The sequence below is a fragment of the Hippocampus zosterae genome, chromosome 1, assembly GCF_025434085.1.
Source record: "Hippocampus zosterae strain Florida chromosome 1, ASM2543408v3, whole genome shotgun sequence".
Lineage (NCBI taxonomy): Eukaryota > Metazoa > Chordata > Actinopteri > Syngnathiformes > Syngnathidae > Hippocampus > Hippocampus zosterae.
The window spans coordinates 23,013,966-23,086,054 of NC_067451.1; the positions used below are offsets into that span (position 1 = coordinate 23,013,966).

The window sequence follows — 72,089 nt, forward strand, 5'->3', positions numbered from 1 at the left end:
CGGTCGACCACCTTGCTGCCCGCGGCCCGAGTGTACAACATGAAAAGTAAAATCTTCCAGGTGGGGCAGAACTTGACCACAGGGTCAGACTCTAGTGTCATCAGCACAGAGCGTGAAGTCAAGGCTGGATAGAGAAGTAAAGAAAGCACTGTGGTTGTATAACAGAGCTTAGCTGTTTATAGACATTCTTTTTTTACTGTATGCACGGAAATATGTTATTTTGGAAGACTCATGACACCTTTCTTTCCACTGCCCATGTGAATTGGATGGAACATTCACCTGAGAGAAAACTGTATATTTTAGCGGCTAAAATTGAATTCACCAAGAGTACAAGCAGCTAAAACAACAACTGACACAGGGAACAGTTGAGGTCCACTCCAAAATTGCTGTCACTTCCAAAGGAAGCCCATTAAGTGTCCATCTGTGTGTCTGCTGCCTTCGAAGGAGCCCCAAAATGTGCAAACATTTCAACAGCTTCCATGAACACAACTCACACATAAAAGACACAAGCCAAGTTGGAGTTAAGTAAGCATAGCATTGACTGTAAAAGTAGTAGTCATCACCGCCCATAAACATGTCCAAGGCACTGAAACAATTCATATTGCTGTAAACATGGCTCCAATGATTCACCGTCAAAACGGGTCTTAAAAAACATTTCAAAAAATTAATGGAATGAGAAATACAGAGAACCTCTGCAGAGTTGCTATTTGGCACTTTCAAATTTGATTTTCTGCGGAATGTTTTGGCGTAAAATATCATCTGTTAATTGTGGAAAACTTGGCTCCTTTTTTCTTAGTCATTGTTTTTATGCCCAGACTAAAGCCATGTCTAATTAAAGAATGTTGCTTTGGTGCCATCTTGGGCACCTTCGAGACAAGAAAATATGTTGGAATTAGAGGAGTATCTTCATTTAGTCAAGACATATCCTTGTCTAATGCATCATTTTGTGGTCCCATCCATCCATCCATCCATCCATTTTCCGAACCGCTTGATCCTCACAAGGGTCACGGGGGGTGCTGGCGCCTATCCCAGCCGTCTTCGGGCAGTAGGCGGGGGACACCCTGAATCAGTTGCCAGCCAATCACAGGGCACACAGAGACGAACAACCAGCCACGTCCACATTCACACCTAGGGACAATTTAGAACGTCCAAACAGTCTGCCATGCATGTTTTGGGAATGTGGGAGGAAACCGGAGCACCCGGAGAAAACCCACGCAGGCTCGGGGAGAACATGCAAACTCCACACAGGGAGGCCAGAGCTGGAATCGAACGCAGTACCTCTGCACTGTGAAGCCAACGTGCTAACCACTGGACTACCGGGCCGCCCATTTTGTGGTCCCAACTGAGAATTATAAAGCGTTTTAAGAGAATGTCAACTTGAAGAAAATGCAATACTCCCAAGAACTGCCTGGTCAGAACAAAATATCTTTGCAGACAAATAACAAGGATAATTGATCTTAATTAGGAGATATTTCATGTTGGCCCTAGTTTAGTTTTTGCATTGCATTGCATTGTTTGCATTGTTCCTTCACCTTTAAATGAACTGCTGGTTCATTCCTGCCCTCGGGCTCAATTAGAAACACAGTTTCTAAAAAGGAAAAAAAAAAAAGGAAAAGTGGATCAATAAAAAGACTAAATAAATGACTGTCGCAAAGTCCAGTTTTTTTTTTTTCAGAAATCTATTTGGCAAAAAGACATTCTTAGCGAGGCACTCTGGGAGTTTAGAGCGAATGCCAAAATGCATTTCATATTTCTTGGAGAAATGAAGCAACATTTAATAGATTTTTTTGGGGGTGGGGGGGACTAGCTAAAAATGCTTTCAGATTTTAGCATGAAGAGTGCACTTCTGAGGCACTGACCTTATCTAGATAAATCAATAAAATATACATGTACCATATAATTTATGAAACCTACCGACCGACCAACCGAAATGAAGCCGTTCTTTGCATATTTTTGGTTTTTCCAAATTGTTTTCTGCAATACCATATTCCTATCATACTTTCTCTGTGAATGACTCAACTACAAATGAGGAAATTTCAAGAGGTTAGTGCCCACAAATATTCTATAATTAGTCAAGCCAGTATCACCCAACAGTCATTGGATGGACCGAAGCTGCTCTACTGACATATTCAGTGGTTCAACCACAGAACACAACTGTCCGTTTGTTTTTTCTAGGATAATTTACAGTAGATTGTGGCGTCGCAATCTCACCAGTACCGACAGAGCCTCCACGGCACGGTCTCATGACAACAAAAACCGCATGTGATCGGTGCCACACGACGTGGAATGCTTTACCCGAGAATCCTCAAGGGCTCACACGCCAGCTGCATCATTATCTATTCTTACCTCTCAGCTCTTTTCCGCTCTTACACAATAGCTTCCCGTCTCAGCAAATTATTTGTTGATTTACCCCTCGACAAAGTTAGTTTAACATATTGATGCAAAATACACACACAGCACGACAAGATGCAACAAACATAATGTAACTAAGACGCTCTCTTTAAACTCTGCTGGCTGTCGTGCTGGAGTCAAGACCACACAAACTGAGACCAAGTAAAGACCAAGATCAGCTGAAGGCTTGTATGATAGAACTCTATAAACTGCAGGAACAACAGAATAAATCAAATAGAAATGTGCATTACAGTGCAGAAGCATCTGCTCTTCGAAAATCCAAGTTTGACTGGGAAGTTGCCAAACTAATAAATTTGGTCTCGAGAAAAGGGAAACGAGCAAGGAATCTTCACAGATAACTTCACTTTGCCACATCCAATATGGCTGGGTCGTCAACACACTCAAGATGGCATCTATGTTTATGTATTGTAAATGTCCGTGATAATACTTGCCGGTGGTCGTCATAAAGGGCACTACTCAAGACTAATGAGTAGTAACATCAGCAAATAGATGGAGCAAAATGCTGTCTGTAGTGTCTTAATAACAATAATTGTGCCTCTCCTTGCATTTCATGCGCTTCCCTTCAGGCTTAGCTCTGTCGAAGTGTCTGATTTTGCAGTGGTGGCTTCAGTTTAGTGTGACCATGTTTGAAACCCAAATCCCTTGATTCTCGAATCATCTTTCCCCAGTGAAATGACCATCAGCATCTGGGTCAGACAAAACCATACAAACTCAAAGTACCACGTGGACTAAGTTTATTCAGGCCAAACATTGAAGGTGCGGTTTATAATCCGAAGTGCCTGATACCTCCGAAAATACAGTATATACTACTATTACTACTACCACTACCACTACTGCTGCTACTGCTACTCCTAATAATAATAATAAAGATAATAATCCATCCATTTTCCGATCCGCTTTATCCTCTGCTGAAGCCTATCCCAGCCGTCTTTGGGCAGTAGGCGAGGGACACCCTGAGCCAGCCAACCGCAGGGCACACAGAGACAAAGAACCATCTGGGTTCACACTCACACCTAGGGACAATTTAAGTGTCCAATCAACCTGACATGCGTGTTTTTGGAATGCAGGAAGAAACCGGAGAACCCGGAGGAAAAAATTTAAACGATAAAAAAAAAAAAATAATAATAATAATAATAATAATAACAATAATAATAAAATTTTCAATGAACTGTACTGTACTTAGATAACAAATGTCAAAAGTCAATTTAACAGGATTCTTCAGAGTGCCATCTGCTAGAATGTCCCCACTGCACAGAGGTGAGGCAGGTACGCACACATCCGCTTACTGGCCTTGAGGACTGCTGCAGGACATAATGAGCCGAGTGGGATGCGAATAAAGCACTGCAGACTGCATAATGAAATGGAAGGAATGGAAGCAGAGACCAGCAGCTGTCATTTCCGTGGCTGTTCTCAGTTGAGATCGATATTCCGAAACACTTGCTGGGTCTCTGCGGCCCTGTTCGGACCCAGCATTAAAATTCTTCCTGGGTGATGAGGGCTTCACACCTGGCATGAAAATGAATCTCTGCCTGCGTGTCCTCTGACCACCGATCAGCTCTCATTAGACTGCCCTCTATGCAAACATACACTATTTGTGCTTGCAATGTATAAATAAGGGATATTCTTGCAGAAGCAACACTATAAACAAGGCCTTTTTTTGGACTGTTTCTATACCTATGGTCTGTCAAAGAAAGCTGGAGCCGATCCCTGATAACTTCAGGTTAAAGGCAGATGGCACCCTGGCCTGGACTAGTTGCCAATCAACGTCAGAGTACATACAGAGAGAGACAAGCTTTAAGACTCCCATTCACATCACTATTAAGTGGAAATTGAACCCGCGCTGCCCGCACTGCGTTCAAGCTAATGAACCGTAACACGGTAGGCAGGAGGTTCACTTGGGAGAGCGAAGGTCATAATCCTACATGCAAACACACACACACACACACACACACACACACACACACACACACACACACACACGCACACACACACACACACACACACACACACACACACACACACACACACACACACACACCACTCACCCTGGCAAGTTTTATACATGTCACATCAATAAGAATAAGAACTAATTCAGTCTGTGTCAGGCAGGGGTGTCAAACTCCTTTCAGTCGAGGGCCAATTTGGAGTTACATCTTCCCTTGGAGGGCCGTTATGACTGTGAAACCACAAAATTACTACTTGTACACAACAAAATAATAGATTACTAGTTTTGAAATCAGTCAATTATCATAGTTTGTTCAATTATTGTTCAAGTGAGTGTAAGCTGGGTAACAAAATTATTGCAAAATCTCAATGTTATTTATTACACATGACAATTTGTCATTTCGGTACAAATTTAAGCAAGTTGATACACATGATTCGCTTTCGAGGCTCACATAAAATGACATAGCGGGACAGTTCTGGCCCCCGGGCTTTGATTTTGAAACGCGTGGTGTATGTTATGCAATCACAATTTTCAACGAGGCCTGCCACAAACCATTATTTCACTAGTCGTTTAGTCACCAATAACAGTAGCAATTAGCCGACAAATAGCATATCACATGAGCAAGCGGCTACGCTTACATAACCAGCATTATTTCACAGCTGGAATTCTTCAAAGTATATACAAACAAAAAATAGTGACAATTAAGATGATAGTGCACACAACCTTGACTCAACTTTGCAGTTTGTACCAGCATTCCTGGCTTGTTTGTAAACGATGGTGCAAATTTACATTGAAAGCGTTTGTGTGGCCTTAACATTTTTAGCATAAAATATTTTGTGTATTTAAAATGGACTTTACACAATATGTATGTTTGCACTAGTAACACTATAAAACTATCTGTAAATACAAAAATAATTACCTGTACTTGTCATATCTACAAATTTTAACCCATGCACGTACTATAAAATAATTTGCATTCACATAAGCATGCTATTTATCCAATTTGTGTCAGTAAGTCACCGCTTGGGGAGAAAGTGGAAATGAGCTATTACTTGGCTGCCTCGTTCTTGTAAATTTGCCAGATATTCCTCAGCACCTCACTTCAGTTCCCGGTTTTCCACCAAATCCAAAAGTGTATATAAACACGGGGGCCTCTTGAGGTGGGAGTCAAACACGATAAGTTGCGCACAGCTGACAACAGACTGTTTCTCTCCCGTCAAACTCCGATGACCCGTCCAGCACAATTTCAAGCAGTGCACAGTGTTCAGAAAACGTGTCAGCCGCCATTCCAAACTATGCACACAACATCCACCATGTGTCTTGTGTTTATTCTGATGTGGCCTGAATTATTTTCCAGGCTTCACTCAATGCATTCTCCACATTTCTTTGTGTTGGAGCAACACCAGAAATCTTTTGTTGTTGACACGCAAGCGCAGGCCGACACAATAAACACAACAGCCTCCTTCAGTGATGTGTCAGTTCAGCCTACCCACGTGTCACTGTCTTCATTCTCCTCATGCAGCTGCAAGCCCAACACATGAGAACAAACTAGAGGATGGGAAGAATTTGGGGGCAAATTGTGATGGGCGTGCACAACAAGGTCAAGGTTCACAATGCATGAGCCGTGAATCATTATTGAGAGTAGACGAGATCAAACAATTCTCTAAAATAAGGCAGTGGGTTGAGGAATATCTTGGTTCTCATTTCGTGATTGACTACTACAGTGCACTCCGCTTAATAGAACACCATTGGGCCGAAGCGCTTCTGTTCTACTAAGCGGGGTTTCTATTAACCGGAGACACTTTATTAGGTACACCTTCAGACACGTCGACGACCAAGTTATGCACGCAGAAAACCCCCTGCTGACGAGTTAGAAGATATATTTCGACTGTGGACGTCCATATCTTTAATCAAACAACAACTTTAATCAACTTCAGTCAAACATCTCAAATCACGAGAAAAATTTCGTTACTTTTGTCTGGAAACAAGAGTCCGTAATTTTGCGGTTGACTTCCCTCTCAATGCGCTGGATAAGAGGGAAGTCCTGGAAACCGCGGGCGTACCTTCTGAGAATCCGGCAATGCATCGTATCGTCTGAGTATGTCCTTCTTATCCGCAGGTGATAGCCCTCGTCTCTCGAATGAAGTTGAAGCCATTGTGACGTGCGTGTGTCTATGTGTGGAGTGACACGTGCTACCTGTTACTGTATACGGCTAGAACTACCGCGTTTTCTCGCGATAGTGGTACAGTATCGCGATAGCTACACTTCGAAAACCACTAGTTTACAATTTTCATTGCTTACGGCCTGTTCTATTAAGCGGAGATCTGTTCTACTAAGCGGAGTATCTTTATAGGAAATTGCATTAGGCAAATCTGTTCCAGAGCCTTTTGCTCTATTAAGCGGATTACTCTATTAACCGGTGTTCTATTAAGCGGAGTGCACTGTACTCTCAATTTGTGTTTTTACACCGTGTCGCCATCTGCGGAGGTGAAAAAAGTAACAAGCCCATTGTGACATAAAAACTATTTAAGCACAACAACCAAGTATTTGTACTTTGTTACTTCCTCCAATTGTACTGCATTAAAGTCATGCTGCTGCCCAGACATCGAGATGTGGGAGTCCAGACAAGAAGCTCGTAATGAATGTTGCATCACCAACAGTGAGTTAGAACTGTGCAGGGGGTCTGCACCGCCCAGGACCCCCGCATCCCTCACTATCCGAACAAACCTCAGTGAACTTTTGAACCCGAAGCCTGGATTAGTAAGGACCACCGAGCGGCCACGACAGGGAGACTGAAATTAAGTTTGATTAAAGAACATTCCTGGGGTCTGTCTCTGCATGCTAAATAAGGCTATAGAGGAGACCTTGGCCCCCGCCAGAGTGGATGGACCCTTTCATGGCGGAGAATGAAATGTCACCGGGCGACATCTGACAGGGATGACTGCACCGGTACATATTCGCCGCACACATAGAAGACTTGACACTTCCACAGTGAATATGGGAAAGAATGCAGGTCACACTTCTTAGGAAAGCTAGCCAATGATTGCATCACTCATCGTTATGGCGGCCACAAGACGTCTCACTGAGACAGGCAGCGCTCCACCTATAAATACAAGAGACTAAACAAGAGCTAAGGAAGAGACAACCGCAGCCAGCCAGCCGGCCGGCTCGCACATAGTGCCGTTTGCTCCTTCGCACAGGCTGACGGCACAGGCATCAACTCGAAGTGTGACAGCGGCAACAGCGCAAGTCACAATCACAGCTTCTCCAAGTCATCAACCACAACGGTCCGCTTGCTGAGGTCATTTTCCGTTAGCGTAGCCTGCATCAGGGCTCACTAAAAAAGAGCTACCTAATTCTTGAGCACTGATGAATGCAAAGGGCTACCAGTTTGATACAGACTCCATTTGGACATATTTTAAGATAAACAGCTGATGAAGCCCCTGACATGAATTGTGAAAACTAAATTATTCTAATAGCCTGACAAGCCAACCCCACCTACTTTCTGCATGAAAGAAATGGGCCTGGACAGCAGCTCGGCCTTGGTTCAAAACGGACCATGCAATCAAATCAGTTTACCCTATTTTCACGACTATAAGGCGCCATTAAAAGTCTTAAATTTTCTCCAAAATGGACAGGACGCCTTATGGTGCGGAGCGTCTTTTGTATGCGCTGAGTTCCAAAATCTGACTGACAGCCGACACGCTGTTTATATAACAGAAAAGGCGGAAGTGACTGTGGCCAGGCATGCGGGAAAGAAGTCGGACAATCAGGGAAGGGTGGGCGTGTATATATACATATATGGAGAGGGAGAGAGAGAGAGAGGGAGAGAGAGGACAGGCATGTTGGGCAGCAGTCCGCCAATGGTGAAGGGTGGGCGTGTATTGGATGCTAAAGGGACGCTGCAAGCAGGTACACTTGTATTGAGTGTGGCAATGTGCATTGTTGCAAAACAACTCCGGTTTTGGTTTCTAAGAACCCCTGAAAATAAATTCGACAAAGAGACACGCCTACGAAGCTCAGTTCAAACTTAAAGCCACCGGTTATGCTTTTGGCATGCGTGGCCATCTCACAGCAGCGGTGAAAAACCAAGTCAAGCAAATGAACTCTGAGCTTGCCGTTATTCCCGGAGGCTTGACTAAAGAACTCCAACCGCTGGACATCGGCATCAACCGGGCGTTCAAAGTAAAGTTGCGAACGGCATGGGAACAATGGATGGTCGATGGCAAACACAACTTTACAAAGAGTGAGAGGCAGCGCTGGGCGAGTTACGCCACAATACGCAACAACGAGAGGGAACGCGGCGTTTTTGATGGATTACGGTACTTGCACAATTGTTCAATTCTTTCTACACACACACGCGCTGCCACCAAGTTTCGCTCTGTTCTTTACTTTCAAATGTGGGAAAGCTTCACACGAGAGAAATGTTGACTTTGCTGTTGCTACTCCTTCTTTCCGCTCGGCAATGCGTAGCAACTCACACTAGCATGTGATGCATTCAATGACAACTGAGATGTGCAGTCCTCTGCTTCTGATACAGAGGAAGAGGACTTTGATGGATTTCTGGGTGATGATTGATCGAAAAACGTGAGAACATTGTACGATGGCTAAATAAAATACACCCGAACTCAGTTCTGCTTTCGTTGCCTTTTTAAAAATGTGTTTTTATCTTATCTGTATGTCTTGGCATGCTACCGTATGCTTCAAGCTAACGTGTTAGCGTGCGCGCTTGCATGTCGTATGTTTAAGCTGGCGTATGTTTTACCACTGTAAAACTGCGGCCATTAAAACAGTGGGGTTTGTCTAGGTGTAAAATACAGAAATGTCACCCATTAATGAGACTGCGCCCAACCGTACAGTACGTCAAATAGTCGTGAAAATACGGTATTTGCCGTGACGTATTCTTTGTGAGCAACATCACTTTTCGATGGGGGCAGTCCATCCTCATAATATTATAAATGATGCATAGATTGGATTCTCACGCTTATATTCTACAGCAGGATATGTCCAAAATCTACATTCTTTTCAAATATAAACACAAAGAACGACAAGAAAGACATAAATGTAAGACTGTCCTATTATTTAGGGGTTCACGTTTCGAATGTATAGTCCACAAGTATTGGAACCGTTGTTTTTGTTTGTGTGTTTGTGTCTCAGATCAAGATATATATTTATGTGAAAAAGGTTCAGAGGTCCAGCTTTTATTTCATGGTATTTACAATACAATACATGCTCATTTATTTATATCTATCTACATGTGTTAAACTCAGGACAGAGCACATTTTGTTTGAACCCGCCCACTTTTTAAGTGAGCAAAAGATTTGGAAAATGTGACCAATGGGTGTATCTCGTTGCTCAGGTGTTGCCTTTGCGATTGGTTACATAAACATGAGATAGTGCTTGTTTTTTACTTTGGATTACACATGTGTTAATTGCATTAGCTGTTCTACAAACATGAAGACCAGAGAGCTGTCCATGGGAGAAGATGAAAACCGTTTTGAAGCTGAAAGAGGAGAGCAAATCAGTCAGTGCTATTGCGCAAACATTGGACGCAGCCAATACAACAATTTGGAATGTTCTGAAAAGGACAGAATCTACAAGAACAGGTCGTCCGAGGGTATCAACAGAGTGGATGAAGGTATGACAATCCACTGACCAAAGAAGACTTGGAGAATAGAAGTATACAGCCCAAACCACTAGATGCTAACCACTCATCAGCAAAAAGAATACGAAGGTCAAATTCGATTTTGCAACAATAGCCTGAGTGTTTATCTCCATCATCTACCGGTACTTATCCGGGGCTGGGTCGCGGGGGCAACAGATTTAGCAGGGAAGCCCAGACTTTCCTCTCCCTACTTCTTCCAGCTCTCCCTGGGGGATCCCGAGACGTTCCCAGGCCAGCTGGGTGACATAGTCTCTCCAGCATGTCCTGGGTCTTCCTCGGGGTCTCCTCCCGGTGGGACATGCCCGGAACACCTCACCAGGGAGGAGCTCAGGAGGCATCCGAATCAGATGCTCAAGCCACCTCATCTGGCTCCTCTCGATGTGGAGGAGAAGCGGCTCGACTCTGAGCCCCTCCCGGATGACCGAGCTTCTCACCTTATCTCTAAGGGAAAGCCCGGACACCCTGCGGAGAAAACTCATTTCGGCCGCTTGTAACCCTTGTAATCTCGTTCTTTCGGTCACGTCCCATAGCTCGTGACCATAGGTTGGAACGTAGATCGACCGGTAAATTAAGAGCTTCGCCCTTTGGCTCAGCTTCTTCTTCACCACGACAGACCGATACAATGTCCGCATCACAGCAGACGCTGCACCGATCTGCCTGTCGATCTCCCGCTCCCTCATGCCCCCACTCGTGAACAAGACCCCAAGATACTTGAACTCCTCCACTTGGGGCAAGATCTCCTCCCCGACCCGGAGGGGGCACTCCACCCTTTTCCGACTGAGGACCATGGTTTCAGATTTGGAGGTGCTGATCTTCATCCCAACCGCTTCACACTTGGGTGCGAAACGCTCCAATGAGAGTTGGAGAGCCCTGTTTGAAGGAGCCAACAGCACCACATCATCTGCAAAAGCAGGGATGCAATACTGAGGCCACCAAAACGGACCCCCTCAACGCTTCGGCTGCGCCTAGAAATTCTGTCCATAAAGGTTATGAAACAGAATCGGCGACAAAGGGCAGCCTTGGAGGAGTCCTACCCCCACTGGAAACGATTCCGACTTACTGCCGGCAATGCGAACCAAACTCTGACATCGGTGGTATAGTGACCGAACAGCCCGTATCAGGGGGTTCGGTACCCCGTACCCACGAAGCATTCCCCACAGAACTCCCCGAGGGACACGGTCAAACGCCTTCTCCAAGTCCACAAAACACATGTAGACTGTTTGGGCGAATCCCCACATACCCTCGAGGACCCTGCTAAGGATGTAGAGCTGGTCCACTGTTCCACGGCCGGGACGAAAACCACACTGCTCCTCCTCAATCTGAGGCTCGACTTCCTGACGGACCCTCCTCTCCAGCACCCCTGAATAGACCTTACCAGGGGGGCTGAGGAGTGTGATCCCTCTGTAGTTGGAAAACACCTTACGGTCCCCCTTTTTAAAAAAGAGGGACTACCCCGGTCTGCCAATCCAGAGGCACCAGCTTTGATCAAGGTAATTGTTTTCTTTGGTGAGCTGGGATGTGTGCCAGGGTTGATGGATGACGCAAAACCCGCAGCAACTGCCCTCGGTAGCTGGTCATGTCGCCAGCAACAGCAGCTCTCAGCCTGAGCCTTTTAACTGCTGCCGAGGAGATGCTCTAATGAGCCTCTGCCAGAGCAGAGCAGGCAGGAAGGTGTCCCATCCTTTTCCCAGATGTGGAGCTTTACTGGGCTTGGCAAAGCGACTGCATCAGCAAGCGGACATGATGGGACACCAGGTGATTCTGTGCCGTGTGTCCTGTCCCGCCTTGGTTTATGTTTCCTTTTGCCGGGGCCCTACTGGCTTACTCTTTCACCAACCCTCATCATACTTCTGTCTGGAGGGGTGGTGACGCTCCTATCAGCGGTAATGTCGACTGGGGTTATTTGAAAGTAGCAACAACCTGGTCTGTTGGTTGCCATGGTAACCACCTGTGCCTTTTGTCTTGGGCCTGACTCTACCACCTCCGCCGCTCTCCATTTGCTTCCCGTTCTAACCTCAATGCCCTCTGCTGATACTTTGGCGTCCCTGGAGTGTGCAACTCACCGGGTACCCTTTCTTGAGACCACTGAATGGTATATTCAAGGTTTTACTAGTTCCACACATTGCTGTACTACTAAGACTGAGTGGAAAACCCAGCCACAAATAATTGCATATTTTCCTTTCTCTGGATTTGACTGTTGTTATTGACCAGCACAGACCACGAGACCCTGGGCAACTAGGAATGCTGGTAAAACCAGGCTTTATATCTACCAGGTAGCTCTGACCAATGACACTCGGTAGGGCGAGTCCTAAGGAAGTTTTGATTTGGTCAGAAAATAATCAAGACAACAACTAACCTTATTTTATACATATTTGTGTTTCAAATGCCTTTTGTTGTGTGAATGCTTGTTTGTGTCTTTGCAGGACTTTAGGGTCAAACCGCTGAAAGCTCTTCGACTTTTCGAGAGCAATTACCCGAGCTGAAGACGGAGGCAGACAGCAAGAGAGACAAGCTGTCACACAAAGAGATGACAGGTCGTGATCCTGCTCAGGCCACGCTACATGTTTATTGTCCAGGGACGGACACATAGCGATGCATTGCTCAACTGTAATTTAAAAGAGTGGTTCAGCAGCTTTGAGCCTCCAGGAACAACCTGTCATCTTGTTCCACTGAGGCTCAACCAAATCGGTTTGTTTTTATATGCTAACTTTCATCTTTACAATATATGCGTGTGAAACTACTCTCTAAGTAGTGCATGTAACAATATTACAAGACGAAGTGCAGCTTTGGTTTGGTCCAACGCAGCATGCCAAGCCAGCTAGTCTGACTGCTCACACCTCCACTCCAAACAAACGCAGGACACACAGAACATTGCTTTGTTTTGAGAAAAATCAACGAACACATTTTTTTTTTCCATATACATCTCACTTCTTCACGCAAAATACGTGCTGTAAATTCTTGGCTCGGCTTCACAGGCAAGTTGCTTTCTGGCGCTTGGTGCGTAATAAACACTCTCTGGCCACAAAATTAGGTAAACGTGCACAATCTAATAAGATATGGGTTTTGGATGACTTTCAGAGTTCGAATGGAAATTAATGGGAATCAACCCAAAAAGGCCCTGCGATTGGCTGGCAACCGATTCAGGGTGTCCCCCGCCTACTGCCCGGAGACGGCTGGGATGGGCTCCAGCACCCCCCGCGACCCTAGTGAGGATCAAGCGGTACAGAAGATGAATGAATGAATGAATCAACCCAAAAAGGTAACTGAATGAAAATGAATACATTCAATGAAAGAAAGGTTTGTAATTGAGTCCATTCCGCCTGAAGGGCAGCTGGGACAGGTTCCAGTTGGCCCTTGGCCCTGGCCGTGACCCTAATGAGGACACACACTGTATGACTGATGGATGCATAAGCGCAGTTTATTTGTCTTGTGGCATCTTGAAAAAATAGGTCAAATTCGGCATCTTCCAATCCATGTTCCGTAAACCACAATCTGTCCATTTTTCTTGTAGAAAACATCGATACGTTGGAAATCTGTCTTCCATTTGCAGAGCTTTCATTGTTTTTCAAGTTTTTCAGCACGTGGCATCCTAAAATATGTTTGAGGAGGCTCGTCCCAAATCATCACAATAAAAGAGAGTAATGGGAAACAGCCTTTGAATAGCTCAGGATGACGGAACTTTGGAGGGGAAAAAAAACACAGAGGAGATGAATTACAGCCTTGTCATGGCAAGTGGTCCTGTGTCTGACCCCGCTGCACCCTAACCTAACACACATGAAGTGACTCCGGTTATGACTTTTTACATCTGGCCATGATGACAGCTGACCACCCTGCAAAGAAATCTATGTGCACATTCTTGTATCAGACTCTTGCTGGTGTTAATTGCCCTCCTCACCCTCAGCTGTATAGAGAACATCCATTGAGTCAAAACAATTTGAGAAGTGTTCGTGCACAGAACATGGTTCATTTGTTTGTTTTTTTTTTTTCATGAAGCTATGTTAACAATTTCAACTTGGAGATCCATTAAGTTTAAATTTTGAGTGGCCAAATCAACACAGTTTTGATTTGTTTGTAGTTCCAAACAATATTGGGCAAAGTGGGGCACATCTGGCTCTAGTACAGTAGTACCAAAACTGACCAGTGAGAGGCAACATGGTGCCGCAAGTCATGCATACTGCTGGAAAATACAAAGAAGAAACCGTGCTCGGCCAACTAGCAGCTTCCCCGGGAATCACATTGCAGCTGTAAGATTTCTACTCGTCATTTTTTTATTGATGAATGATTTGGGAGAAACATTACACCCGGGGTACTCAAATATAAAAACTAAAGGGCTGCAAAGGATTTTAAAAAATGAGTCAAAGGTCAGGCAGGAGGACAGGGTAGTCAACTGGTTAGCACGTCTGCGCTCACAGTGCAGAGGTGCAGGGTTCGATTCCGGCTCCGTCCTTCCTGTGTGGAGTTTGCATGTTCTCCCCGGACCTGCGTGGGTTTTCTCCGGGTACTCCGGTTTCCTCCCGCATTCCGAAAACACAGATTGAACTCTCTCAATTGTCCCTAGGTGTGAGTGTGAGCGCGGATGGTTGTTCGTCTCTGTGTGCCCGGTTGCCAGCCGATTGGCATTGGATTGGCTGGCAACCGGTTCAGGGTGTACCCCACCTACTGTCTGAAGACAGCTGGGATAGGCTCCACCATGCCCTGCGACCTTTGTGAGGAAATGCGGGTTAGAAAACGGATGGATGAATGAAAGGTCAGGCAGTGCCTGACTTATCAATTGACCGTTCAGTAATTAACACACCATGTACCTGTAAAACACTCAAATAACACATTCTAGTGTAAAAAGCAATTGCTAAAGTCCACAAATGGCTACCTTTGGACCACACTTTTAAGGATTTGCGACTAGAAATGTTAAATGGGTTTGACATTTATGATTTTCAAGGGAAAGACTCACAATATACCCAAAACCACAGGATAAGGTTCAGGACAACTTGACAAACATCTGAGAATCGGGCCTTTGCCTGCTTTGATCGGAATCCTTAGGAAATTTGCTAATACGCCCTGAATGTTGGTACCTGTGGACCCCCTTTTAATTGCAGAGCACTCAGTGTCTCCCAGGTCTCATTTCCATGGCCAAGACCTCCGTATTTTGGTTCTTGTCTGTGAAGGCTCAGTGACACTGACTTGTTGACTACCACTCAACAGGAATAATTTATTGTCGCCTTTTTCTGTTCTGGCTTCATGTCTAGTCTGGTAGCCCCAATGAGAAACACTCAAACAACGAGCTTTATATTTTATATATCTCACTACTTGGATCCTCACAACTTGTATTTGTCAGCAGGAAAGCCAAAGACGCGCGTTAGTGGGAGTTGGCAGAGCATCACTCAGTCAAATAGCCCCATGCATGCACACATAGACACAAGTGGGAATTTCAGAGGGAGGACTTAAAAAAAGTGGTTTAGTGGGGAGTCGAGGAGGATGAAGTGAAGAGAGATTGAAAGTGTACATGTGTGAGAGGACTTCACAGGCTTTCCAATAGCGCTGCCACGTCAACACAACAGCCGTCGTCTGCCAGCCTTGAGGAGACGAGAAAAAAGGAGGAGTGTGTCTTTCAACAAATCCTCTGGAATGGTCACACAAACACTCAGTCTCACACTTTTAAATAAGTCCCTGAAAAACTATGATAACATGACTTTGTGGCATTGTCCATGCTGAAGCTCCCAGCTGCAGGAGGACTTGACAGTTCAGCCAACAGAAAACGAAAGGCGACGGTGAATGCAGGCAACACCGGCTGGCCAAGCAATGAAAAGTGACATCAGCCACAAATGCACCTTTCTTCTTCCAGTCAGATACTTGGATGACTTTTGCTCGGACAAATTATGTAACCCTCATTTTAGATGGTCGAAAGCTAGTTTTTCATATTTGGGATAATACAATTTTAGCATGTTGACAACATAGCGACCAAAAAGATGGAATTTGTTGATTGCTTGGTTCAGGGCTAAAAGCCAGTACAGTGCACTCCGCTTAATAGAACAACATTGGGCCGAAGCGCTTCTGTTCTACTAAGCGGAGTTTCTATTAACCGGAGATGGTCATCAGACACGTCGACGACCAAGTTATGCACGCAGAAAAACCCCTGCTGACGAGTTAGAAGAGATATTTCGACTGTGGGCGTCCATATCTTTAATCAAACAACACTTAATCAAACTCTCTTCTTAAAGCGATCGAACCAACCTTCAGTGGCACTGAATCCCTCCACCTTCATTTTTTATGCCAGCTCCTCAGATTTAGCTTTCACGATCTTCCCAGACAAAGGCGCATTCTTGTCTCTGGCAGCGTGAATCCACTTTACGAGAGCTTTTTCCACATCAGGTGCTTTGCCCTTTCGCTGTCGCTTGCGATCAGAATCCTCAAGTTCCAAAATTTCTTTCCTGTTTTTGAGTATCCGATTAAAGCTACTCCGGGATACGTCTAGATGAGAGGCAGCATCCTCTTGTGATACCTTCTGAGAATCCGGCAATGCATCGTATCGTCTGAGTATGTCCTTCTTATCCGCACGTGATAGCCCTCGTCTCTTGAATGAAGTTGAAGCCATTGTGACGTGCGTGTGTCTATGTGTGGAGTGACGCGTGCTACCTGTTACTGTATACGGCTAGAACTACACATTGCGCAATCGTAGGCGGAACAGCATAGCAGTGGTATCGCGTTTTCTCGCGATAGTGGTACAGTATCGTGATTGTTGCACTTCGAAAACCACTAGTTTACAATTTTCATTGCTTACGGCCTGTTCTATTAAGCGGAGATCTGTTCTACTAAGCGGAGTATCTTTATAGGAAATTGCATTAGGCAAATCCGTTCCAGAGCCTTTTGCTCTATTAAGCGGATTACTCTATTAACCGGTGTTCTATTAAGCGGAGTGCACTGTAGTGGAAAGTGAAGGTGCTCAAGTTCTTCGGGGAGTGGTGACTCCATAGTGCGTCACAGGGGGGCATGTTTAGCCACGCCCCCCAAATGTCAGGAAAACTGAGATGGTGAGAACTGGACACTACTTAACCTTCGGTCTTTGCACACATTTTCAGCAGTTATTTTCAAACATGAAAAATCTCTGAATTCACTTCACAGGGTCTTTAAGTGGATTTTTTTTCCAAAGAAGTCCCGACATTTGAATGATTTATACTTTTATTTTGTACTACCTACTTTATCGAAATAGGCTGTTTACTTTTTTCAACATGCATGGAAGATGACCTGATATGTATATAATATGTAAATGAGAGAGGTAAAGTCAGCCATGGCAGAGAACTTGATTGAGTTCTATTGAAACTTCTACTTAAGTAACGTACTTGGATCAATAGTCTTTTTTTTTTTAATACAAAAAGCATTTGTACCAATACTTAAATACAAAGTCGAAGTACTTTTGCCACCTCTGCAAGAAGTCAACCCTTGTATACTGTGTCAACATTTCCATCTCTTGGCATGGTTGTTAAATTTCAAAATGTGTTTTATCTCTACCCCCTTGTTCCAACTATGTATATATAAGATATGTGACGTCAGTGTAAATAGAGGAGTTCCATCTGCTTCTTTTCCAACACAGTTTATTGCACACAGACTTGACTTGACTCCTCAACATTGGAATCTGAGCCATCCTCATGGATCAAGCTCACATATGAAACTTTGGCATCACCTAGTGTCCACAAGGGAGTCTACATGCTATACACGTACATGGGTGCTTGGTTTACGACGGAGTTCGGTCCGTGACAACGAAACAGCACGTAAATCGAAACGTATAAGGTGCCGGACTCTACATCACTAGCCGTAACCTTCGCTGACGAGGTGTTACAGTTATAATTACAGGAAATATTTGCATGGACATTTTTTTTCTCTAGGTCATAAATTTGAAACCAAATTAGAAAAAAATCATGAAAACGATTATTGAGCGAGCCGCAAGATAACCCATTTTTTTCTTGTCTTTAATTTTCTGTGATATATTGGGATGATGGTCTACGATGTCATAACCCAGTGGTTCTTAAACTGGGTTCGATTGAACCCCAAGGTTTAAGACACACCCGACTCTACATGTCAGTTAGTTATGACACGCTCGCTTGGCCATCAGTGGGTGGTTCATTTTGTGCACAATTAAAAAAAAAATTAAACTTATGTCTTGACATTTTTTCTTATGTATTGATTTTTTAATAAATGCGGTTTTTATGTCTTTAATTTGTTTAAAAAAAATAAAAGATTAAATCTTTTTTTAAAAACTTTTTATTTTTCACTAAAGGGTTCGGTGAAGTTCAGTACGTCTAACAAGGTTAAGAACCACTGTCATAACCTCAAAAAAACGACATGTCCGGACTTGGGATCGCCAAAGAGCGCTGTACACCTTACTACCTGCTGGCGGGAAAAGTGCGCTTATCATTTTCAATAGTGGATATTAACTGATTATTTATGGAGATAAGGGTGGGGCGATGTTGGAGCCCAAATCCCCCCCCCCCCCAAAAAAAACATCGCTTAGTTACTGAACCTGATCAATTACATTTTTGTGTGTGAACATGCCACTGTACTCCAACACTAAATAGTGTCGTTATCATTCTATTTTAAGTGAAACAACTTTAAAGCGAGTCATATAGGGAGGGGGGGATGTATCTGTGAATGAAGTAGAGTTCACACATTACTTGGGGAAAACTGATAAATCTACTGAATAAGATATCCTTTATTCGTCCCACACTGGGGAAATTTACAATGTACACTGGGATAAGTGAGAGAAGCTTATCTGATACAGTGATTTGCATTAAAACATTGATAGTAAGAATATTTGGCAGAGAATGACACCTTATATATATTCTCAGAGAATGAAATTATATATGTATAAATATATATTTATACATATATATAGGAAAATGAGGCCAGATGAGGACATACTTATTTATTTCTAATATTCATTGCAAAGAATAAAAGGTGACACAGCTTGAAACAGATAATATAGAATTTATTCTGAACAAGTAGGAAAATACATAGGTTGGTGAAAAGGAAACAAGCAGAACCTGTAGTCAACGAAAAAAAAAAGTACAAAACTAGTCCAAGAGAATTGAGAGGACGGCTAAGTGTACAACAGAAAACATTGTTTACCATTCAATTCCTTTTTCAAATAATATGTGTTGACTTGAAAAGAGCTGCCTTGATTTCTTGTCTGGGTTAATGGACATTCTACAACATTGTGCAAGTGTTTTATAGTCGGTTATTAATTTTTATTTTATTTTTTTTTTTTGCTGGTATTTCATGAATGGTAAACAATAGTTGGTCCAGTGCATGAACACAGTGACAGATCAATAAAATGTACTCAGCTGACTACAGATAGACAATCCTGATCTTTGAACAACTAGCACGAGGTCAGCAAGGGAAGGAGATGAGCAAATATACAGGTGAAATCAATATATCAGCTAACAACGGTGAGCGCAGTGTTAAAGGATTAAAGAAGCTACATTAGTCTCCACATAAAATGCCTTTAAAAAGTGTTTGAATGTTGAGTATTATTGCCATTTTTCTGAAAGGGATGCAATTAATTATAACAAAGTAATATAGTCAGTTCATTTCACATAACTTGGATTGGTGGGTGGGGGTATGATCTGTTACTACGAGCAGCTTTGGTGTGCACTGCAACAACAACAAAAAGATGCAGCTTGGGGGGAATAGATCAGTCTATGCCCAAAGGAGCACAAAAAAACATCACAAAGCACAACACGATCGTACGGGTTTTGCTCTGCGATTCGGCCCTCGGAGGCGGCAGTCTCCCTTCGCGAGGGTTGCGTGCGAAATCAAGCAATGGGACATTATGAAATGGGGAAGAAAAAAAAAAGAGGGAGAAATGATCACAGGAGCAGTCTGGCGACCAGCGGCACATCATAGACTCGGCAGCTACGAGGTCAGCTCTGCTGCCCTCACCTTCAGGCACTAGCACTCTCCAGCTAGTGCCAGACAAAATATATGCAATAAATCTGAAAGGTAACAAAACCACAAATTAAAAAAAAAAAAAGTCACACTTCCTGATGCCAAAGCGCCTCGTCCTTCATTCCGGAACATTCAACACCTGTGCACATAATCTACAGAGGATTTGGTTTATGGCAGGATCGGCGCGTACGATGGGAAAGTACTAAAAAGTAGCAAACAATACAGTCGTAGAATTCAGTATTTATACATCAACACAATTCAATATTTTAGAAAGGAAACATGAGATACATCTTTTATTCACACTTTACAAAAAAAAGCTAGCCTTTTCATCTACTACAACACTAATGCCATTCAGGAAAAGGAAGTAAAAAAAAAAGTGGACACTGTTGGTTTTCAGTTAAAAACAGGATGCAAAGAAACAGCACAAGAAGGACCTCTGAGGACTAACTTGATACTTCCTATTTCTTTGCTTCCATCGCTTTAAAAGTGGTGAAATGTCAGTGATGGGGAGGGGGGAAGTTGTCTACTAAGTGCTCGTCTTCCCGTGGCATCAAAAGCCTGGCCTCTGCCAATATTTTGGGGCGGGGAGGAACCAAATGAGAAATGTGTGTGTGTCGGGGGGGGGGGGTCCACAGATGGCACAGTAGCTGCAGCAACTGGATGCGTGTGTGTGTGTGACAATGATACAAAGTGGTTGTTCAAGAGGGATTTAAAATGAGAGCTCAACTAAGTAGCAGAGCTGTATAAATGTACAATTGATGACTTAATAAGACACCTAATCCTAAAGAGCAAAGGTGTGTGTTTGGTGGTGGGGGGACACAAATACCTGATTATTGGCGATGGGGGTCAAAAACAAAAAAGGAATATACACAACAGCAAGAACATCGTCAAGGCTCGTAAAAAAGGAGAACCAACTTTAACAAAACACAAACGGACATAAAATCTTCACAAATGTCTCAACAGTATTTAAAAATAAAAGCAGAAAAGGTTGTTCAGGCTTCTGTCGAATGTTTGGTAGTGCAAGACAACAACTGCTACGATGAGGCACATTGTTTGCTCGGACATGGGGGATTCTTACTGGGCGTCACACAGGAGTGTGTGTGTATGTTGATGCGAGGGTGGGCTGGTCTACGTACAAATTGCCACTAACAAACAAACCAAATCAACATCAGTAATGAGGGGGGCTTAAAAACAAGATGCGCTACACAATGGTTCATCTCAAAAGGAGTGCAAAGTTGTGACAAACGCGCCATGAACAACCTCTTCTTCTGCTTATGTTGTTTGTACAAGCTGGTTATCAGTTTCACCGCAACATGAACGTGATAAAAATTTAGTCATAGTTTACATACAATCTCTCAAATGGGATTATAATTTACTCTTGGTACAAAAAACACACCAGAAAACAGGTCTTTTGTGGTTCATATACAATCATGTAAAGACTGAATCTACGCTTTTGATTCTGTACAAACACTCGTTTGGAGGGAAAAAAAAGAACTGAATACACCGATATCATGCGAGGTTGTGTATGTGGGATTTAAGGAGCGGGAATGTGTCACTACTGGCCGTCAAGACAGTGCTACAAGTCTGTGTGTGTGTGTTGAGCTGGACATTGAGAGGAATGCTGGTCGTACCACCCAGGACTCGCTCCCTCGTGACCACAAGCCCCAAATGGCCCTTACCCAAAATTAAGTGCAGGCTGAGAGTGCTTCATAGCAGTAAGACGAGACTAACAACAACACCCAAAACAGTCTGAAATTAGGTTGGTGGCTGTTTCTCAAAGCGTCCCTCCAGGCTGTGTGAAGTGGTGCAGCACCGTTGGGTGGCTCTGTGGGTGTCGGAGCCATTGCACCTGTGGGACCGGAGACTGGGCCGGGCCGGGGTCGGAGGTGTAGCACCACGGGAGGCCGCGGGCACTCAATAGGGCCCCAAGCACCACTGAATGACAGTGGGAAAAGCTTCCGTCTCGACTCCTGACTACCGGCCCTCTTCCGGCCCGATGCATGTGTAAAGAGTGACACGTCTGCCATCTTTGCTGGTTTCAGGTTTATACAGAACAGGCAGACACACGCGCACACGCAGCATCAGCTCGGAAGCTTCTCCGCTAAACGTGGCCCTCCCACTCGCGTCGAAAAACGCGGGATGAGCTAGCATCCTGTGTAGCGTGACAAGACGTCAATGAGTATGGATGGGTGGGAATAGGGAGTCCAAAAGACAAATTACGATACACAAAGTGTACTGAAGTGAGCAGTTAAAAAAAGACAGAGAGAAAAAAAGAAAAATATAGAATATCTATCACATCATAGGAAATCCCTGTTGGCCAGACCTCACTGTACGAATATTTTACAGGTTGTGTTTTTTCCTTTTTTGCCTTCCTCCTCCGGGCGGCAGAGGGAAGAGCTGTCGTGGGAGGGGACGTGGGCAGACAGGTAGAGAGCCCCCACTCTCCCGCCTGGTGGAGTGGCAGGGACTCACTACCTGCGTGCAGGCAGATGGAGGCCATTGACCTGCGGGGGCAAGTTGGGCAGAAGCAACTCCAACTGGGTGAAGAGACTGAAGTGGTCGGAGGGGATGTGAGGGTGCGGGCAGCCGCTGACATTGTTCTCTACCAGCCAGTGAGGATCCAGGGGCCCCAGGATGCCCAGGACGTTCAGGTGAGGCTTGGAGTAGAAAATGTAGTCGATGACACCCTGAAAGGAGACAAACGTTTTTTTCAGTTAATACTCTAATTACATATTGTTGTCCCATCTACGTGCTCAGCACATGTTTGGGTTGACTATAAGTCGAGTCCAAGTCAATTCATCGATAACATCATTGATACGTGTCAGGTTAAATCAGTCTAGTATAGGGCCGTTCACACGGCACACATTTGCTCCGGTGCTGCACCAAGATATTTTGTTGCGGGATATTTTGCACCGCAGCAAATTGTGTGGAGCGTTCACACGTACAAAGCCGCTGAGTGGGGCAGCCCCGACATCGGGGCTGCCCCACTTGCGTTCATACGGCAGTTTCTGAAGCGTAGCAAAACGACAGAAAACAAACGAGCTGTCGTGTTGGTTCTTTTTAAAACATACTCTATATACACAACACAATTGTGCAATGGGCAATGATAATCGAAAACAGAGTGGAACCTTGAATAACATTGTCCCTGAATGTTTCAGATTTGTCAATGTCTGTGCTAAATCCCAATGCCAAGCCGCACGGAGCAAAGTACCCGTAGAAAATGTGTGTGTCTGCGACGCACACAACACCAGCCCTGCCACCGGAGGAGCGGTGCGGGCTCTTGGAAGCTCTGTAAAGGCCCGGACGGGGGGTGTTGAGCTATTCCCGCCTCCCGCGACGGAAACCACAGAACACAAACAGAGAATATCCAATCGTGTGCATGCAGCGTGCATCAACAACATACACATATACAATCATCTGTATTGATGAATTTATAATTGATTGCACTCCATTCATCCTCATTGGATGTTTAAGATTAAGCTGTAATTCATGAATAATGAAATCTCTTTTTTGTTGTTTTATTTGAGTAGGCCCACCCCTAATAATAATGGTAGCTGATAATATTTTTTGGGTGTGTGTGAAAATGACTGCGTTTGGAGGAAGCTTCTTTGGAAAGATTAAAAAGCCAAATGATTAGACAGATTGCGGACGTTGTATCGGTCTGTCGTGATAAAGGAGGAGCTGATCCAAAGGGCGAAGCACTCAATTTACCAGTCGATCTACGGTCCAACCCTCGTCTATGGTCACGAGCTATGAGTCGTGACCGAAAGAACGAGATCACTCATACAAGCGGCCTAAATGAGTTTTCTCCGTAGGGTGTCCGGGCTTTCGCTTAGAGATAAGGTGAAAAGCTCGGTCATCTGGGAGGGGTTCAGAGTGGAGCCGCTTCTCCTCCACATCGAGAGGAGCCAGATGAGGTGGCTTGGGCATCTGATTCGGATGCCTCCTGAACGCCTCCCTGGTGAAACCCCGGGGACGACCCAGGACACGCTGGAGAGACTATGTCACCCAGCTGGCTTGGGAAGCCTCGGGATCCGCCAGGAAGAGCTCGAAGAAGTGGCTGGGGAGAGGGAAGTCTGGGGTTCCCTCCTAAAGCCGCGACCCGGCCCCGGATAAGCGGTAAAAGATGGATGGATGGATGGATGGATAAGACAGAAGAAAAGCCAATAAATTCCAAAAAGTTGCACACACATACCATGTGGTTTAATGAAAGCAATTTAGTAATTTTAAGGAAGACAAAATGAATGCTACTTGGAAATGTTAAATCAATCAAATAAAGATATCAAGAGAGGGTATAGAGCAGTGGTTCCCAAACTTTTTCCTGTGAGGGCCACATAACTTTTCGCTTCTCTGATGGGGGGGGGGGGGGGGGGGGGGGGGGGTCCAGTTTGTAACAGCAAAAGTGTGACTGCAAGAGTACGTAGACGTAAAAATGTATTGTTTCCCAGAAACCCACACAAAATCAAATAACTTTTTTTTGATGCACTCGCGGTATTAAAGACGTCTTTCTTCTCGGGACACACCACCTCCGCGACAGCATTCATGCATTTCTTGACAAACTCTAATAGTCAATCATGAAAATAGTTCATAACTAAGGAATATTTTATTGCACAAGCCAAATTTTATGATAAAATACAAACACATAGAAGAAAAATAAATCAAAAGACTCTGGTATTGTTCAGGGGGGCCGGACCAAATGTGGAGGCGGGCCGGATCCGGTAAATAAAATCTAATTCCTTGGTGTTAAAAACTGATAAGAGACCTCAAACCAATAGGGTCTTTCTGACATATCAAGATGAATGATAGCGGTTAAATCACCGTACCATATTTTACGCACTATAAATGAATGGCTTATTTTAAAAGGCGCATAAAAAAGAGGCTATAATAGTGGCTGTGGTTGCACTATACATCGACCAGATGGAGCTACGCTAAAGGGAATACAATAGATTCACAATCTCATATTCTACTGTACCTTGATTTTAAATATCCAATAAACCGTCTCAGTAAAGCAAGATTTGCATTGGTGACAACCAAAACAAATTTCACAAATAGACTGGACATGAATAATATACATTGGGTGTCGTCATCTCGAAATACCCTAAGACAGGCTCGGCTGATTGAGGACAAGCTTAGGGCTCCCGCTCAATATGACAACTCCATCCAGCGAAATGGAGAGTCACCTTTTTCATGATTTATTTTTATTTATTTCTATGCCGGTCTGTCAAATCATTATTTACCGTATTTTCACGACTATTCGACGCACCGCACGAATGGCCGCAGTTTTACAGTGGTAAAACATACGCCAGCTTAAACATACGGCATGCATGCGCACACTCTAACACGTTAGCTTGAAGCATACGGTAGCATCCCCAAGACATACAGATAAACTAAAAACACGTTTTTAAAAAGGCAACGAAAGCAGAACTGAGTTCGGGTGTATTTTATTTAGCCATCGTACAATGTTCTCACGTTTTTCGATCAATCATCACCCAGAAATCCATCAAAGTCCTCTTCCTCTGTATCAGAAGCAGAGGACTGCACATCTCAGTTGTCACTGAATGCATCACATGCTAGTGTGAGTTGCTACGCATTGCCGAGCGGAAAGAAGGAGTAGCAACAGCAAAGTCAACATTTCTCTCGTGTGAAGCTTTCCCACATTTGAAAGTAAAGAACAGAGCGAAACATGGTGGCAGCGCGTGTGTGTGTAGAAAGAATTGAACAATTGTGCAAGTACCGTAATCCATCAAAAACGCCGCGTTCCCTCTCGTTGTTGCGTATTGTGGCGTAACTCGCCCAGCGCTGCCTCTCACTCTTTGTAAAGTTGTGTTTGCCACCGATCATCCATTGTTCCCATGCCGTTTGCAACTTTACTTTGAACGCCCGGTTGATGCCGATGTCCAGCGGTTGGAGTTCTTTAGTCAAGCCTCTGGGAATTACGGCAAGCGCAGAGTTCATTTGCTTGACTTGGTTTTTCACCGCTGCTGTGAGATGGGCACGCATGCCAAAAGCATAACCGGTGGCTTTAAGTTTGAAATGAGCTTCGTAGGCGTGTCTTTTTGTCGAATTTATTTTCAGGGGTTCTTAGAAACCAAAACCGGAGTTGTTTTGCAACAATGCACATTGCCACACTCTATACAAGTGTTGGTACTGGCTTGAGGTGTCCCTTTAGCGTCCAATACACGCCCACCCTTCACCATTGGCGGACTAGCTTGCCTGTCCTCTCTCTCCCTCTCCATATATGTATATATACACGCCCACCCTTCCCTGATTGGCCGACTTCTTTCCCGCATGCCTGGCCACAGTCACTTCCGCCGTTTCTCTATATAAACAGCGTGTCGGCTGTCAGTCAGATTTTGGAACTCAGCGCATATAAAGGACGCTCCGCACCATAAGGCGTCCTGTCCATTTGAGAAAATTTAAGACTTTTAATGGCGCCTTATAGTCATGAAAATACGGTAACTTGAAACTGGTCCATGGCGCAAAAAACGATGGCTAGCCACTGACCTCGACTTTCTGTAGAAAATCTGCTTACCTTGAAGTCAAACGTGTAGTTGGTGTAAGGCATCAGGCCGTTCTCGTAAGCGCTTTTTAGCTTGAAGCCGTGGGTGATCCTGCCGTTGGACGTGCTGCTCTTGCCATTGCAGTTGAATTTGGTCAGGCTGTCACTGTAGCGAAGCTCCTTGAAGTCCTTGTGGGTGCAGTCCACTCCACCCGTACTTAAGTACTCGACCACACCTGCATTGGGAGGCAGAAACCCTCTTAAGAAATGAGCAAAGTCCAAAGGTCTCAACAACTTTGTGAAGACAGATTTTAAGTTACATCTTACAAGTGAAAGCGTAGCACCATTAGAGTAACTCATACTAGTCGTTTCAAAATTGAGGTGGCAATTTTATTATGGTCAACAGGTATCACCGTGAATATTTATTTTTCTTCTGTTCGGATTAATGTAAAATTTTCCTTGGGGTCCCTCAAATGGTGCATTTGTTTTTGTTTATTGTTATATTGTCTTTGATGGTTTCTCTTTTACTGGTGTAGCTGTGAATATTCTGGCTGTGTTGCCCTCAAGGGATGAATCAAGTATTTGTCTATATATTGCTATCGCTGGCAGAATGCGTGCCCAATTAGTCTTGAAAGTGATCATGATGCACTCTCTTTGTCCTCCATTTAATTTGGATTTGCACAACAAGCCAATCCAACCATTCCAAGCACAAACACGTTACATACCAGAGTCGGGCAAAGAGTTGAGGTCAGCACAGAGCACCAGTGGAATGCCATTGGTTTCACCGGAGACCGAGGACAACTTGAGGCTGCGTGTAGCCTTGTCCACAATGTTCTTTACTTCCGACAGGAACATCATGGTCTGAACCAGCTTGACGTCAGAGTATTCCGGGTCCCAGTGCATGTGGGCGTTGGCTACCAGCAGCAGCTGCTTCTCCATGCCGTGGAGTGACTTTCCAGCTGAATAAATAGTGATCCAGAAGTAAGACAAAATCTCAAATAAGTACACAAGTACTGTATATGGAGGTAGCATCTACGCACAGGACACTTCCATCATCTCTTTGCGGACTTCAAGCAATACAGCAACCCCGATATTGTCCTTCGTCATCACGCGGTTCAACATTGCTTCTGAGCCCTCCGAGTTAGCCATTGCCAGCTGGTTAAACTCCACTGTGTGCTTCTGCACAGCACTGAACCTGGACACGAAGAGATGCAGGGGAACAGGGTGAGGATTAATCAGTAGTGTGTGTCAAGTAGGGCTGCCACAAATGATTTTGCTAGTTTACTAGCCACCTATAGCAGATCCGACAAATCGGATCATATGTAAATCACAGCATATCGTACCATCTAACAACTGTTCCCATTGTATATATCCATCATCAGACAATTAACATGATAGTATATTCAACGTTCAGATTTTACTAGCATTCCTGACATGTCTCTACATAAGAGGCTCTTAACCTGGGTTCGATCGAATTCTAGGGGTTCGACGGCTGCAGATGATTACATTACATTGCTTGTCCAATCAGTGCTGTGGGAAATTTAGTTCGCTCAGTAGTCATGTGTGACTGTCGTGAAAGTACAAACTGGGAGTCGCGGCTTGGAATTGAAGCGGATTTACATGGGACAGGAGAGCCAATCTCTCTTTTTCGTTAATGGAAGCTACAGCTTCTTGTTGCTTCAAGTTTAGCTTGTAGCAGACATGTGCACATTGCAGCATGACGTCTTTGATCCATTTGTGAAAAGGACACTTTGATTCGCTCCTCTTTAATCTGTAACTGCTTCAGACAACAAAGTGTATGCAGGAAAGTGGTTAAGATTGCACGATTGTCTGTGTCTCATGTGATGTTTTGTATTATTTTGTCATTTTTTTAACTTGCTTTTGATGGTGGCGCGGACACCCGCAGCAGCTCCTCTTGTTTTATGAGGGAAGAAATTTCATCTGTGCCGTTTGTTACACATACAGCACATTTGACAAAGTTGTATCCAATCCAATCCATATTTCAAACTTCAATCATCAAGGCTTTTTTAATGTACATAATGTAATGCAGAAGGGAAAACTGTACTTAAAAAATTAAAAACAAATTGTTTTTTTAGCTCTTTACTCTAACCTTTATTCAAAAAATCTTGCTTTGCTGCACTAGTATGGTATAATTTAAAACCACTGAGATTAGAAGGAACGCCTTTTTAGCACTATAACAGCACATTGTAACGAACAGAGTTATGCGTTTATTATGTGCTCCAGTTCAGGTGTTGTGGAAAAAAAAATCAAGTTCTGTTCCTCTTAAGATCTCCCGTTTTCCAGATGCTCAATGCAGCACTCTGTTTGCGAGTTTGGGAACGAGAGTCTACGCGATTTGTTTTGGTTGTTAACAAATGCGAGTTAACTAATGTCACCTAGAACGCGAGACAATCGGTTAACATGAAATCGTGTAACAATGGTGCATCAAACACACACACACAGTCCTTATTTTGGTTTTGTGCCTTTGACTATTACGTTGAACAAGTGACTGAAAACGCATCAGCAGCTCCAGCTCTCCTTTCCCACATGAAGGGGTTTTACAGAACCCAACCAAGTTGCTCCATTTTGTTTTTCACTTCACTCAGGCAGCAACTTCAAATTTTGTCTCGCATCAGAAAACCACAATAATTCCAAAAACTCATGTTTGAGTGAAATGTTTGGAAAAAATAACCACATTAAGGCATTTACAATGCTCAATTCTTTCAAAAATAATAGTTTGAAAACTTAACATACTTTTCTGTTTTGTAGAAAATTGCACATCCATCGACATGTTTGCGGTCCGACTCTGACATGGTCCGAGCTCGCGACTTTGGACTGAAGAACCCGTCATAACCCTGCTCCTTCAGCTCAGGCAAGAAAAAATTGTAGTACTGCTCCGTTTCCACTTCCTATGTTTCACAAGGAGAAACATGAGTCAGAGTGGGCAACATGGTGAACAGGTGATGACAGATACGTTGTTAAACATTTAAATAACAGAGCAAAAGATGCAGTATGACAGAAGGGATGATAATACACATCACCTGCAAACTGATGATGTCCGCACTGCACCCCATAATCTCTTGCATGATGGACTTCTTCCTGTACTCCCAGTTCAGAGCCCAAGAGGGGCAGTAGCCGTACAGCTGCCTTGTGGCGTATTTATCACATAACACGTTGTAGCACATGACAGAAAACAGTGCTGCAAGAGGGGGGAAGCACAGAAAACATCTTAGATCCTCTAATACAGTTTTAAGTAAGTAGGAACCAGGGTTGCTCAAGACATTGACTGATGTTTTGGTTGTCAACAAATACGAGTTTACTAATGCCACCATAGCACGGGTGACAATAGGTTTGTTTTTGGGGATAAAAATTGAAACTACTGGAAAGTATGAGGCAGGACTGCAATTTCATTGAGGAATCCTGTCGTTCAAATGAACGAATAGCCTGTAGAGCAAAATAATTTTTCGGTCCAATAGCAAAAGGGTTGTTCAATTTTCTCCGTCCACTGCGGTTTCTACTGTGTGTGAATCAAAACTTTGCTGACAAATTCAAAGGCTGTAAATGGCAGAGTCAATATCAAAGCCCAAAATGGAAAGCTAAAGGGAAAAACATGCTAACCACTACGGCGCCATGCTGCCTTGATGGAGACCGCGTTGCAAAATGCTCGTTCTCAGGGCATTGAGTCGATCACAATTGGACTGTTCAGGTTGTCTTAGACCTTTTGACTCTCTTTCAATAAGGCTTCTTGCAACAAGACTTGGTTGAGACTGCACCAGTCTGGTCCAAATTAGCCAGGGTTTCTCTGTACTATTCTCTAAGTCATTTTTATTACTAACAATGGTCTGCTTTGCTTCTACCTGAGGGCAAGGGAAGATGTGAATCATAACTTTCATTCAAGGAATCTAGAAAATGTTGGAACACCTCACCACGGTGTAAAATTACAACTAGTATTTCAGTGGGTAGCATGCTTAGTTGATGTTTATGCTGTTCCAAACAAGCCAGCCCTCTGTCGATAAATAAACGTAAATACACACGAGCTGTGTTGGCTGATTTTTAACCACAGAAAATTGGCAAAGCGTACTCGTATTCCTCCTGTTGACTCACCTGATGGCCGGGCTCGGTCTGGTTCCTGGAGAGAGATCCACGACCGAGCCGGGGGCTGCTCTGTTGGTACTGAAAAAGAGTAAAATCATGATTACAGGTACATTTTATGCACAATTTACCCTCACATCATAAATTGGCAATTCAGACAGAAATGTCTCCAATATGGAGAGAAGGGGTATGCAGAAAGACTACTTACTGCGCTTGATAGCCCCTGCCAGATTGTCTAACAAGTAGTTGAGCAGTCTTCGCGTGCCATCAGGTTCCTGATAGAGGCTCATAATTTCTTGTGCTAGTGGGTTTCCTATAGTGGGCAAAGCAAAGTGGAGAATTTATTTTTTTTCCCCAAAGGATCCGTTGACTGCGCCTGATGTTGCGACTGACCTTTTAACCCCAGTGTTTGTAACTGAAACAGTTTTCCCAATTCAAACGGCAGAACCCGCAACTGGTTGTTATTTAAAAGCAGTTCCCTAGGATGGAAGAGTAAAGAAAAGTAGTATTTGATCAACAGGAACATACACTTTTCTCCTTCTCTCTCCAATTTACATGAAAAGTAAAACGAGACTGAATTTTAACAACAATAAAGCCAATTTCCGCAGGGGGATTGTATGAAATCGAACAGAATTTTAAATATATATGTAGCGAATTTAGTGCATTCTGTCTAAATGCAGCGACAATGGAGAAAACCAAAGGCGGCTCACCTGAGAGACACCATGTTGCCGAGCTCTGCTGGCAGGCTCCTGATCTTGTTCGATGAAAGATCCAGGTACACCAAATTGTGAAGTTTGGCAATGTCTGGCGGGATGCGTGACAATGAGTTGTCACTGAGGTGCAGGGCAGTGAGGTGGGTGAGTGACCACAGGGCTGTGCTCAGACTTCTCACTCGACCTTAAAACCATATGGGAAAAAGTCAACCATTTTGACACTGAAGCCAAGTTGCGATTTTGGAGTACAATAGTCGCGACGTCACCATCTCTGTGGAATTTTCTGGATCAACCCCCCCCCAAAAAAAAACCTGGAAAAAACCCATATAATTTGCACTTAAAACTCCTCTAAAATCCCCTATAACAGACACACTCATGAGACAATTGCCTCCTGAACTACATGACCGATGCCTACACTGCTCTTCATGAATAATCTTTAATTTGTAGATTTTTTTTTAAGGGTAAGTGGCGCAGTTTGAAGCACCAAAATAATTTTAAGAAGGCCTCTTGGAGCTCACTTATGAATTTCGACCTATATAAGATTACTTGTCGATGTTTTGGGCTGAAAATTGTCAGCCAATCAAAGAAGATAAGCAGACAAAATTGAACTTTTGATTGTAGCTGTGTACATCGTTACAACAACACTTAAGTTGATTAAAAATTAAGTCTTTCTGAGAGAGCAATTCTGACACTGTTCAGGTTTCAGTCCGTTGAAACCTACATCAAATGTTAATATCCAAGATGTCTTTTCTGAAGGAGTTTTCAGCTCTGGGTTGAACAAAGAAAAAAAGTGCTGTTGCAACCAGACAAAACTGGTCTGCAATTGAACGTGCAGACTTGCACGTTCAATTGCTCTGTCCTGGGGTTTAGTTTAAAAATAATAATAATAATGTGAGTTGCCTCAAGTACCAAAGGGATCCACTCAGTTTCTCCAACTCAGTAATGTATGTTTGTCTCTTCCAAAGCACAAAGCCCCCTTAACGACACAAAATTAGACGTTACATTTACCGTATGCTCACTGTCCCTAATGCTGTGGGTAGCCCAACAGCTCCTACTTATAGAAAGAAAGACAAAAAATATACGACTGATTGTCTTTGCCTTTCTTGTGGCGGTTATAAAAATGCCAATGGTTGCGTGGTCTTACAGTTCTGACCAATGTACAAGCATCAACACATTAGCTTAGTTACCTACGACGATCGGTCGACGCAGAACTCCAGCGTTGGCATGCATGAATTTACTTGGATACTACTCCTCGCGCCGTTCAAGGAAGTCTCAACAATGTCTTCAGTCATTTTGTGAACAATGCCACCATTTTGCATGGAGATGGCTCGATTTCGTTGGATCAGCCTTTCTCCATAAAACAGCATCTCTGTGGCAGCTATCGTGCCTAAATTTGAGTGTACCATATACTCAACATGGCAACGTTATATATTCACCCTTTGCGTTATACTTTCCTTAATGCAAATGAGATTTTTTTTTACCATTTTTGATAATTTCCTAAGATACTGTTCTCACGGTTAAGAAAGATGCGCTTTGAAGGCTACCTTACAATTTAAGGCAAATATTGCGCCAAGTAAAATTAACCGTGACACAGCAAATTGCAGAGTTGCACCTAAAAGCTTTATAAGTCTGTGCATAATGAGTTTCAGCCTGATCCATCCAGAGGTTTTTGAGAAATAAGCTTACGAGACCCAAGTCCCTTGGCGAGTGCCTGTTACCATGGCAACCAAGGCTGACATTGTTTATATTGTTCTCATGATATAATGGTTTATATATATATATATATATATATATATATATATATATATATTCTGACAAAGGTTTAATAGCTTAGTAAGATTAGTTTTTACCTTGGGGAAAAACAGTCCATCCCTTAAAAAAAATGAAAAAATTTCATTCAGTGTATGCTAATTAAGGCCTTGAGCATTTTCTTAAGAAATAATTTAAATTTAAAAAACATTTAATTCAACATGGCCCAATACATTGTGTTTTGTTTAATAGGTTTAGCAGAGATACATTGAGAAATAATGGTGTTATATTGTTTTACTGAATTTGAAGGCGTTTTTGGGAACAAGATTTTCCATAGGCAATAAAACAGGTGTTTCCCCATTCTTTTTTGGGGGGTGTGATGGGGGGACAAAAGTAGTCCCCAAAAAAAGTCCCATCACCCCCACATACAGAAAAATCTCAATTTCTCCAGAATGCTTCATCCAATTTCCAAAATTCTTGCTTTGTTTTACTCAGCTGTCGAAGTGGCCTTTCCAACCATGCATTTGCATTTTGACAGATATTCATTATTTGGTGAAATCCTGTGACATTGCTAATAATTGTGCAGAGCCAATACAGAGCTGCAGTAAGGTAATGTAAGGGTTTGCATGTACTTTGGCTTTCTTGCCGCGTATCCTCAAAAGTTGTCAACCCAATGAGCAACCAACAGTTGTTCATAGATTTAGATATGACATGTTGAGTTACAACTTTGACAACACTGACATGAAGCAAAACAGACCACAAGTCTTTACCTTCCGGTGTTGCTTTTGTAGATGCTGTCAAAACTCTCAACAGCAGGCTGAAGGCCACCCAGGGTGAATAGCAAAACACTATTTTTTTATCAGTCAAATTGCAGCTGCACCACCCACACTGTTGACGAAGGAGTTAAGCACCGCAACATAATAACAGAAGCACATATACAGCTCTGGCCATATATGTATAGTCATTAGTTGAATGCGAATTGGGAGGTTTTTGTTAAATCTGACCGTTTTATATACTCATTCTCATTAAAAAAAGCAAAAGAATGTGTCTAAAGTGACACGGAAATGCACAAAACACAATGTCACATGGTGCAGTGTTTACAGTAGTAAATATGGTGCCACACGCAGGCTCTAATCTTTTTGCTGTATTTGTAACTTCCCAGGTCCTCGTTCCTTCTGCTGACATGTTAACAGCTTCCACCAGAAATCACATCAAGGACACGGGGAGGCGGACAGCGGAGCGAGGCGAGGCGAGAGGAAAAACAAATGTTTGCAGAAAAGAGACAATGGTCTCTCTCATTTATGTCATTTACCTGATGCTTCAAAACTATAGACGTGGCGGCATTGACTCATGTCAGAGATCAACCATCTTCATGGTTCAATCATTAACATCTCAACACATGTTCATTGTGTGCTTTATGTTTCAAGCGGAATTCAATTAAAATCAAATATGAGCAGGACCTGGCAGCACAGTGCTTGACTGGTTAGCCTTTGACCCTCATAGCGCAGACGTGCAGGGTTCGATTCCAGCTCTGGCCTTCTTGTGTTGAGTTTGCATGTTCTTCCCATGCCTGCTTGGGTTTTTTCCGGGTAATCCGGTTTCCTCCCACATTCCAAAACCATGCATGGCAGGTTAACGGAACACTCTAAGCTATCCCTAGGTGTGATTGTGAGCGTGAATGGTTGTTCGTCTCTGTGTGCCCTGCGATTGGCTGGCAACCAGTTCAGGGTGTGCGCCGCCTCCTGCCTGAAGGTAGCTAGGATAGGCTCCAGCATGCCTTGTGAGGATAAACAGAGTAGAAAATTGATCGATGATTAAGAGTTATTCTTCAAAACTTTGCAAATGCAAAGATGACAGTAAGTGGTCCATCCAAAGCACATCTCTACCCACAGACTTTCGGTAACTCGTAAATATTTATTAACTGTCAACATACTGCTTGAGTATTAAGGGGGGAAAAAATGCAGGTGCAGAATCATCAAAAAATATATTTTTTTTTTTAACATGGCCAAATGCATGCAAGAAAATATCAGCGGAATTACTACAAAATTTAAAATTCGCGGTTGGTTCGGTGTAGCAACCATGAACCAGTGAAAGTCATTTTGGTGTCGAATACAGGCCCAGACAGAACAGACACTGAGCTAATTATATTTATTCAAACTACAAGCCGCGAGAGTGGCTGCCTTTCCAGCTACTCCTATTTTTTTGTTGTTCTACTTCTTCCTTTAATAACTTTGCTGCTGTGAATCTGGAATTTCTCCATTGCGAGACTAATAAAGGTTTTCTTAATCTTAATAATCAAGGAATAACAGATAAACAGGGGACCAACTATTCCAGTATTTTTCAACACGTAGGGAGCAGCAGCAGTTAGCGAATCGACATGTGTTTCGAGACAAGCCACGTTTCCGACAGGAGCCAATACGACGAAAGCTCTCTTTCATTTGGATTTACTTTTACTGGAGATGCAACAGCACCGACTACAGTGTGCTTGGTATGTGGTGAAAAGCCCTCCAACAGCGTTACAATGGTCCCAAGTAAGCTTAAACGCCATCTCCAAACAAAACACCCTTCACTTCGAAACAACAATGTGGAGTGTTTTGTTCAGAGGCGTGCACACAGAAAAACAAGCAACGCGCATAAGAAAAACCGCAAAGGTAAACAAGAGAGCCTTAAAAGGAAGTTATGTAAATTTCCCCAGTGTGGGAGTGGCTAAATCAAAAATGTGGCAGAGCAATTAATATTGCCGCCTGCAAAGCCGTTGTAAATGAGATGTTCGGACCCGAAGCCAAAGAAAAGCCAAAGAAATAGCCTGACTGCTGTAAAAACTAAAAACAGAAAGAATGAGAGGTGTGGAAGAAGAGCTTTGTGACTTTCATCGATTTCTCCCAGGGTATCATATCTGTGTTCATCCAAACCATTTATCACACTGAGTGACAATAGATCAACTCAACTCAACTGTATTTATAGAACACTTTGAAACAGCCATTGCTGTATACAAAATGCTGTACATGGAGCAACTAACATACAACAGAGAAACAGAGATACAATTGATATCAGCATGTATTGTAGATATGAAAGATTATAAAATATTGGATTGATGTTGATTTGATTCCTATTCAAGGTGTTATAACATAGCGTTCTTTTTCAATGTAAAAAATGCTTATAGTAACAATACAACACTTAATTGTTAAAATGAGCTTTTTTCACATTTTCAGCAAGTGGTGGGACGCAGGATTTTTTCAATGAAAGAAATGTGCCTTGGCTGGAAAAAGATTGAAAAACACTGAACTATTCAATATAAAGTGCAGAAAAACACCTACGATTTTAACATCCAGTATTATAATTTCATTCATTGTTTCGGCATTGTTTTTCTCAATTCCTGTTTCAGGCAAGCCGTTTCATTTCAATACATGCCTCGTTAATGTATTTAAATAACCCAAAATAATACTGCCTGGTAAATTAAACAAAAACCAACACCCGGTGGGTTGGTCTCCATTGGCCCAATCTTAAAGATTCAAAAAAAGAAAACAGCCAAGGACTCTTGATAAATACGCACCACTTATTTCCAGCTCAGCCCAGTATGACTTCTTCCCATTGGCTGCCTCCTCGCTGGTCATTATCGTGTACATCCGCCTGGGATCCGGCGGGTCATATTTTTCCTTGGGCATTCCTGTAACACTAGAGGGGCAGAGAGCGAGCGAGCGAGAGGAATCAATGCCATTAGGAGAGGCTGGAAAAATGCTAAAGTTGTGTCATAATGACTCACAAACAAAAAGTTATTTACATGGGAAAAAAAGATCAATAAATGACTTTCTGAAATCACACACACCACAACCCATTTGGGATCTAAGATGGGGACACCCTGCTTTTAAGGTTAGCAGAGATGAACACCATTAGAAGACGTGTGCAAGTATCAAATGGAGACTTAACAATAGCATGTGTCTGAAAAATAACGGAGCGTAATGAGAATGTCAACAAGTCTTGATAAACATGAGTATGAGATGAGATTTCGCCAAGCACCAAAGATTACTGTCATACTTACAACAACGCCATAGTCTGGAAATGTAGTGTTTATAGTCGCTATCTTGTTCAAGGCTCTAGTTTGGCGATTTGTCCCCTTCATTGACGATCGCTGATTAGCCTAGCTTAACCTAAATAGGTTTTGTTGGCTACCAAACTGCATAACACACACGCCACACAGCTAACGTTGACGCGGACGCATTTCTTCGCAGACCGAAGGGGAGTCACTAAGTGGGTCAGAACACGCATGTATTGTGCTTGCCATCGTTCCATCAATCTTATCAAAGACGCCGGACGTGAAATTTATGAATATATACATCACATTTATTTACATAACATCCTTGCACTGCTTAGCGATCAACACTAGGCCAAGAAACATCGTAGCAACAAGCTACTGCTAAGTAGCCGATATTACAGAAGGCACCAAAACGTGTGAATTTTACTAAAGTACGCAGGCATACAAAACATCACAATAGTGCGTCTGCGAGTCCTTCCGAGCTATTTTAGCGTCCGGGCTTGTTAGCTGGATAGCTAGCTACAAGCTAACAGATCCAATTATTCGAGGCTGACTTGCCATTCTAATAGGTCTCGCTACGGAAAAGGGGGAAAAAACAACGATACGTTTTGGATATCCAACTCGGTCTAAAAGGGCTACGAGAGGAACCTGGGGTCGGCTGGATGGAAAGAAATGCGTTTTATACCTGCAAGAGCATACCAAATGGCGAGGACGAATGCGTGCTCTCTTTTGTTTTCTAGCCACTTCTCAGTCGTTTCCGCTGCTGCTGTATTATGGCGACGGTGGGGATTTTTTTCCCTCTACTGATAACGGCGAGAGCTACGATTGGTCCGCGTCTAACGGGCTCCAACAGCTGTTGAATCAAAATAAAACCCTCAGCTTAGTGAACATTATAAAGTTGGCGTCTGGTCCTTGTCTTGAGTATTGATTGGTAGCTTTCATACACTGATATGATGCTGCACTCACATATGGTTGCAAGATGAGTCGCTGTAAAGGGAAAATGAAATGTCTGACAAATTTGACACACCACACAGAATAGCGACGTTAACAATCCTGCCAAATGTGAATGAATAACAACGAAAACAAAAATCGTGGGCTATATAAAATAACACTCCAAAAGTGTAAAAAAATAAAATAAAATAGAGCCCTGCTCCCAGCAGTCGGACACTGTGTGCGACATTTTTTTTAAAACGTTCTCTACAAGAGCTCTACTTCATATTTTTGCACCTCCAATAGCAGAGAGACTGGCAGAGTGATTGCTGAGTGCTGTTGTCAAGGTGCAGCATACTTTTCGTCTCAGTGGGAAAGGTCTCCCTGTGACTTGATGGTAGGCTGTTATGTCAGCACTTTCAAATATGGGCACGGTTGCACCAGGGCACCATCAACTTTCACACTGCGCAAGTAGAGTGCGGAAAATCTTTTCCTTGTCACTCAGATACGTTCCTGCACAAACATTTGTACTGTATTGTCTGAAGAGTGATCCACAGCCACTTTGCTCCACACAACAACCCCAAGTAAAAAGCAGTGTTTAGAATTGTGAAGAATGAATAGATACATGACTTGAATTAATGGGCCATCGATCGCACTATGCAAAATGATGTCGGTTGTCTGTATCAACTGCTCACTCCGATAGGCTGTTATTTAGCAAATCAAGATATGTACATGACATGGACATAATCTATGAAATAGTAGACAAAAAGCAAAGCAATGGCAATTAAAATGGCCTTATCTCGTGAATTAAACTCATCAAAACGTTGCTGTTCACTTTGACTTGATCCTGCTCGTATCATGAGTGTGTTGAGCAAGGTTCTGGATATGTGTAAATTAAGGCTGGGTGATAATTCTATATCATTATGTAGAGCAATAGACACATGGACAATATCAAGAGAAAATACATTCGATAAAACATTCGATAGAAAAAAATCAAGAGTACTCTGTGCTCTATGGTTTTGCAGCTAATTATTTTTGATCAGGATCAATCCTTTAGCTCCCACATACATCAACTTCAACAAGTATCAAGGACAGTTTTTTTTTCACTTGAGAAATGTTCTGAAAACTGGTCATTTCCTGCCTCTTGCTGATGTTGTAAAACAAGTTCACGCTTGTGTGACCTCACTTTGGATTATTGCAACTCTTTGCAGACAAGTTGCACAAGCAAGTCTGTAAAGACATAGAGATCATTAAAAACACAGTGGTATAGCTGCTAAACTGAGCCAAGAGGAGAGTTTATATTTGTCCCTTCCTGCACTTGTTTCCCATAGAAATTCTCCCCCTTTCAAACAAAGCAGGACATGACAAGTTAGCACCAAAATCCCTGACCCCCCCCCCCCACTGTTTAATGCATAATATAGATCAAATATAAGACTGACATGGTTCAAGTTTGACAAAAACTGTTGTTATTACTCACTTAAACTCAAATTTGCATGGGAATAAATAAAGATCGTTGCTATCTGTGGCACACAGAACTTTCCAATAACTCCTCGTACCAATATCGACACTGTGCGAAACAAGAGCAGGCCAGGAGAATGGTGACAGTTGCCATATTTCATTAGTATTTGTTACCAACTCTTATTGTATATTATTGTGACCCAAACTAGCAAAAGCATTAGCCACAGATTACACACACACACACACACACACACACACACACACACACACACACACACACACACGCACACACGCACACACACACTCACGCACACACACGTACACACGCATGTACTCCAACTAGATCTCGTTCACACACGCACACACACTTTTAAGATACAGTGTATGTAGTAGATCAGTGGTAGAGACCGACATTAATATACACTTGCATATAGGCATAAGTGTTCACGTACAGTGACTTAAACACTCCTGGATGTGCTCAAATACTGTACTCATTAAACATTTAACAAAATTCTCCTAAATCTACAGAAACACGAAAAAAGTAGGATGAGCGGGGCATCTGGTTAGGATGCCTTGAGGACACATCGTCCATGTACCGGTAGTTTGTTACAATAACCTGTTTTTCGGTCACTATCCCGTTACTGTACAAGAGTCAGACCCATGACCTGCGACTCAGACGAAGCTTTCTGACACCGGGCAGCACATTTCTATAGAATACCTTGAGATTTCATTTTACCCTGCACAGATTCAAGAAACACCGTGCCCGATGTAGCACAGCAGACCCATAACATAAGCGCTTCCTCCATCTGCCACAGTTTAGGACAATGTTTTTTTTTCGGGATGCTTCATTTTCGCTTCTATGAACACAAAAGCTGATGTGCCTTGCTATCAAGTTCCAGTTTTGTCTCGTCTGTCCCAGGACATTTTCACAGATGCTTTGCAGCTTGGCAAATTCCAGTCTCGCTATTTGTCAATTGTCTTCATCAGTGGAGTCCTTCTTGATCATCTCCCATGAAGTCCACTTTGGCTCAAACAAGGATGGATGCTGCGTTCTGTACATTGCCTTAGAGTTTACCCATCATTTATTTGGAGGTTGTTCTGGGTTCTTTTGTTACCATTCATATCATCGGTATATCATTTTACTCGACTAAGCCGGTGTTGGGAGCAACACGATACAAAAGTAACATGTTACTCGGTGACATTTTGTCACGTCCCGTGTTTGCCAGCAGGGGGCAGGCTTTTCCTGCCTACCGCCGACACACCTGTCACCCATTAAGGACTGATTACACAGGCTTTATCTTTGTGCTCGGGCAGTTGACTTACTGCCGGAGCGCCGATTCAACGATCGGGCTCGGTCTGACAGCTGTCAACGAGGACCTCATGCTGCCCCCAGCCGACCGGAACATTCCCCATCCTCGCCCTCCAAAAACTGTGAGTCCCGACCCCGCGCAGAGTCCCCCACGCCTCGGCGAACTGACTCCCGGCCGGGACACACCGGGAGACTGGAACTCGAGGGGGAGATATTTGAGGGGCCCCGGTCGCGGCGGGTTAGGGCTCTGATAGACTCGGGGGCTGATGGTTGTTTTATGGATACCGACTTCGCCGCTGACCTGGGCTGTTATGTCGAGAAGTTGGCCGATAAAAAGCGGGTTTGTGATCTCGATGGACGCCTCCTGGGGGTCGTGACGCAAAGAACAGAACCACTAAAACTAAAATTATCCGGTAACCATGTTGAGCATCTACGGTTCTATTTAATGCAGTGTCGTAACGCTCCGGTTATTCTCGGCTTGCCCTGGCTCAGGACTCACAACCCCGTAATTTCCTGGGAGCGTCCGGCAATAGAGAGTTGGAGCCGGAACTGTTATGAACGTTGTTTGGGATCAGCCGTAGGGCAGCACGAACGTGCCGGTGACGACATCCCCGAAACTATCTGCCTTGACGGAGTGCCAGACTGCTATCATGACTTGCGTCAAGTGTTCAGCAAGGATCGCGCACGCTCTTTGCCCCCGCACCGACCCTACGATTGCGCCATAGACCTGCGGGCGGGCGCTCCGTTGCCAACCTCACGGCTGTATCAGGTGTCTAAACCCGAGCGCGAGGCACTGACGGAATACATCAACAGCTCGCTCGCTGCAGGTCTAATTAGACCATCGCGATCGCCGTTAGGTGCGGGGTTTTTCTTTGTTGGAAAGAAGGACAAATCCCTGCGACCGTGTGTGGATTATCGGGGTCTGAACGACATCACGGTAAAAAATAAGTATCCGCTACCATTGCTAGACTCCGCCTTCGCCCCTTTACAGTCAGCCACAGTCTTTTCAAAATTAGATTTACGCAGTGCCTACCACCTGGTTCGCATCCGGAAAGGTGACGAGTGGAAGACTGCTTTTAAGACCCCGCTCGGCCATTTTGAATATCTGGTTATGCCCTTCGGGCTGACAAATGCCCCCGCCGTTTTTCAGAATCTCATCAACGACGTGTTGAGAGACATGCTGAACATTTTCTGTTTCGTCTATCTTGACGATATTTTAATTTTTTCCCAATCAATTCAAGAACACAAGCGACACGTCAGACTGGTATTGCAGCGTTTATTAGAGAACAGGCTCTTCGTCAAGGCAGAGAAGTGTGAATTCCATGTACCTGTCATCTCCTTTCTGGGGTTTATAATTGAGCAGGGCAAGCTGAGAGCAGACCCCACCAAGACGGAGGCGGTGACGAACTGGCCGACACCGACTAACCGGAAGGAGTTGCAACGCTTCTTGGGGTTCGCTAACTTCTACCGTCGTTTTATTCGCAACTACAGCCAAAAGGTACTCCCGTTGACCCGTCTGACGTCCACAAAAGTCCCATTCAAATGGGATTCGGCTGCGGGGTCGGCATTTTCCAGCCTAAAGGCCGCATTCACAAATCCCCCGGTACTGCAACATCCTAACCCGGACTTCCCGTTCGTCGTAGAGGTGGACGCCTCGGATTCGGGGGTCGGGGCCGTTCTGTCCCAGCGTTCCCCGGTCGACCAGAAATTGCACCCCTGCGCCTTTTTCTCTCGTCGACTCAGTACAGCAGAGTCCAACTACGACGTGGGCAATCGTGAACTGCTAGCTGTAATCGTCGCCCTACAGGAATGGCGCCACTGGCTCGAGGGGGCTAAGGAACCGTTCACGGTCTACACCGACCACAAGAACCTGGAATATCTCCGCTCCGCTAAAAGACTCAACCCCCGTCAGGCCCGGTGGGCACTATTCTTAACCCGTTTTGACTTCATCCTCACATACTCTCCTGGCTCTAAGAACACCAAGCCCGATGCCCTTTCCCGTCTCCACGACCCCGTGGAGAGGGACCGGTCACCAGAGACCATCCTCCCGACCCGGTGCATCGTGGGGGCGTTGAGATGGGAGATCGAACAGAAGGTCCAGGAAGCCCTGGATGGTGTCCAGGTCCCGGCTGGATGCCCCGCAGGGAAGTTGTTTGTACCCCCACCTCTGCGCTCGGAGGTGTTGCAGTGGGGGCACGGGTCCAAGGTGGCCTGCCATCCTGGGGTGAACCGGACTGTGCATCTCGTCACCCAGCGGTTCTGGTGGCCGGAGCTTCGGAGGGATGTGGTGGACTATATCAATGCCTGCTCCGCCTGCGCCTGCGGCAAGGTCTCACATAGGCCTCCGGCAGGACTGCTCCAGCCGTTGCCCATCCCTCCTCGACCTTGGTCACACATCGCCCTGGATTTCGTCACGGGCCTTCCTCCATCCCGTGGGCGGTCGGTCGTCCTCACCATCGTGGACCAGTTCTCTAAGGCGGCTCATTTTGTTCCGCTGTCTAAGTTGCCGTCTGCACTGGAGACCGCCGACCTCCTAGTCCAACACGTCTTCCGTCTCCATGGGATCCCGGTGGACATCGTCTCGGATCGGGGGCCCCAGTTCGTGTCCCGCGTATGGAAGCGGTTCTGCCGATCCCTCGGGGCCACGGTCAGTCTAACCTCGGGATACCACCCCCAGTCCAACGGACAAGCCGAGCGTGCCAACCAGGATCTGGGAGCGGCCCTCCGCTGTGTATGCCTGCGCAGTCCCTCCTCCTGGGTCGACCACCTACCGTGGGTGGAGTACGCACACAACACCCTCGTCTCTTCAGCCACTGGTAGGTCCCCCTTCATGTCGGCCTACAGGTATCAACCGCCGCTGTTCCCGTCCCAGGAAGGGCAGGTGGAGGTCCCGTCTGTGCAGCATCACCTCAAGCGAGCCCACCGCGTATGGAAAGAGGCCCGAGCTGCATTGGCCCGCACGGCGACCCCGAACCAGCAAATCGCGGACCGTCGTCGGCGCCCGGCACCTACTTACGTGGTAGGGCAGGAGGTGTGGTTGGCTACGAGGGATCTCCGCCTGGCCGGCACGTCCGCGAAACTGGGGCCCCGATTCACTGGACCGTTCGTGGTCGAGTCCATCGTCAGCCCCGTCACGGTCAGGCTCCGGCTGCCGCCCGCCATGAAGGTTCACCCCGTGTTCCACGTTTCCCTGCTCAAACCAGTGGTTTCCAGTCCCTTGGCTCCGCCTTCCACTCCGCCCCCCCCTCCGCAGGTCGTCGACGGTGACCCGGTGTACACGGTTCGTGCCATCCTGGACTCTCGGCGCAGGGGTAAGGGGTTCCAGTATCTGGTCGACTGGGAGGGCTACGGGCCTGAGGATCGTCAATGGGTGCCCCGCTCCTGGATCCTTGATCCGTCCCTTCTGCGCGACTTCCACGCAGCTCATCCGACCAAGCCGGGTAGGCCGCCGGGAGGCGTCCGTTGAGGGGGGGGTACTGTCACGTCCCGTGTTTGCCAGCAGGGGGCAGGCTTTTCCTGCCTACCGCCGACACACCTGTCACCCATTAAGGACTGATTACACAGGCTTTATCTTTGTGCTCGGGCAGTTGACTTACTGCCGGAGTATTCAACGCCGTGCCAATTCTCTCGATTACTGCCTTAATCTATTCATTGCTGTGTAGCCTTGTGGCTGTGATTGCGCGTTGTTAAATCTAATCTTATTAATTCCTATTGTAGCCAACTATATTCCTTGCCGTTTTCTCGCAAGCGTTTTCTGTTGCTTCCTTTTATTCCTGGTCCTGATTTTGACCAGCGTTTTCTGTTTGTTGCTCCCGGACGGGTATTTTGTGTTTTGTATTAAAACCCATTTGTTCTCGGACCATCTTTTCTTTGTCTGCTATTTCGGGGATCCACCTCATTATCTTGTTGTGCACGAAGCGATCATTTTATCGCTTCGGGCACAACGTGACACATTTTAAAATATTGGGACGACTAGACATATTCAACAAAATTAAACACTCTCAAAATAAGAGCTCGAAAGAAAAGAAAATACATTTTATTCAATCTCCATAATTACATTTGCGAACTTGTCAAAGGTAATTAAGTTACAAAGTTGAATTTTTTTCTATTAAAATTTCACTTTGAAACAAGTACTATATATTACTTTTACACTAGGTTCAATATTTAACATGGAAGTCATTGTTTATCATACCATTTACAGTCATGATGTCATGAAATGAAAGGCAAAACATTCGAAATACAAGCAGGAACAAACCTAAGTAAAAAACGGTGTTTACAATTGTGAAGAATGAGGAGTAACATGATTTGAATTCAATGGGCCATCAATCACAGTCCGCAAAATAGAGATCACTGATTGGCTTGCCATTCGGGCTTCCTACATTATGTGTAAATTTTCCTGTGCTAAAAATTGTATTTGTGGTGTGCAGTCTGGGTTTATTTATTGAACCAAATATCAGTTCCAATATTTATATTTTTAAAATATACTTCTTGTAAGTTGTTATTGATACAATATTAATCAAAGGTAGTGAACTCACACCATGGGGTTGAAACATTTAACGTTCGACCCCACACTATGTAGTTGAAAATCCTCATTACAAATGGATGGAACCACTGACGGAGTGTTGTGGTTCATCAGAAAAGGCCTGTTGTTCCAACCCTGTTTTTTGTTTGGGATTAAATTAAAAGGTTGAGTACGTGAGTGGGAATTGGCAATGTGACATGCAACTGTCTGGCAGTCCACGGTGGGACCTGCCTCTCGCTCAAAGTCAGCTGGTGGAAGAGATAGGGAACAGCTCTCCCCCAACCTTAAAGCGTGACATAAAATGAATGGCTGGAAGGAGCCTTATGTCGCTCTCATTTATACACTCAATTTAACCAAAACAATGTCACCAGAAACATGAATATAAAATGAATGTTTGAACATTTATACAAACCCATAAAAAAAAGTCATTTGATTGGTCTTTGGCAGCCTGGTGGGCCAGTGGTTAGCGCGTTGACATCACAATCCAGAGGTACTGGGTTCAATTCCAGCTGCGGCCTCCCTGTGTGGGGTTTGTTCTCCCCGGGCCTGTGTGGGTATTCTCCGGGTACTCCGGTTTCCTCTGACATTCCAAAAACATGCATGGCAGGCTGATTGAACTCTCTAAATTGTCCCTAGGTGAGAGTGTGAGTGTGGATAGTTGTTCGTCTCTGTGTGTCCTGTGATTGGCTGGCAAACGGTTTAGGGTGTTCCCCGCCTACTGCCCATAGACTGCTGGGTAGGCTCCAGCACGCCCCACGACTCTTGTAAGGATGAAGCAGTTCAGAAAATGGATGGATGGTTGGTGTTAGAATAGAAAATACAATGTTGTCATGTTATAAAGTTTCATCTTGTTACATGCTTGATTGATGTTGAAATGCTTGTGTTCAGAGCATCTTGCACACAATGGAAGCATAGAGAGATCAAGGGACCCGAGCAGATGGTACCTCACTACATCTCAGAGAGAAAGATTTAACCCTCATTAGTAGACACACTGGTGCCTGTTGTCTGACAACTTGGAAAGGAAGATTTAACCTTGAACGGAAGGGAGTACTCGAACACTCCATCATGAGAAAGGGTCACGAGCCAGATTACAGACATTTCAATTCAAGGAGAAACCACTCATTGAAATGTACACGTCTGTTAGTTTTTGGATGTTGGTGCTGGTACCAAGAAAATGATTTGTCTGAGGGGCGACGCAATGGGGCCGTCCAGAGGTGTGTCATGTTCATGAAGATGGGAGTGTTTTTCTGATATGTTTCTTGTAATTTGCATATACAATCAATAAAAAAGTCCGGCAGTGGCAAGCGCACACTGAGTGGCTTCACGGAGAACTGCACCTCCGGCCGGCAGTGAAAGTGGATCTGTTCCTGTGTTCGGGCCTTTGTCAACTGTCTGAGTTAAAAACTCTGACAGTTGGTCTTCATAATTCATATCCCCGATCTAACAAAACAATGTCAGCCAGAAATGTTCATGAATGGTCACTGCGGCCTAATGACCAAATTTAACATTCACAGACATCGAGCAGAAAGTCCTGTAAATAAGTGAGGGACTCTTCCACGTGAGGCGGCAAGGCATGACCGATGTCTGCCTGGGATCTGGACAGGAAGGCCTCCACAGATTTACAAATGGCCGCCTTTGTTAGCATATCATCGGCCTTGTAGACCCAGGATCCCGGCCGGCTTATTTCCTTGCTGACTGAGCTGTACAGATATCCTAGAGATGAAGTGGACAGTGTGGAGGTCAACAATACATCTTTATTTACCAGGATATTTACTGGTACCCCAACTATCATAACGTTATTTGAACATTCTCTCCCCGGGAGACATAACGCACAGTGGTCAGTCTATGTCAGGACAATGCAAACTTGCAGCAAAAAAAAAAAAGAAAAAAGATTTAAATAGAGAGCAGATATTAAAAATAGTAACATGTTAACTCATGCAAGCGGATAAAAGCATAATCAAGCAACTATTTTTCTATCCCGAGTACATTTTTAATCAATCCTTTGTACAAAAATGCAATGTGTAAAATTACATCCAGATGTATTAAATATGGTAAGATAATATAAAAAAACAGCAAGCGCAAAGGTCCTTTATCGCAGTGATCCCGGTTCTTCCGAAAATCTCACCTTTCATTGTTGTATTGTAGCTGACGAGCAACATCCAGAGGTGTTGAACCAACTCCTCCCATTTCTTCCAACGTTCACCATCATCCTGGGGATTCAAAATGACACATCAGATTGTGGGTTCATCGTTTGCACCCCCAGCATGTCACATACCGGTATTTTTCAGTGGGCGTTTTTCATGGGTTTTGACAATATCCAGGCAAGTCTGAATTCAGAGTTGTGTGACTTCAGTAGTATCACTTTGTGCTGCAACATGCAGAGTAGCGCTGAAGTCGATTGGAAGAGATCCATTCAAATGCAAGACAACACAGCTTCAGTGTAATACCGTATATTTTGCCATTTTATTATCATTGGTGGCCACAGAGCAGAAACCATAGGAATACAGGAACATACAGTAAAGTATGATTTTCAAATAATTTGATCATGACCGGTAAAGACATACTGCTGTGAATTTCATTCATTCATTTTCCGAACCGCTTCATCCTCACGAGGGTCGCGGGGGGTGCTGGAGCCTATTAGGCCAGCCGTCTTCGGGCAGTAGGCGGGGGACAACCTGAACCGGTTGCCTGCCGATCGCAGGGCACACAGAAACGAACAACCATCGGCGCACACACTCACACCTAGGGACAATTTAGAGTGTCCAACCAGCCTGCCATGCATGTTTTTGGAATGTGGGAGGAAACCAAAGGACCCGGAGAAAACCCATGCACGCACGGGGAGAACATGCAAACTCCACACAGGCAGGCCGGAGCTGGAATTGAACCCGGCACCTCTGCACTGTGAAGTCAACGTGCTAACCACTCAACTACTGGGCCGCCTGCCGTGAATTTCATTTTGAAAATCTAATAATTTTACAAAAACATGAGGATTTGAATTGTTGGCAGTTATAATAATCATAATAATTCAAAAGGTACTACTAAAATCTTTGGATATACCTGTACAGGAATTTTCTCACTCATGTTGTCTTTACCTTTAATGTCACCGGTTAAAAAAAAAAAGTAAGAAGAGTATATTGTATGTGGAACTTCAAAATCCAATACAGGATTGCAGTTGTTTTCATTGCAGCACTCAGGTAGATGTGCAGTGCTCAATCGCAAGGTGTGCGGTGAAGAGTCGCTCACAGCAATTTTTAGGTAATGGCCAATGTCAATTGTGTTTGGCTGTGTCAAATACGGTGCGATGGGTCTAAGGTTTAAGGGTGTTTTAATAAGCTTAAATGTGTTTAAAGCGGCAGCGCGATGTTCGACTGGTTAGCACGTCAGCCTCACTGTGCAGAGGTCCAGGGTTCTATTCCAGGCTCTGGACTTCTTGTGTAGAATTTGCATGTTCTCCCGATGCCTGTGTGGGTATTCTCCGGGTACCATTATTCAAATGGCTTATCTTTGGGCAGTAGGCAGGGTAGACCCTGAACTGATTGCCAGCCAATCACAGGGCACACATAGACATACAACGATTCATACTCGCGATCACATCTTGAGACAATATAGAGTATCCAATTAACCTATTGCGTATGTTTTTGGAATGTGTTGAGGAAATCGGAAAAACCCACGCAGGCATGGGAAGAACATGCAAACTCCACACAGGAAGACCAGGACCCGGAATCGAACCCGTGACCTCCGTACTGTGAGGGTGAGGTTCTAACCAGTCGACCACCATGCCGCCTCCATACATAACATTTATTAGTTATCAATTCATGAATTTCGATAATACTTTGTGACATGCGGTAGTCACCGTTGGGTCTGCAGACAGTGTGCAGTTCTCCAAAAAGTGCAACAAGACACTGCGCGACATTGGCACAGTCCTTTTCAGTGGGCACGCTTGGTCCAGTAGATGTTCCAGCAGCTTCCATCTGAGCAGGTGACTCTGCAGGCTGTCCAGCAGCAGGAGCCTGGGAGTCATTTGGGGAGAAAGAGAATCTCAGGAGAAGAGGGCAATTGTGTAGCAGGAAAACAGAAACATTTTCTAGTTCATTACGTTATTTGCTCTTCTCTCGACCTCACCTGTGTGCTCGCAGGGGCTCGATGCTCATGAGTGTAAAAAAGAGCTCCTTGGACAATTTCGGTGCACTGAGTGCAGGAGAACGATCCACCTCTAAAGCCAGACATAGCATCCTCTGGAGAATGGACACGATTCTGCAAGGTTACAAAAGTTAGTCTTCCAAGTGAAGAAGGGAAAAAACAGTATTGAATACTTAATATTTGTTGTTGTTCTTGTTACATCAATGCTCACAAAGTATGCGGGATTTACCTGATATGCTCATCTTTCTCTCTGGCGGTTTCATTACTCTTTTCACTTTCAGTCGATTTCATAATGGCAGAAAACAACCACTTAATGACATCCCTGGAAGAGCAACATAATTGACCAGAGGTTGGTACAGTCGCCAAAAACTAGGCTCAATCAAGAGAATTTGTTCCGTTAGCATCATTTAAATAAAAGTAAAAATTCATCCGCCGAATGACTTGAGTAAGAGTATTCAGTCACTGCTGAGTCCGTTACAAATGAATCGACAACTATTTTGATAATTATCAAAAGAATAATGAATCGTTGAAAGCATTTAATTTTAAATTGTCCAAATATTCAGATTCTGGTCTCTCAACAGTTAGTTGATAGTTGATTGATGGAGTCCTTTATGAAAGCAGACTCATTATCTTTTGAGTTTTTCCAAAATATAGCATTTGAAAACATCTGCTTTGTTTTTTTGTCTTCGTATTGTATTGTATTGTATTGCTAATGCTCTCTTAACAGTTATATTAACATATTACGGAATTTTAATTATTTGCAATGTCTGTATTGTTCTATTGTTAAAAAATAAGTAAATAAATAAAGATTTTACTGGACAAAACCACTGACCTTTTTTGACATCTTTCTGACACAATCATTACCAATTTATTGAAATGAAGTGAGCTTAATGTAGTATGAAAATAACAGTGACCAACTATTTTTAATGGTCAACAATTTCTTTATCAGAAATGCACTTCAACTATTGTATGTTCATTTTTAGGGCTGATTCCGAATTGTCCCTTTTTTTTCTCTAGCACATCAGGTTTTTATAATAATAATACAAAAACAAAAATATACCATGAATATACAGTATGTATTTAGTAACATTTATGAATTAAAGGTTAGGTTCAGCAACAGATGTCTTTTTGTTTTTCTGAAACCTCATTGCTATAATTTACAAGGCATGGTAAAAATCCATATTGCACTCAATTGTTGGTTTATGTCTGCCGTGCATTTGGTTGGCCACCAGACCAGTGTGTATCCCACCTGGGATAAGCTCCAGCTCTATCTGCCACCCAAATCAGGACAAGTGGTACAGAAAATGGATGGAAGGATAACTGATACCTTGGTCTGTGACTTTGGTTTTTCTAGAAGGGCTGGGTCTTTTGCAAATAAAAGTCTTTTCTGACCAAGCACAACCACTGACGGAGCGAATCATGTAATTTTTTCGGTTCATAATAATCACCCATTTTGGGGGTGAGGGGGGGGGTATAAAATGGTGACCCATCGGTTCCTAGATACCAAACTCACTGTACTTGTGGGAAGTGCTGATTGCATGACAATGTAGCTCTTGCGATTGAGTGATGGAGTTCAGACGTGGACTTTTTGTGATAGAAGTCATCCTCCAAAGTCTGCACAACATACTCCAGGAGCATGCGCACTACCACAGGGTGATGCTTCTCTTTCTCATCCTGATGAAAAGGGGCCAGCGTAAGAACATCTGTAAAGTGATAGCTTGTACAATCCTTAAATGTCATCGAGATTTTGGACATCAGACTGTTGAACTTACTTTTTTTCAGACATCATTAATTGATCAACTCGTGAGCAAAATAGTTTTACAATATGAACAAACTGGAGATAGACCAGTGTCAGACAAAGCGCCATGTTCAACTATACGAGCAAGCTCGCAGCGATAAATTCCCCAGTGTTCAGTACCTGAACGGACATGACTGCCGTCAACATCTCCCAGCTCCAAGGTACTGTCTTTTTATCCACCAGGTGGTGTCTGCGATCAAAGCGTAATTTCAATCCATGAATAAGAATATTGGAATTTCACAATGGGATATGATTTTGGGTCATTTTCTTTGGGCAGACTATCATTCACCCTGGCGGTTGTTAGCTCTCTCTCACCTTTGTGTCCTCATCAACAGATTCCAGGCCCGCACGCAAAGATGGCGGGGACACTGTGAGTCCAGCAGGATGCCTCTTAGCACGTGGGACATGACATCCTTGGGAAGACAATAACCAGGTTGTAGGAGGTCCGACAAAAGTTGCAATGTGCCTTCGTGGTAGTTCTCGTCCATGGTGATGTAAACTTGGCTGAGTCTTTGCTCGCACCCAACTATTGATTTGTCACATTTCACATTTTCCTCATGCACCTAGAAAGACAGCATATGATAAGTCCATGCTTAAAGGGTGCGAATAAGTGAATTCAGGTGCAAAAATGTGAATAGGTGTACCAACCAGAGTATTTGCTAATCCATCCATTACTATCTGGCATGCACGTGGGCACACAAAATGCCTTTCATCCTGACTGGCCCCCCTGAATTCAACATCAGCATTTCCTTCGCCATCACTCTCCCCTTGCCACATGAAATATGTTGGACTGTCGAGCTCCGCTTCACGGCCACCTGCCCAACAGCCATCCAAATCTTCACTTTTCGATATGGAGCAAGGAGAGTCAACAGGAACGCTCTGGGACAGGTGATCAGACCTGTGTGACTCGCCATCACTCACGTCCTCTGTCGCTCTTTGCAAAATGGTGGTCCCATCTTGTTTATGGTCGCGTATGGACATCAGGTCTTCTTGGTTGTTGTTTGTGTAACATGAGGCAGGGGTGAGTGGGGCGTCATCCATTTCATCTGCATGAACGCTGTGCGGTTGTCCGGGACACGTTGACCTCTGCGTGGCGTCTTCACTTAAACTAAGAGAAGTGTTCTGTCCTGAACGTGTGGCTTCTGTCACTCTCGTTTCTAGAAAAGGATGTTTTTTTGGTATTCTGCCCTGCTTAGAAGATTTTTGTATATGTATATCAAGTTCATTTGAAGGGTCATGCTTCCACGTTCTTTTTAGTACGCTGTCCTCTTGTTTGGCCTTTTTCGTCAAAGTGTTCTCATTGAATTTTGTTCGTCTTTCATGCAACTTCACATCTGGAAGAGCCTTTGTTGCTTCTCTCTCCCCTGTCGGTGCCTAGACGAAAGGGAAGTTACAATATCTTATTTGTAATTGCAGACAGGAAAAATATGCCCAGATGGGAATTGGGTATGGGAATTTGTGCACAAAACCGTGCACAAATTGACATTAAAACATCAGAGCCTCTGTCCCATCCGATACCGATTTGTCTTACTGTTTATTGTGCATGTTAAATTGCTCCATGTACAGCACTATGTATGCAGTGATGGCTGTTTGAAAGTGCTCTATAAATACTGTTGACTTGACATGACATTTTGGAAGACTGCGTGTAAGTATTGTTTACAAACTGCTTATTATTAAAAAAAACATGATGGGCTGCAGGTGGGCTTCTCTACCACCAGGCTGAGCAAATTTAATAAGAGATTCATTGTCACTGAATGTTTACGTCGTACTCAAGTAATTATTTGGGAGACTACTTTTTACTTGAGTCATATTGTTGTTAACTGCAGCTGCTGTGAAAGCGCCACATAAAGATGAGTTGAGTTCCATAATGTCCACAGTAAAATGTTTTTACATGTTTCCTGCTAGAATACATTTTGTAACCGCGCGAGCAAGTTATAAAGAAAAGTTGTTAAAAATAAGGTTTTAATTAAATTTTGCGTCACATGATGGTGTACCGCACCGACTGTCCGAAGACGGCTGGGATAGGCTCCAGCACCCCCGCGTCAGTCACACAGTTAGTTCAGTAATCCAAAGATAAATAGTTAATATTCAGTCTTTCAATTTAGTTGCAGTGTAGCGTGTACATAGTATTAGAATTAGTTGAGTCAAACATCTATACACGGTCGTAATTTGGAGTAAAGCGATATAATAAGCTTTCATCTCAAATACAAACTGCAATACCGGTCACTGTGCAGCAGGAGTCCTTTCAGAGCTAATATAAATGAAGAATAATAATAACCAGTGGCTGATACGCGAAAAACAATGTCTCATTCACTTTACCCATCACTACATGCTAACCACCCCTGCTCTAGCGGAACACGGTGCCTTCCCAGAGAGGTTTCTGTTGCGCAACTTGCGCTAATCTATCGGACTTACAGATGGGTTGATGGTGGCATCTTGGACATCAACTAGCACAGTCGTGGTGGACTTTGGCTCGGCGACAGAGATGTGGTAGGAGCCCACAAATTCCACATCCGAGCAGTCTTCATCGCTGTCGGAATCAGAGCTGATGGTGCGGACAACCTTCATCTCTCTTCTTCCTTCGAACAATGTCGAGTTTTTCGAGGGCCAAAAAGAGGCGTTGTAAAGTAACGAACGACATTTATTTACCGTAAAAAGAAGACCAGCTATTTCACAAGAGGTAGGGAGTATTTGAGCAAGTCTGCATAACCGCCATCACATATTTACATTACGCCTTCCTGCTTCTTCGTATGTTTTTTTTCTTCTTCTGTTACACACACAGAGGAGAGCTTTTGGCGTTAATTGTTTACACTGTCATCTACCGTAAAGGAGTGGTACCACAGTGAGGGGCAATTTATGCAAAAACGTCACGTGTGATATATTAAAGCGTATTGATGAGACAGGTCAATCGTAGATACAAAAAAATCATTTTATATATAAAATAATTATAAATTAATTCATTTTTCTCAACCTCTTTTCTTCACTAGGGTTGTGGGAATGCATTAATTTACTTTTTAAAAATTGTAAACTAAATATTTACAATAAATGCTCAATTATTTCATAAAATCTAAGCCATTGCAGACGGCCCGGTGTCCAGTGGTTAGCGCGTCGACATCACAGTGCAGAGGTACCGGGTTCAATTCCAGCTCTGGCCTCCATGTGTGGAGTTTGCATGTTATCCCCGGGCCTGCGTGGGTTTTCTCCGGATACTCCACGTTCCAAAAACATGCATGGCAGGCTGATTGAACTCTCTAAATTGTTCCGAGGTGAGAGTGTGAGCCCGGATGGTTGGCCTGCGATTGGCTGGCAACCAGTTCAGGGTGTCCCCCACCTACTGCCCGAAGACAGCTGGGATAGGCTCCAGCGCCCGCCACGACTCTTATGAGGACAAGCGGGTCAGAAAATGGATGGAAGGACAAGCTATTGCATGTGAAAGTGCGACAAAATGTAGACTTGTCATGCGGATCTGCAAACCACAAGTAACCATGTTCCTCATTGTCTACTTGGCTGTGATACAGGAATTATTTGATAACATTTGAATCGTGTACTTTTTAAAAATGTATTATAAGTTTTCAGTTTTTTGTAAATCAAATCATCTGCCCACCCTTTATTCATAAGACTGTTATTGTAAGGTGAGTGTGAAATTATAATAAATAGTTGAACCTATTACTGTTCAAAGGAATTATTTTTTTTTACAAATTGGGGGGGGGGGGGTGCCACTACTTGCAATTTTCTCCCCTCTTTTAGGAATCAGTCATTCACCCTGCAAATTGTGAGATGTGATGTATGACTTCAATACAGTTTAACTATCGAATTTTAGGGGGAAAATGGCTACATTATTGCTTCATCGGGATATATATATATATATATATATATATATATATATATATATATATATATATATATATATATATATATATATATATATATATATATATATATATATATTGTATATATATATATATATATATATATATATATATATATTGTCACGTTGCATGGTGGTGGTGGACCCCAAAAAGCAGGCAGGAGAGAGGAGCAGGGTGTATTTGAAGATGTGTATTGATAAAACACAGAAAACTAAATCCTAATCAAAGAAAGTCCAAAGTAGCAAACAAAATCATGACTGAAGATAAAACATAACAACCAAAACATGACTCAAACAGACATGACAGTAGCAAAAGCAACAGTGACCCGACACTGAGTGTGCGGGCAAGAGTCCTGATTAGGCCTGATTACCTATGGCCAACAGGTGTGCAGCTGCCAGGGGAGCTCTACAGTGCCACCTGTTGGTCCCCAAACCGATATATATATATATATATGACGGCCTCGACCTCGAATGGTCCAGTGAATCGGGGTACCAGTTTTGCAGACGTGCCGGCCAGGCGAAGATCCCTCGTTGCCAGCCACACCTTCTGTCCCACCACATATGAGGGCGCCGGGCGCCGACGACGATCTGCGATCTGCCGGTTCCGCGTCGCAGTGCGGGACAACGCAGCCCGGGCCTCCTTCCACACGCGTTGGGCCCACTTAAGGTGGTGCTGTACAGAAGGGACCTCCACCTGCCCCTCCTGGGATGGAAACAACGGCGGCTGGTACCCGTAGGCCGTCATGAATGGTGATCTGCCTGTGGCGGAAGAGACGAGGGTGTTGTGGGCATATTCCACCCAGGGTAAGTGGTCGACCCAGGATGCGGGACGGTGGAGGCACACACAGCGGAGGGCCGCCCCCAGATCCTGATTGGCGCGCTCAGCCTGTCCATTGGACTGGGGGTGGTATCCCGAGGTCAGGCTGGCCGTAGCTCCGAGGGACCGGCAGAACCGCTTCCAGACGCGAGACACAAACTGGGGCCCCCGATCCGACACAATGTCCGCCGCAATGCCGTGGAGATGGAAGACGTGTCTGACGAGGAGGTTGGCGGTCTCAAGCGCCGACGGCAACCTGGACAAAGGCACAAAATGAGCAGCCTTGGAGAAGCGGTCCACGATCGTGAGCACAACAGTTCGATCCCGGGAAGGCGGGAGGCCCGTGATGAAGTCCAGGGCGATGTGGGACCACGGGCGAGGAGGAATGGGCAACGGCTGGAGCAGTCCCGCCGGAGGTTGATGGGACGACTTGCCGCAGGCGCAGGAGGTGCAGGCCTTGATGAATTCCGTCATGTCACTACGGAGCTCCGGCCACCAGAAACGCTGGGCGACGAGTTGCACAGTCCGGTTCACCCCGGGGTGACACGCCACCTTGGACCCATGTCCCCACTGCAGAACCTCAGATCGGAGGGAAGGAGGTACGAACAGCCTCCCCGCTGGGCACCTGAACCCCCTCCAGGGCTGCCTGGATCCGCTGCTCAATCTCCCATTGGACGGCCCCCACGATGCACTGAGTCGGGAGGATGGTCTCCGGGGATCGGTCCCTACCCGCAGGTTCGTGGAGACGGGAAAGGGCGTCGGGCTTAGTGTTCTTGGACCCGGGAGAGTAGGTAAGGACGAAGTCGAACCTGGTGAGGAAGAGGGCCCACCGGGCCTGACGGGCGTTTAGTCTTTTGGCGGAGCGGAGATAAGCGAGGTTCTTGTGATCCGTGTAAACGGTAAAAGGTTCCTTTGCCCCCTCGAGCCAGTGCCGCCACTCCTGCAAGGCGGTCACAACTGCCAACAGTTCACGGTTGCCCACGTCGTAGTTGAATTCGGCGGCACTGAGTCGACGGGAGAAGAAGGCGCAGGTGTGCAGCTTCTGGTCGACCGGAGAACGTTGGGACAGCACCGCACCCACCCCTGAATCCGAGGCGTCCACTTCCACGATAAACGGAAGATCAGGGTCAGGATTTTGTAGTACGGGGGGACTAGTAAACGCCGCCTTCAGGTTCGCGAACGCCGCATCCGCGGTCGGGTCCCACTTAAATGGGATTTTAATGGATGTAAGGCGGGTTAAGGGGAGCGCCTTCTGACTGTAACCGCGGATGAAGCGTCGGTAGAAGTTGGCGAACCCCAAAAGGCGCTGCAGTTCCTTGCGATTGGTAGGAACTGGCCAGTTAGTGACTGCACGCGTCTTAATGGGGTCCGCTCTTAACCTGCCCTGTTCGATAATGAACCCCAGGAAGGAGATGACGGGGACATGGAATTCACACTTTTCTGCCTTGACGAAGAGCCGGTTCTCCAGTAGACGTTGTAGCACCAGCCTAACGTGTTGCTGTTGCTCGTGTAATGACCGGGAAAAAATCAAAATGTCGTCAAGATAAACGAAACAAAAAATGTTAATCATGTCCCTTAAAACGTCGTTAATCAGGTTCTGGAACACGGCAGGAGCGTTTGTCAGCCCAAAAGGCATAACCAAGTATTCGAAATGACCCAGAGGGGTCTTAAAAGCTGTTTTCCACTCGTCACCCTCCCGGATGCGAACCAAGTGGTAAGCGCTGCGTAAGTCTAATTTAGAGAAAATGGTGGCTGATTGTAATGGGGCGAAGGCGGAGTCCAACAAGGGTAGCGGGTATCTATTCTTAATTGTAATCTCGTTTAATCCACGATAGTCTACGCAGGGTCACAGGGTCTTGTCCTTCTTTCCTACGAAGAAAAAACCCGCCCCCAACGGTGAACGCGATGGTCTAATGAGACCTGCAGCGAGCGAGCTGTTGATATACTCCGTCAACGCCTCGCGCTCGGGTTGGGACACCTGATACAGCCGCGAGGTCGGCAACGGAGCGCCCGCCTGCAGGTCTATAGCGCAATCGTAGGGGCGGTGTGGGGGCAAAGAGCGTGCACGATCCTCGCTGAACACCTCCTTCAGATCCCGATAGCAATCCGGCACTCCGTCAAGGCAGATCTCCTCGGGGGGTGTGACACGTTTGTGCTTCCCGACGGCCGATTGTAGACAGTGCTGATAACAATACTGGCCGCAGCTATCTATTGCCGGGCGTGCCCAGGAAATCACGGGGTTATGAGTCTTAAACCAGGGTAATCCGAGGATGATCGGAGCGTTGCGGGACCGCATTACGTAAAACCGCCGATGCTCGATATGATTGCCGGAGAGTAGAAGTTTTAGCAGGTCCGTTCTATGCGTTACTACCGCCAGGAGACGCCCATCAAGATTACGAACCCGCTTCTTATCTATCAATTCCTCCAAAAAACAACCCAGCTCGGACGCGAGATTGGTGTCCATTAAACAGTCATCCGCTCCCGAGTCTACCAGGGCCCGAACCCGCCTTGACCGGGACCCACCAAATATCTCCCCCTCGAGCTCAAGTCTGTTGGGGTGTCCCGGTCGCGTGTCGACTCGCCTAGACTCGGGGGGTGACGCGCGGGATCGTGACTCACAGTTCTCGGGGTAGACATGGAATGACGACCCCGGATAGCTGGTTGCGGCGTGAGGAGATGGTTGAACGCTGTCAGTCGTCGCTCGATCGCTGAAACGACGCCTCCTTCCTCCGCACCAACGTCCTTGCCTCCCAGCTGCATCTGTTCCTCTGTGGATGTACGCCGGAACTGGAACCGGTCAACTCCACGCAACTCCAAATGAGGGAACATTGGTGGAGAAAGTGTCCACACTGCCTGTGCTCACCCCCGTAGCGAGGGGGGAGTGGAAGCGATAGCTCCCTCGTCATAGTAGGATATGAGGAGGGCGCTTCCGGGGTGGAAGGACGAACCCCGGGGGGTGGTGGTCTCCGTTCCTCCACCCGAACTAAGCGAGGTTCGAATTCATCGAACCGATGAGCCAGCATGGAGACCGCGCCGCGGAGTTCTGAAAGGGCTTGGCCGTGCTGACTCATCTGTTGCTCTTGTCGGGAAAGAGCGGACAATATCTTTTTGATGTCTGCGGGATCCATGGTGGCCGGAGAATTCTGTCACGTTGCGCCCGAGGCGATGAAAGATCGCCTCGTGCACAACAAAAACAACGAGGTGGATCCCAGGTAAAGCAGACACAAAAAGATCTTGTATGAAACACAAAAGGTTTTAATAACGAACAGAAAGAGCCCGACAGGGAAAACGGTAACAAAAAACGCTGGTCAAATAAGGACCAGGAAATAAGGAAAACAACCGAAAACGCTCGCGGAAAAACAAAGAGCGAGGAAGTACAGAAATCGGTAATCTAGAGCAATACAATTTAGATGCAACGCGAATAACAAGACTAGTGGCCGTAAGGCAAAAAGGCAACGGGTAATATCAATCGAGGAAATAGTGCGAGAGAGCAATGGCACGGTAAGGAATTCTCCGGCAGTGAGAGGACTGCCGGAGCCTCTTAATAAAGGAGGATAATCAGCCCGAAATTACGGACAGGTGTGCAGATGGCGGAGGGAAAAAACCCGCCACCTGCTGGCGGGCACGTGATGTGACACAACCGATTCAGGGTGTCCCCTGCCTACTGCCCGAAGACAGCTGGGATAGGCTCCAGCACCCCCCGCACCCCTAGTGAGGATCAAGCGGCTCGGAAGATGAATGAATGAATGAATATATATATATTCATTCGGAAGATGAATGAATGAATGAATGAATGAATATATATATATATATATATATATATATATACATATATATATATATATATATATATATATATATATATATATATATATATATATATATATATATATATATATATATATATATATATATATATATGAGTTTGGGTGGCCAGCCCCAATGAATGAAATGCTGAGCGAGGCAGCAACTTACCTGAAAGCTAAGATCATGGCGAGAATGAAAAAGCTGGGCAACCTAGAAACCGATTACAACGGCTATGTGAAGTACCATCTGAAAGTCTCATAGAAAGTGTGAATGCAGCACTGAGGGCGATCCCTACCGTAACGATCACAGAAACCAATGAGCTGATATACGCTTCAGCATCAGTGATCCTGGAGACTCTGGGCTATAAGAGCAACCATGGAAGCCATGAGATACGTTACCCACCATGGAAAAGACAGTTGGAGGCTAAGATCAAGGCGGCCCGGAAAGATGTGAGTCAATTGACGGAGGCCCAGAGAGGTGTGATGAAAAGGCCGATACCCGAGAGGTACATCCAGATGACCATACCTGAAGCACTCGAAACTGCCAAACAAAGGCTCCAAGCCTTGTCCAGTCGCCTAAAGCGGTACACGAAAGAGAATGAGGCCAGACGAATAAACAGGCTGTTCGCAACACAACCTGCGAAAGTGTACGCTCAGTGGCAGGGTCCTAACAACAGAGCTGACCCACCAAGACTGGAAACTGAAAGGTACTGGAAAGGCATATGGGAGAAGGAGGTTGCACATAACAGCAGTGCACAATGGCTGGTGACCCTGAGAGAGGAGCACAGACACCTCCCTGAACAGAACCCAGTTACCATAACAGTGGCAGACATACAGGAAAGAGTCTCAGATATGAAGAACTGGACAGCACCAGGCCCAGACATGGTCCACACCTACTGGCTAAAGAAACTCACAGCACTCCATGAGCGCCTAGCAGTACAAATGAACCAGCTGCTGAGGGATGGGACTCACCCAGAATGGCTAACCAAAGGGCGAACGATCCTGATCATGAAGGATCCCTCGAAGGGTGCAGTCCCATCCAACTATCGGCCAATAACCTGTCTCTCCACAACATGGAAGCTCATGTCAGGCATCATTGCGGCTAAGATAAGTGGACACATGGATCAATACATGAACGAAGCGCAGAAGGGCATTGGTAGAGATACCAGAGGAGCCAAACATCAGCTCCTGGTTGACAGAACAGTCGCACAAGACTGCAGGTCCCGACGTACCAACCTGTGCACAGCTTGGATTGATTACAAGAAAGCCTATGACTCGATGCCACATACATGGATCACTGAATGCTTGGAGTTGTATAAGGTGAACAGGACCCTTAGAGCCTTCGTTGCGAACTCGATGAGGATGTGGAAAACCACACTTGAAGCCAATGGCAGGCCACTTACCCAAGTGTCCATCAAATGTGGCATATACCAAGGTGATGCACTCTCCCCACTGCTGTTCTGCATAGGACTGAACCCCCTAAGCCAAGTAATCACCAAGACAGGCTATGGATACCGCCTCCGAAATGGAGCTACAATCAGTCACCTCCTCTACATGGATGACATAAAGCTGTATGCTAAGAGCGAAAGGGACATAGATTCCCGGATCCACACAACCAGGATCTACAGCAGCGACATCGGGATGTCATTCGGGCTTGAGAAATGTAGTCGGATGGTGACTAAGAGAGGAAAGGTAGTCCGCACTGAAGGGGTCTCACTCCCTGAAGGAACAATAGCAGACATTGAGGACAGCTACAAGTACCTTGGTATACCACAAGCCAATGGCAACCTCGAACTGGCAACAAGGAAAGCGGCTACGGCCAAATACCTCCAGCGAGTGAGGCAAGTCCTAAGAAGCCAGCTCAATGGCAAGAATAAGACCCGGGCAATAAACAGCTATGCCCTGCCAGTGATCAGATACCCTGCAGGAATAATAAGGTGGCCAAAGGAAGAGATTCAGACCACGGACGTTAAGACCCGAAAGCTCCTAACCATGCATGGAGGGTTCCATCCCAAATCCAGCACCCTGAGACTGTACGCAAGCCGAAAGGAAGGAGGCCGGGGACTAGTGAGTGTGAGAGCCACTGTCCAGGATGAAACATCCAAGCTCCATGAATACATCAAGGAGAAGGCTCCAACGGATGACGTACTCAGAGAATGTCTCAGACAATGGGGAACAGAAGATGAGGCGCTGGAAGAGGGACCATCATGGGAGGACAAGCCCCTACACGGGATGTACCACCGGACCATAACTGAAGTGGCTGATCTCAAGAAGTCCTATCAGTGGCTAGAGAGGGCTGGCCTGAAGGACAGCACAGAGGCACTCATCCTGGCTGCTCAGGAGCAGGCCTTGAGCACCAGAGCCATCGAGGCCCAGATATACCACACCAGACAAGACCCAAGGTGTAGGTTGTGCAGAGGCACCTGAGACGATCCAACACATAACTGCAGGGTGTAAGATGCTGGCAGGGAAAGCCTACATGGAACGCCATAACCAGGTGGCTGGCATAGTCTACCGAAACATCTGTGCGGAGTATGGACTGGAAACCCCAAGGTCAAAATGGGAAACACCTCCGAAGGTGGTGGAGAATGACAGAGCGAAGATCCTGTGGGACTTCCAGATCCAGACTGACAAGATGGTAATGGCGAACCAACCAGATATCGTGATCATAGATAAAGGGCAGCGGAAAGCCGTTGTAGTGGATGTAGCGGTCCCAAGTGATGGAAACATCAGGAAGAAGGAACATGAGAAACTCGAGAAATACCAAGGGCTCAGAGAGGAGCTGGAGAGAGCCTGGAAGGTAAAGGTGACAGTCGTGCCTGTGGTGGTCGGAGCACTCGGGGCAGTGACCCCCAAACTAGATGAGTGGTTGCAACAGATCCCGGGAACAACATCGGACATCTCAGTCCAGAAATGTGCAGTGCTGGGAACAGCAAGGATACTGCGCAGAACCCTCAAGCTTCCTGGCCTCTGGTAGAGGACCCGAGCTGAATGAGGGACGGACACCACCCGAGGGGTGAGATGAGGATTTTTTTTTTTTTATATATATATATTCAGGGCGGCCTGATAGTCCAGTGGTTAGCACGTCGGCTTCACAGTGCAGAGGTACCGGGTTCGATTCCAGCTCCGGCCTCCCTGTGTGGAGTTTGCATGTTCTCCCCGGCCTGCGTGGGTTTTCTCCGGGTGCTCCGGTTTCCTCCCACATTCCAAAAATATGGCTGATTGAACACTCTAAATTGTCCCTAGGTGTGAGTGTGAGTGCGAATGGTTGTTCGTCTCTGTGTGCCCTGCGATTGGCTGGCAACCGATTCAAGGTGCCCCCCGCCTACTGCCCGGAGACAGCTGGGATGGGCTCCAGCACCCCCCGCGACCCTAGTGAGGATCAAGCGGTTAGGAAGATGAATGAATGAATGAATATATATATTCATTCGGAAGATGAATGAATGAGACCCTAGTGAGGATCAAGCGGCTCGGAAGATGAATATATATATATATATATATATATATATATATATATATATATATATATATATATATATATATATATATATATATATACATATATATATATATATATATATATATATATATACACACACACACACACACACATTCTGTTCTGTTTGTGCAAATGGCATAAGTTGGCTTCCTCTCCAGTTCCATACCTGTTTTCCACCTGATCATCAGCTTTCTTCTATTTAAAAAGGACTGCCAAGTTGACACCGGATAATTCACCTTACTCCTGGCTCTCGTTCAAATGCACATTTTCTCGATGGTGCACATTCTCGAGCCTTGTTTAATGTCTGGTTTTAGTATTTACTTGTTTTTCCCTTTGGTATTGTTCTTGTATCATTTGTGTTTTTTGGTTTTCCTGAAATTCCCCCGCCTTTTGCAAGCGCTTTTGCTCCATCTCATTATTATTTCCTGATTCTGTGTTACCAGCATTTTATGTTGTACATTGTCGGTCTTGCGGCCGACCTTTTTCTGTAAATAATTTTTTTCGCATATGATCTTATCCAGGTCTGCGTTTGTGGGATCTGATTCTGTTCTGGATTGGTCCTGAAACCTAACATTTTTTGGAAGAAAAAGGAGAAAATATTTCAGCCTTCAGGCATAGGGAGATTTAAATATCATAATTTTAAGTCTAATGTGTGAATGTAAAAAAAAAGTTTGCTGGGATTTGTATATATGCACATGAATCATATAGAAAATATGAAAATGAAATATGGGAATCGAGTAGATTTGTCACTCATAATATTTTTTGTTGGATAATTGAATTAGTAAATTTAGAATGTTGGTAGCTTAATGCGTTTGTTTAAAACAAATATTTATTGTTACAGTATTTGTGACACTAACACCTTCAAGAATACTGTGTTCATTTCAGTTCTTCACCGCCACAAAATGCCCCAAACCAATCAGCCGTTCAATGAGCGCCACTTGAGGGCGCTCAGACTTTGCAGACACCTCATTTGAAGCTCCCCGTTCGTGTTCAGAGGAAGTTGTGGGAAAAAATGTATTTAAATGCCTGGCCTCTCGAACATGGGACGAAACAAGGGCAGTCTTACATGTTGCTTAGCTAGAAATCATGTTTTAAGGCTTTGATACTAATGCTGCTTAGGCTTCACACTCCTTTTACCCCCCCCCCCCCCCACCCCCCGAATAAATAAACAAATCAATACGTAATGCAAAGTTGCCACTGAACAAGAAACAGATGGGGCGCCGAAAAAGAATATACGGCACATGTTTTTTAAAAAATGATACAGTGAAGCCAACTTTAATCTCATTGGTGTTTTACAGCCAGGACCAGCAATAATATTTTTAAGAGTCTATTGTGCAGTCTTATCTGTGTTACAAATATTTTATGAGATCATTTTTCAAAAATATTTGTCACTGTCCAGAACTATTCTAGGAAAGTAATGTGGTTTTATTTCCTCTTAAGATGTGGATTGTTTTTCTCGAAAATGGATGCTTAAACCAGTCACATAATTGGATGAATAGAGCAACTGACCCCAGACGCCTGCCTCCGACTGACACCAGATCAATCATGGTCAGATGTTAGCTCGACACTGCAGCAGTGTGAGACTGAAGTAGGCTGCTTTTGCAAAAAGGACATAATGCATGCATGTCTATATGGTGGAAAGAAATGACTGTGTGGGTGCGTCTGCCAGTGAAGGATATGCTGCGAAAATCCTCCTCCTCACTATCATTTAGTTGTGTTGACAGTAGCCCGAGTTTGAGTTCTTCAGTTCTGAGAAGGGGTGGTGGGAATGACATCGTTCTGCGAGACAATGCGATTCAAGTTAAATTGGACGTGAATACGTGCTGTAAGACCATTTACGAGACGAGAGATTACCGTAGCTCCGAATGTCCTGCAGCCATACATGGACACACATCAAGGAATGAGATACCGAATGAGCAGCAGACCATGAGAGTTACAATGTGAAATGGGATCAGAAGTACAGTATGTCGACACACATTAGGAGGCAATGGTATCAGGAAAATATTTCAATCATTTTTGATCTTTGTCCCTCTATTGAAAATACTTTCTCATCGACACACATTTCACAGGCATATCTGGAGCCAGAAATGCATTCAGGTACAAACTGAACTGAAACATTGGACATTTGTGCTTGGTAGATCATTTCTCAATTGCGTCAGTGCTTCCTGCCAATAAATCGTACATAGCTGAAAGCCTGTTCTTTTCATGCGTTTAAATGATATCCCATTTGCAAGAAATGTGCATTTGTGGGATGATGAGTATTGCAATGTGCCAAATCTTGACTGCCTACACACGTAAGCAAAATTGTTGGTAAACTTCCATTGGAAAGAAAAACCCTAAAACAGTCACTGACATTACTTGAAAGTCATGAGAATGGAATTTTCAAAACTGTATAATGGCTAGCCACAAAGATTCAATGAAGATGTCCTTTGGAAAGATGAGACAAAAGTGGGGCTTTGTGACAGGTCGCATCAGTTCCAGTGACCGCAGTCGCAAAAATTAAGATATCCTTTATTTGTCCCGCAATGGGGAAATTACAATCAGAATTCAGAAAGGAAAAACGCTGGGTAGGGAGAGGGGAAAAAAAAACACGCTCGAACTATCCTCTTCCGAGGATAATTTAAGTCCAGGATTAAAAAAAACAAGAAAAAAGACCCTAGCACATGAATAAGCATATGACAGTTACAACAAGTCACAAGACATAACATGTATAAGGGGGAGGATGAATGGGAAGGGGGGTGGCAGGCAAGGGGTAGGGGTGAGGCGGGGGCGGGGGGGTGGTTTAAACGCGACGCGGCCGAAAAATGTGTATGCGTGTACAGGTCATAGCTGCTTCGTCGAGGTCTGCTCATCATGAAGACAGTCCCTGCTTATCAGTCCAAGGCCGAGAAGGAGGGTTGGGGGCCCTAGACTCCATGCGTATTTCCATCCAGGGGAAAGGCCAGATAGTGTTGTTTGTTTTGGACAGACGGCCGCCAACAATTCCAGACAGCCTTGAGTCCTTGGTCTGTATCTCCTCACTGGCGCCAATCATTCAGATCCGAAAATTCTTTCGCAGCGTGGATTCCAACGTCTCCATGATATTTTCAATCGCTCTGAGTCGCTCCAAAACCGCAAAGTCGCAACAATATTGCGGTTGAGCTCAGTCACCGCTTGAGTCTGAGTGTTGGACATTCGTGCCAAGCCATCCAGAGTGACCGGCAGCTTCTTCACTTCCAATAGAGCCGCTCCCGTCGGTTGAATTTTGCGATAGAACAGCAAGCTGCCAACACCAAACAGCAGCATACCTGTTATCAAAAGGCCAATGATGTAGATGTCTTCCACATCCTCCACGGACAGTACTGTCAGGCACACCGGTCTCCACTTTCTCCATGGATCAAGGGCGTATCCGGCAGCAAGTGTCCCCGGAGGGCAAGCAGGCCCCCCACTGTCCGCTCTTTCCGTCGAAAAAATTTTGTCGATTACATCGAGAGACTAGCCAACTAATTCCATGGTTAGTTCTTCGGATGAAAACACGGTAGGAGGCTAGGGAAAAAAAAGTTGGACAAAGACAGCACAAAAGACTAAGTGGCGAGCAGGGAAAAAAAAAATGGGAGGGCAGGGGAGCTGTGCAAAAAGCGTCCCCCTTCGTCGAGAGCCAAGCAGAAAGAGAAAATAAATAAAGCAGGTTATGTTCTGGGGCAATGCTGCAGCCCTTGGAGATATTTTCACCGACTTCATTTGGTCGGACAAATTGTATTGAAATGAATTATTGATTGAACACGTCTGGAAGTAATCAGGCTTGAGTGAGATGAGTGAAAATGAAGTCTGCTTTCCCCCCAAAAATGTGATTCGCCACAGTTAAGTGATTTAGCAAGTAGAGCAAGTACTTTTGCACACAGGGCCATGTAACTTCTTACTTTCTTACTAAAAATAAACTCAACATTTAAAAACTGCATTTTATGTTTACTTGCGTTATCACTATCTGAGAGTTATTTGGGGGGTGTGGGGGGATCTTAATCATTCAAGTTAAGAAACTAGGCAAAAAAATACGAATTTCAGAAGGGGGCAAAGACTTTTTCACAGCACCGTAGACAAAAGTAACATCACTAAGGTGAATACAAAGGAGTTTCGATATCATGGCTGAATCAAACCAGACACCGGCGGGAGATTGTTAACGCTCTCTACCGCAGCCAGTCTGAGCTCACTTCTGCGACCGTGTTGCATTTGGATGAGAATGAGGAATATTTTGATCAGGCCCTGATGAACAAATCTCTGTACAGAGAAAGTTTAACAATGTTGTGCTGTACTACTTGTGAATTTGTAGTCAATATCATTAATGACTGAGAGACAGACTGTTTCAACAAGTGTATTTGAAAAACTCTTCAGTTATATATAGATAGATAACTATATAAATAAATAAAAGTATTGCATTTGAATCCAAGTTTCGGGCACGCATGTGAAGAAAGGGAAAGGCTAAGAAATGTTACCCATGAGATCCACCCTTTGTGTCTTCTAAAAATAATGGAACGGTCCGGAGGGAAAACACACAAACAGAACTTCTTCGTAAATTGTTTTATGAAGGCCGTTACATAGAGAGAAAGAAGAAAAAGATTGTTCATCAGATATATTTAATCTTGTAGATGGGATAGTGATTGGACAGGGTTGTCAAAACAAACAATCAACACTGGTGTGTCAACACTATAAATGTGTCAGTGTTAATTAATAGGTCAAGGTCCAATAATAAGCATGTTTTGGTCAACTAAACTAGATTTTGTCTTGCTGGAGCCTTCACAACCTGTTCAGGCTTTGTTTTAAATGCTGATCATGTCGCCAAAGCGTCCAAAATCCCTCATCTCACGCTTGCTGAGTTTAGTTTCCAAAAACAAAAACACTATCGATATTGAATTGCTTATATGGCCTACAAAGTAGCTAAAGCCCAAACCTATTACTTATCTTTTCTCTACCAGCGCCCCCCCCCCCCCCCACCCCAAAGATGTACGCCTTTGTGTCCCAATCTTGAGTTGCGGAAACCTTGTTCTAGGGCAATGAGCATAAGAGCCAACTGTACACGTAGAACAATTATTTTAAAGTTTAAGTTGGCCGCACTTCAGCTGGTTGCAACTATCCACGAAGATATGAACAAATGAATGCAACGGGCCCAATCTCTACAGCTTACATTCCTTCAGCTAATATGTTGCAACATTATTATTTTCGAGATTAAAATAGCTTGAGAGGCCAAGTCCCATGACAAAAGAACTTCAATTATTGTTCTGGATCCTTTTCAGCAGCAATGGTCCAAGGTCAAGCCCCTTTTAAGAGGGGTTATTCGTGGTCACTTGCACTCACGTCACACCCGTGGGGCAATTGCAGTCTAACATTTCCCAAAGAATGGTTTCAACACCCACACTTTTTTTTTCTTCGTATCTTGGTATGTTGCTTCTTCTGGTTTGCGTTTTTTGTGTCTCCTCAACAAATGCGTTTGAGTCTCACTCACTGAAAACGCGGAAAATATAACCATTTCTTTCAGCATTTTGTTTCAATGTTTTTTGGACAGCTACTAGCTGTCAGCTCGGGGATTCGTTTTTGGTGTTCATAGGGAGGAGTGCCGAAGGGCAAAGCAGAGTAACAATGACAAAATCTGCAACCTACTGCAGCATGCCATAATCTCACCAGTGCTTTCCAGAACTTGAAAACATTGCTTATCCTTGAAAATGCCAACAATTTCTACCTCGTTTAAGGTTAGTTAACATTGCATTTTTTGTCCTTAACATTTTTTATGGACTCTTATTGGTACACGCAACACCCCCAAACAAAGATTCATACAAATTGGTTGTTGATGACTGGCTTTCCTTTTTCCGTCTCATTGTGTTGCCTCTACATCCAGGTCACGGCCTACAGTCAATCTCAGAACCCACGCCTACCTGCTTCACTTCGTTGCGTCGCCCGCACTTTTGCTTGTGACAGTATAGCAGGCTGCTTATCCCCAACATCTGCCATTTGCAGAGCTTCGCATGGATTAGACGTAGATCACGGCTCGATGACTCACTCCACAATTTGCGACATAGAAGGCTGATAGAAGTTGGAATTTGAAGGGCAATAAGTGGCCTCTGCTCGTGTAGACTGTTTACTAGATCAGGGTAACAGAGAACAGCTTGAGTCCCGTAAATAAAAATAATAGCAATTCTAAAAAGAAGAAAACAAACACAAGTCTTTCAGCTACCCCCCCCCCCCCCCCACCCGCCCCCCACAAGACATTTACAATAAGGAAATACCACTAAGCAATATTGTGCTTAGTAAAAAGATATAGCAATAAACTAGTTGAACAAAATGTAGAGAATTAAATTGTTTGTACATAATGAGTAATTGATTGTGGGTCCTTCTGGTGGGCGCAACTTGGCCACCGTGGGAGAAGTATAAAAAGTCAGACAGGCACAAAGAAATGAACGTTTCACAACTTCTGTAAGTGACTCAATAATCCGCAATAATATACGTAGTTTGGCTTTTTTTTAATCACAGGATAAAGAGTATATGTCTGAGTATTTGATTATGTCTGTGCCTTTTGTGTTGACAAATGCTCCATCCGTTTTGCAGAGCTTCATTAATGAAGTGTTGTGGGATATGCTCCAATTTTTTTGTTAATTAACCTGGACGACATTTTACTTTTGTTTTAGAAACATGAAAAAATATCATCAACATGTGAAGAAAATACATTCCAGACTACTCGAAAATCGAGTCTATTTAAAAGCAGAAAACTGTCATTTCCACTTGGAGTCTGTTCAGTTTTTAGGCTTCATTATTGAGAAGGGACTGCTCCAAATGGACCCAGTGGTAGATTGGCCTACGCCATCAACCCTGAAACAATTGCAACGGTTTGGGGGTTTTGCTAATTTCTATAGAAGGTTTAGCAGGAATTATAGCTAAAAGGCAGCACTTTTAACCACGTTAACCTCTAGCAAGGCCATGTTTAAATGGACAGATAGTGCTGATGCAGCTTTGAAAGAATTGAAGTGATCTTTCACTAGCCCACCAGTATTGTCTCATCCTAACCATGATTTGTCATTTGTTGTGGAGGTTGATGCTTCAGATTCGTGGGGGCCGTACTATCCCACTGACCAGAAACTCCACCCCTGCACTTTCTTCTCCGAAGACGCACACCTGCCGAGGCCAATTATGACATGGAAAACCGTGAACTTCTGGCCATAGTTCTAGCGATCCAGGAATGGCGTCACTAACCAACGAGTTTATTTCTGCTTCCCCAAGGTCGAGCACACTATACTCGGGTGTACCGCACTCGGACCACCCAGATTTTGATGCTAATAAGGGATGGGACTACGACTGACCGGGAGAAGTCAACTTTCATCCCACAATGCAAAAATTCGCAAACACCCTGTCATGCCCAATTCTACCTGAGCAAAGTCTTACAAAATACGAAAAGAAAAAAAATTCCAACCTTGCCCTTTGCGCTAGAATTGCGCTTGAAGCGCAAATAGTGTTTCATGTGTTGCTACGTCATTTGTGTCCAAATATTTGTTGTTTACTATACAGCGTTATAGGAAGATGCTCTTTAAATGCTCGGTTTCCCCATTATGCGTGAGCATTACGCTAGTCGACTTTGAAGCAAACCTTTTTGAAATTTGTTTTCTCTTAAGTTTTAAAGTAAACTTACCTCCATGACATTATTCAAATTTGAAACCGCTTTTTTGAACAACTGCCCCCGTCAGGTGACTATCCGGTTTCACATAGCCCTATTGCCCTCATCCACATACACGCACGCACACACACACACACACACACACACACACACACACACACACACACACACACACACACACACACGCACGCACAAACTGCTTTATACAGGACAACAGTTTATCTAGTTCTACCTTACTAATTTGTTTGAATGAAGGCCTCCTCTGAAATAGACACTCCTTGAAAATAATCACCTGGTACTCCCTGTAGTTGAAAAAGTAAATCCCACGTGTTATGTGTGAGAAATACGGTAATTAGGCATGGTCGATAAATGGACTGTTTTAGTTTTGTTTTTTGTTTTTTTTTAATGAAAGGGAAAACTTTATTTAGTGCTGACAAGTGTGACCTTCAATGCTTCATTAGTCTGGTCACACTCTCAACTTCCACTGTTTTTTGTCCAAAGTTATGGGAAAATGAAGAGGGGAAATCTTGTTTGTTTGGAACACAACAAAAGGTCAGCCGTCATGTATTTATCCCCAACCTGCCAGGCCGAAAGACAGCGGCGGCAACACGAGATGAATGGCTGCAAGATGTGGAAAGATGTCTGGTTGCGGGGGGCAAAACGTGAATCACTGTGAGGCTGTGACACACTCTCACAGACTCATAAATCCTCTTCACTCTCTATCTGCTCCAACACATCAAACATAGCCTGAGTTGCACTTACAAATGTAAATAGAAGGAGGGGTCATTGTTGAATTTGTGTGCGCTGAAATCCCAGAAGGAACGATTACTTTTCGACAGCACCTGCAGACTCAGATGAGGTTTTCACACAGCACCTAAGGCCATTTATTCTTGGAATATTACCTAACTACACTGGGTTCTGTGTACACTCAGCCGAAACAGCAAAAAAATAAATAAATAAAATGTGGCTTCGACATGTCTGTTGATCAAACAATTCTTTTCTGTTCATCAAGTTTTGAACCACTGGCAGATTTTATGAAGGTGCTGTGAATTTGGGTGTTTATAAGGGTAATCATAGCCAGTGCTGAACAGCAGCAGACAGAGTGTTCCCTGCTCATAGGTTGTGTTGTTCAATAAACATGCATGTCCATTGAAGACTAATGAATTGATCAGGATTGCAATGAATACATTGAGCGTGTGGAGGGGGGTTCTGTGTTTTGTTTCAGCAGATTAGAACTGTGCAAGTAAATGCAAGGTTTTTGTCA

General features: G+C 44.5%; 2 protein-coding genes across 5 annotated transcripts; both read right to left on the reverse strand.

Annotated features, from left to right (window-relative positions):
* Nucleotides 1–18,979: 18,979 nt before the first annotated feature.
* On the reverse strand, nucleotides 18,980–37,905 carry cnot6a (CCR4-NOT transcription complex, subunit 6a). Of its 2 annotated transcripts, none has more exons than XM_052080766.1 (12): nucleotides 37,731–37,905; nucleotides 36,566–36,687; nucleotides 31,261–31,447; nucleotides 30,944–31,029; nucleotides 30,759–30,863; nucleotides 30,563–30,631; nucleotides 29,500–29,657; nucleotides 29,213–29,367; nucleotides 27,499–27,653; nucleotides 27,184–27,417; nucleotides 26,492–26,694; nucleotides 18,980–22,646 (listed from the first exon to the last, which is right to left on the reverse strand). In XM_052080766.1, exons 2-12 carry the CDS (start codon nucleotides 36,675–36,677, stop codon nucleotides 22,431–22,433), a joined length of 1,680 nt encoding a protein of 559 aa, XP_051936726.1. In that variant the 5' UTR covers nucleotides 36,678–36,687; nucleotides 37,731–37,905; the 3' UTR covers nucleotides 18,980–22,430. The 2 variants fall into 2 exon arrangements, with proteins under 2 accessions (XP_051936726.1, XP_051936734.1); XM_052080774.1 differs by having other exon boundaries at nucleotides 37,745–37,890.
* An 8,184-nt stretch (nucleotides 37,906–46,089) lies between these two features.
* On the reverse strand, nucleotides 46,090–53,978 carry simc1 (SUMO interacting motifs containing 1). Of its 3 annotated transcripts, none has more exons than XM_052080683.1 (10): nucleotides 53,618–53,978; nucleotides 51,851–52,576; nucleotides 51,518–51,765; nucleotides 51,323–51,392; nucleotides 50,918–51,078; nucleotides 49,634–49,726; nucleotides 49,387–49,518; nucleotides 49,118–49,274; nucleotides 47,390–47,474; nucleotides 46,090–46,977 (listed from the first exon to the last, which is right to left on the reverse strand). In XM_052080683.1, the coding sequence occupies exons 1-10, from the start codon at nucleotides 53,768–53,770 to the stop codon at nucleotides 46,766–46,768; spliced, it is 2,037 nt and encodes a 678-aa protein (XP_051936643.1). In that variant the 5' UTR covers nucleotides 53,771–53,978; the 3' UTR covers nucleotides 46,090–46,765. The 3 variants fall into 3 exon arrangements, 2 of the variants coding, with proteins under 2 accessions (XP_051936643.1, XP_051936646.1); XM_052080686.1 differs by lacking the exon at nucleotides 53,618–53,978 and having other exon boundaries at nucleotides 51,851–52,017; nucleotides 52,124–52,263; XR_007964868.1 differs by having other exon boundaries at nucleotides 46,913–46,977; nucleotides 49,387–49,540.
* Nucleotides 53,979–72,089: the final 18,111 nt, after the last annotated feature.

Excerpts from the sequence above, each read along its gene's own strand:
- cnot6a (XM_052080766.1), bottom strand. The coding sequence starts at position 36,677 with ATGCCCAAGGAAAAATATGACCCGCCGGATCCCAGGCGGATGTACACG. Across the intron at positions 30,632-30,758 it reads GGCAGGGGCTATCAAGCGCA|TACCAACAGAGCAGCCCCCG; the intron begins GTAAGTAGTCTT and ends ACTCTTTTTCAG. Across the intron at positions 26,695-27,183 it reads CAACTCTTTGCCCGACTCTG|GTGTGGTCGAGTACTTAAGT; the intron begins GTATGTAACGTG and ends CTCCCAATGCAG.
- simc1 (XM_052080683.1), bottom strand. The coding sequence starts at position 53,770 with ATGAAGGTTGTCCGCACCATCAGCTCTGATTCCGACAGCGATGAAGAC. Across the intron at positions 51,766-51,850 it reads ATGGATTAGCAAATACTCTG|GTGCATGAGGAAAATGTGAA; the intron begins GTTGGTACACCT and ends CTGTCTTTCTAG. Across the intron at positions 46,978-47,389 it reads CTACAATACAACAATGAAAG|GATATCTGTACAGCTCAGTC; the intron begins GTGAGATTTTCG and ends CTTCATCTCTAG.